The sequence below is a fragment of the Dermacentor albipictus genome, chromosome 2, assembly GCF_038994185.2.
Source record: "Dermacentor albipictus isolate Rhodes 1998 colony chromosome 2, USDA_Dalb.pri_finalv2, whole genome shotgun sequence".
NCBI lineage: Eukaryota > Metazoa > Arthropoda > Arachnida > Ixodida > Ixodidae > Dermacentor > Dermacentor albipictus.
The window spans coordinates 111080452-111152540 of NC_091822.1; the positions used below are offsets into that span (position 1 = coordinate 111080452).

General features: G+C 47.6%; 1 protein-coding gene and 2 pseudogenes across 1 annotated transcript; 1 reads left to right on the forward strand and 2 right to left on the reverse strand.

The window, feature by feature from the left end:
- Positions 1-8899: 8899 nt before the first annotated feature.
- On the reverse strand, positions 8900-9742 carry LOC139055760 (ubiquitin-conjugating enzyme E2 Z-like). The gene has a single exon (XM_070533294.1). The coding sequence runs from the start codon at positions 9740-9742 to the stop codon at positions 8900-8902; it is 843 nt and encodes a 280-aa protein (XP_070389395.1).
- Positions 9743-15805: 6063 nt separating this feature from the next.
- LOC139055507 (ubiquitin-conjugating enzyme E2 Z pseudogene) lies at positions 15806-17019 on the reverse strand (annotated as a pseudogene).
- Positions 17020-62080: 45061 nt separating this feature from the next.
- On the forward strand, positions 62081-62518 carry LOC139055761 (ubiquitin-conjugating enzyme E2 Z pseudogene; annotated as a pseudogene).
- The last annotated feature ends 9571 nt before the right edge of the window (positions 62519-72089 follow it).

Sequence of the window (72089 nt, forward strand, 5' to 3'; positions counted from 1 at the left end):
CTATTTAAACTAGCGCCATTAGGCAACAGCTTCTTCTCCAAACCATTCCACGCGAACGTCGCGGATGTTCTTCGCGCCTTGCCGCCTCCGCGCCTCATCTGTAGATCTCGCTTTACGAGAACTCGGCGAGACACCAACGGTAAACCCGGAGAACGAGGCAGAGAAGCTATAGTGACTGTAATGTCATAGGATATGTCATGATTGGCCTATCAACGGCTTTGATTGCACTGCATTCCGGACCTGGCCGCGTTGTAAACGATATTAAGACCACTGCGAGGAAATTCAAACAAATCGTGCACTGGTGGCAAGATCGGCGCACCGAGTGATGACCAAGCTTTGATTACACATTCTCTTGAAAAGGCCCCACTTGGCCCTACTGCGCTGAGTCACGCCAAACCCATGAGACGTAGAAGTTGGTAGCGTGACCGCGATAATTAAAGCTATCCCGTCGCGCGCGTGGTTAACGTTCGCCTCCGCCCTTTCAGTCTGAGCAGTCTTACGTTCTTCTTTCTTATTTTTGTCTCCTCCTTCGTTCATTTACTCATTAGTCCGCTCAGTCTTACGCAGGCGCGAGGCACCCACAATTATACTACCGTGGACACGCACCTGTCTAGTTTCACGCATACGTCACTCATTGCAATCTCCCGTCACACGTGTTGTCATGTTTACTCATAACAAGAGGATCGCAAACATTATTTCTGCATCGCTGGCCAGTACAGATACCCACTACAATACTTCACGACCTCCCAGTCCTCCTCCCTACGTCGCTAAGCGCTCCTGTAAGCACCGAACATAATTTTAACTCCATGAACAAACCTGCAGCACTATAGCCCGAACACCGCGGAAGTGTATTTTAGCACGCTTTCTGATCCTTTGGCACGAGCTTTCAAGTGCGCGGAAATGGTACTGCACTTTGACACAATCGAATAGTGGTTGTTAGTATGCCAGTGGCTTACACTTCTGTCGCAAGTTGCTGGTAATTCCTACAAATACTGCTTTAGTGTCTTTTACGTAATTTTCAGTCCGAAATGTAGCACCATCAAACCATTTCCTTTACTGGCTTTCGTAAGCTCAAAACAGCACGTACTGTACATTAAGTGTGCCATGTACCCAAGGTGCCTTGACGTTCTGCTCGCCCGTCGCTACAGGGCGGAAAGCAAAAACATCGCCGCACCCTACACACGATACCCCTGCCGCCATCTTTTGACAAAGCTGGGATACATAGTTACTCGGTGCGGGGCTCCGAGATGGCCGACGCACGCCGCACCACCTCCTTGCAATCTCTGTTGAAGCACGCAGCGGACTGCCGCGAGCAGCAGCGTACTGTAGAAAAACATGAAGGCAGGAACTATCCTAGGTGATTGACTATCTGTGTCATGCAAACAATTTTCCGAAAGGTGCAGACGACGCGAATAAGTGCAAAGAGTGGCGACGATGGTATGGCGATGAGTGCATGATGACGATGGTGGGACGACGATGGCGTGATAACCATGGTATCACGACGATCTGATGACGACTGCACGACGACCATGAGTTGACGACGGTGGAGTGAAGACGACGGAAGAACGACGACGGCTTAAGAACAAGGCGGTGCTAATGCCCGAGTGACACCGGCGGGATGACAATGTTAAAATCGTTACGGCATGACAACGACGGCGTGTCGGCGTTAGTGGGACGAGAGAAGGATGACGATGGCGGAATCATGACTCTGGCATGGCCGCAAAGGCATGATGACGGTAGTTTGACGACAGTGCAATCGCTACGACAAAATGAGGACGATGGAATACCACGATGGCATTACGGCGACTTTCTGATGACGACGCGACGCGATAATCTCTCTCTCTCTCTCTCTCTCTACATTTCTTAATAATTACTGCAACATTAGGTTGAAAGCTTTGATACCACGTACACCACGCGCTCGCGTCTCGATGGCTTGAATTACAAAGTAAGATACGGTTGTCTTCATTGGCGGCGATTAATACCGCTGTTGCAGTAAATAAGTTCCGAGCCCCAAAGAATCGCTGAAATGCTTTGTGGTTTTTCGCTATCATGTCTCACCTTAAGCTACATTTCCATCTTCCATGTAGCGTTATCCATTCAACTTCAAGAACAGGATTAAGGAATCGACAGGCGCTGTGCTTTATATACATCGATCGATACTAAGAAACACATAATAAATTAAACTAGACTGGTAGTTTAAGCTTTTATTATACCAAATTCAGATATAAGTAGCACGCGTATAAGCTGGAAAGCACGCAAAGACGAAGGTCTGGTAGCGACGCTACCCTATAGACATTGGCCGAAGCCTGTTGGTGAAGTCCGTGAAGAATGCTGTCGCATTAAGTGTTCCCAAAAGTGCTAATCGCATGAAAACATCTATACATTGGGATTTCACTAACGCATCCATGTTTCAAAGAAAAAGTTTTGAATGGAGCTTGCTCTATATGTACGCTATCTGAGACTTCTTGCATGGTCCCAATTTTTTGCTGCATTTGGCCTTTAATTATCTACAATGTTGGAAAGTTTCGGTGTTCTAGCTATGAGCTAAGAAAAACATACTAGAAATTCGGCATGGTGGAAGCGCGATCTTTCTGGCACGTGCCACAGGTATTCGAATGTCAAAAGTGGCAGTCTGCTGGACTGGCAGCTACAAAGTGCCGTCAGACACAGTAGATACACTGAAAATACTAGATGTGTGCCAACATCTGTACGACATATCACTCGGCAGAAGAAATCAGTCGTCAACAAGCAGAAAACGAAATTTGCCGCCAAACAGCTGACGATGATCCCGGCTACATTTTTTTTAAATCGCCATCGTCCAAATTGAAGCCTCATGATCTGAAATTGTGCTCTGGCTCACTGCTCCTATGTAGCATCCAAATAGCCAATCGAGGGCGCATACGAGTCATAAGATCAGCGTCTCGACTATTCGGTGCTACTGGGTGTGCCTGCCTGCTTGCTGTTTAAAAATCACGACAACAAATAAGCCACTCAGAAAGCGAAAGTGTACTCTTTAGACTGCGTGCAGGGTGTCTACCAAGTTGACATTTCCAAATTCCCTGAGTTTTCCAGGTTTTCCCTGAGTGCCTTTGCAAAATTCCTTGAGTGATACAGGACTATAATTTATGTCAAGATGGGTTGAAACCATATCGTCCGAAGCTGTCACTCTCTAGTAAGCATACGAAAAAAAATACTACTTAATCTAATTTGAATACTAAGGAGTAGTGTTTATGTTATTCAAAAAGAGAATAGAAAGAAGGCGTTAGTAAAATGCACAACAAATAAAATGTCTTCGAAAAAAATTGCAAATCGAATCGGACATTCTCAAATATGAATTAAATGGAGATGCATACAGAAGCAAATATTTTCGAATATGAGCTATTTCTATCAACAGATAGCAAGCTCAGTGGTATGAGGCCCGAACTTTGTCACAATTGAGATTCTCTCTCAACAGCTCATAAGTCAACTTCAACTATCCTGACATACTCTCAACCCGCGCATGACGCCTCAGTGTTGAATTTCACTGCTTTAAAGAGTTTATTTTGGTTTGGATAAGGGACACCTGCATCTCGGCATCAGCCAACACTTTGATTTTGAGCTCAAGCTCCTTCAAAACAGCGGCAGCACGCTTCCTTTCCCGTTCATTCCTCATTGCGTAGGTTCTTTCTGCTCTTGTCCTCCTTTCGCAACTCGTTCGCCCCACGGACCATTTTAGCGTCTTCTTGGTCAGTTGCACAGTCCACGTCCGGTTTTTCGAACTCCCTAGGGGCTGTGAAAACGTCCGAAAAATCGGCCAGTTGTAAAAAATAAATGCATGTCATTACTGCCCTGAAGGGCTCAAACCGCCACAGGCACATTCGAAAACGCTCTGAAGGCCTGTCGGTACACATATTCGGCATATCGGTGCTCGTACTGTGACAGGAAATACAGGATGCATGCGTGTATAATTAAGGAATACATACTATGTCCCGTGCCAATAGCGCCTTCCGACGCTTGTTATGCTTCACTGCAATACTTTCATGCATGCTTCACCAAGTAACATTCCTGTACAGAGGCGAAGCTGACTTTCGAGAATTGGCATTATGCAACGCACCGTGCTTTCCAAGCTTCTAAGCCAATCGCAAGGAGCACAAAGGCGGAGTCCGTGCAATTGCTGACAGCAGCGAATTCTTTCAATAAAGAACACAGCACCGAACGGCAAGAAGCTTCATAGCGAACGTCGAAGCAGCTAGGCCTAGCCTTGCTGCAGTTACGGCTGTCAGCGGATCTGCGTGCGAGAGCGCCTGTTCGAGGCGGCGAGGAAATCAAGATGGCAGCGGTGGTGGCTTTGATTAATGCCATTTCGGACCTGCGGTCACGGCAAATCGTCAACAAAATCGGACGGCGAAGAGTGCTTGCGTCCGAAATTTCAGACGTTCTGATGCATTGACTCTATGGGGTACGTGGTGGTGCCGTGAATCCGCCCAAATTATTGGGAATCCGGAAAGTCGGTCGTTGAGTGTACACTGGCAATTGCTCCAGCCAACGACGGGGCGTCAAAGACGATTTATTACGATTCCGGTCTGTTACTCGAGCCAGCATTACAGCGACTTCCGACCCTTTCGATAAGGTTACAGCTAATTTTCCCTGATAGAGGAACAGATTCCCTGAGTTTTCCCTGAGTTTTCCAGACTACTCAAGATCCCTGAGAATTCCTGGTTTTCCCGGTTTTCTCGGTTTTCCCGGTTGGTAGACACCCTGGATAACGCACGTATAAGAGCGCCAGGAGCCTTGAAATCTCACGTGATCCTCGTCGTTCGCCTGTGGCCCACGTTCAACGACCGCGGTAACGAAACGATTACGTCTTTTGCTTTCGTCGAGCATTCAAAAAATCACGGCAGATTCAAAACTTCATTCGGCTGCGACGCCCACTTGCCACGGTGAACCTGCGCGTTTATGAAAGAATTTACACGAAGCCATTGTCAAGAAGTGAGAGGCAGAATATGCAAGACGATGAAGGAATAAGCCTTAGGGGTTTCTCAACTTCCTTACATGGAGAGCGCCACTTCCATAAACCATTGGTGTCTGTGCGTTGTATAATATGCGCCATATATACCCTTTCTTGATTCCTGTGGTAAAGCTCGCTTTTGAACGCCATATCTCTGTGCTTGCATCATTTTACATACGTATTTTCCTCACCTGTGCACCTGCCCATCTGAGATTGCAAAGTGGCCTATGTGTTTGGGAATCTGCACGCGCGAATATTTAGAAACACATTGTGATGAAACTTGCCCCCACCTTTTATGTCAATATGTTCATGTGTGTGCATAAGACTTGGTTTTATGTTTTCTGGGCTGTTTCTCTTTATCGTACAACGTTCTTATTAATAATAACGCGATAGCGCTAAGAAGCTGGCGTCGGTGTCCTGCATCCGACGTCGTTACACCAAAAGGATTTTCGAACTACACATACCCAGGCCGTTCACCTGACCCAAGGAATTCATGCACTAATTGAATTTCTCAAGCTAAAATACGTACAAAAATCGTAAACTACGGCTTACACACAACCTACAGACATGGTAGCTCTCGGATTGTAATTTGAATATACGAGAAAATATTAATAAAGTTTTTCATCCTAATAAAGTTTTTCATCCATCCATCCATACGAGAAAATATAATTATGTTACGCGAAAACTCAAACAAGGCCCTTTTCCAGCGTTTCTACGATGCATATACCGGGGACGCCTCCGCCATTTGCACACGCCGGTGCGTAAATATCTCAGTCTACGGAGCGGCGCGCCCACTTCCTTGAAACACTTCCAGACGGCGCTCGCCACCACCGTATCTCTTCCCCTTCTACAGTGAGGGGGAAGAGAAATGCAGCCATAATGAAGCACAGAGCGCTATTGGGATACAATAGTTACGAGGTGCTTCGAGGTGCGTGGAAAGGTTTAATGGTTCCAGGGCTTACTTTTGAAAAGGCGGTTGTTTGATTTATATCAGGGATACAGTCAGGACTCGATGGGAACCAAAGGTCAGTGGGACACCTCGCATTGGGCCCTCACGGGAAGACTACAAATGAAGCTGTACAGGGTGATATGGGCTGGAATAGTTTTGAAGTGAGGGAAGCTCGCAGTAAAATTGAGTATGAAGAACGACTGAGGAATATGGAAGAAAGTAAATGGGCTGTGAGAGTGTTGGGGTATCTGTACAGGAAAAACATTGATTCACAGTGGAGGAAAAGAACTAGGAAGCTTACCAGCAGGTATGCGGCCTGTATATAGGGTGGGCAACACAGCAACAAAGAACGTCAAGTGGAAAGTCAGAGAGGCTGAAATAATCTCATAGGTGGCGGCAATGGAAAAGAAGCCTGCCATGAGTAACCACTTAAGAGGAAAAAACGAGATTAGGAAAGAAACATATTATGACAACTCAAAGGGAGGCTCATTACTTTTCGAAGCGAGATCGGGATGCCTTAGAACACGCACCTATAAAGCGAGATCTAAGAAGGAAGAAGAAGCATGTGCTTGCTGCGGTAAAGCTAGGGAAACTATGGAGCATGTTTTATTAGAATGTGAAGACGCCTGATCAGCGGTCGATTTAGGCACCACTGGCCTCCTTGAAGCCCTTGGGTTCTGCGAGGGCAATGGAAAAGTAAACACGTCCGTAATAATGATTAGTAAGAGGCGATCTGAGGATTGGTGGAATAAAGGCAGGGAAATGACAAGAAACGGTGACGTACAAAAGCACAGCTCGAAATAGGGGATCAGAAAGTTTAGTTGTGGGAGTTTATAGTCGTATTTTTTCTTTTTTTTCTTGTTTAACCTAGGTACGACATTAGGCAGTATAATAACAAGAGGTTGGTGGCGTAACCCACCGCCCCATTCCAAATGGGACGCTCATAACATCCATACATCCGTCCGTCCGTCCGTCCGTCCGTCCATCCATCCATCCATCCATCCATCCATCCATCCATCCATCCATCCATCCATCCATCCATCCATCCATCCATCCATCCATCCATCCATCCATCCATCCGTCCATCCATCCGTCCATCCATCCATCCATCCATCGTAGCATCCCTGTATAGCGCACAGGTCCGCCGTTATGTTCCAGCTCTGCAGTGAAGCCACTCCTCGCGCAAGCAGGAGGCAAATGCTGCGCGGTGTTCCATTTGCTTTTTTGCATGCTGGTTGCGAGCTACATGCGGCAGTTGTTCGCAAGCGCTGAGCGAGATGACACTTTTTAATGCAGGCTACGCTCGAACGATTGGTGTAGCCGGCTGGATGCCAATCCCCGAAATTTTAGTTTGTATGTACATATATATATACACGCACGCACGCACGCACGCACGCACGCACGCACGCACACACACACACACACACACACACGCACACACACACACGCACGAACGTACATATAATTTTACATTCCTCAAGTCAACTAAGGCTGATCGAACAAGCAACATATTGCGGGCGGTAAATGCTGAAGCTATCACAGCTGTATCATCAGCGAGAGCGCACGATGTTTTCGCTTACTACAAAACAGTGAACACCAGTACATCAATAGACCTTACAGGAAAAATCAGACCGCCGACAAGAACTATAAAAAAATACAGTAGAGAAAAACCAAGGTGCAGCGGGAAAATTGTATCTGCTAGTAATTGCGGTTTTGAACACACCGTTCTGGAGCCGCATAGTCAGAACAATCGTACAAGCAACACAGCGAATTGGGCGAGTTGCTAAGTTAACATTCTTGGCGTATGTGCGCAGCGGGACACAGACGCGTCGTTCATTGTCCCGCGTCTGTGTCGCGTTGCACATATACACAAGAAATTGCACAAGTGAACAGCGCCTAATGCCAGGCGTACGCATTTCAGCATTTACAGGAGTATTTTACTCGAGGTAAATGCTGCTTTAGTGTAAACAAGCCGAACTCAACTCTGTAAACAAGGCAAACGCACCTCGCATATCCTGCGTCCCTTTCGGAGCCGGCCGGTTTTGTCCGTCCGCACGGCACCGCGTAAAAGGCTTTGCCACCTTCCGTGCGGTTTGTGCAGTTTGGTGCGCTGCACCCCGTCATACTGTATGTAATACAAGTGTCAAAGTGATGCGATTCGTAACATTTTAGCAACGTCATTAACTTAATATCCTCGAATAACGTACCTAAACCCGCAGCCGATCGGTGCAACGCACGCTCGACGGTACGCTGACTGAAATTTCGGTGGCACGGACATAAACGAGTCGGCGCTGCGCCCGTAAACTTGGCTTCGCAGCGGCGCAGTTGAATTTGACGTCATTTTCCGCCACGTGATAGCGCTCGGCGAATAGCGGTGCGAGCGGCGCCGGGAAAGTTAGGCACAACTCTGCAATTCGTGCATAGAGTTCGCCGCGTGAGTTTCCCGGTAAACATAACGGTTACATGCGCCACAGTTGCTGGGAAGCGTGGGAAGCAGTTAGGAATCTTTGAATGCTATCGCGTTCCACTCTTAAAGGCGCAGCTTAAGCGTCCTACAATTTTTTTTTTGCTATTGCCCGAAGAGCAGTAACCATCACCGTAAGAGGATGGCTACATTTATTTTTTATATAAATAAAAAGACAACCCAGAATTCTATCAACAAAATCGCTCGCGTGCATCGCTGAACAATTAACTACAACCGATAATGTTCGCAACGGTGCAAGAGTTGCTGCGCGCAATAATCTGCTAGCTGTTGTGTCACTGCTTCGCATTAGAATCTTGTGCATTTTATTATTTTGGGAGGAATAAGGTATCGCGTCTAAGATATGCTTACGATATTACGCGCAGTTTGCTAAATGGGTCCAGTCCAGGTGCACACAAGGAGACCCGAGACAAGCGCATCATACATCATCAGCGAAACTTGGCTGTTTCACTGGCTCAAAGCGGAGAGCGTTCCCTTGCTGTCATGGTTGCCTGTCAGCAGAACGTGCGTTCTCCTTCGATACCCGGCGGTGCAAGTCTCGAAGTCGCTCTAGAAGCTCTCGGTACTTTTGGCTCTCGACATTCGACGCACAGAAGACTAAGCCCAGGAACGACGAACCGAGGTGGGCCCTGACCGCTTCCTCGTACTTGCCATAGTTCTCGGCGAAGCGCGCCAGCACTGTCTCCCTCAGGGCCGGCGGATACGGCGCGGTGCCCAGGAGGCAGGCCTCGACCGCGTCGCACACCGCGACCTTGAGGGTCTGGTAGCGCAGGTTGTCGTTGTAGCCGCTCAGCCTTCCACTCAACTGTCCAATGTGTCCAAGTCCTGGTTCATTTGCCGAGGCGTTCTCGTTAATCAGCGACTGAACAGAAACCAGCACGCACTCGAGAGACAGCGCCGCACTCCACGGTGGCCTGGGAAAGGTGATGCAGACCTTACCGTCGGCGTGGAGATTCGGACTGAAGCCCACTCGTCCGCCGTCCGTTGTCATGAAGCGCACTAGGGGAGGTTGCACAGGATAGTCGGGAGGCAACTTGAGCACGAAGTGGAAGAAGCCCCCTTCGTGCAGCGTGCCGGCAGGCCCGACTATGACGGCGTGGATGGTGGTGATGTCCTCCTTCTCGGGCTCGATGAACACACCCGGTGGCGGATGGTGGGCGAATTCGGCGAGGTCGCGTTGAACCCTGTGCAGGCACTGCGGCGACGGCTGCTCGTTCTCGGTTAACACGGGACCCGAGGCTGCTGCTAGTGGTCCATGTTCCGCGAGCGCGGCAGGTTCATCCACGGAAGCCTTAGCGGCGGCTGCATCCGGTATGCGGTGCATTCCGCTGCTGTGTCTTCCGAGGGCACCGACCTGCGCAAGGTCCGATTTGGAACCCTCGCACGCGCGCAGTATACCGACCCTTGATGGTGGCACTGGCAGATACCCACTTTGGCGAATTGTCCAAGGGTTGATTGCACAAATGTTAGAAACGATGCATATTGCAATGAAGGCATGATGCACAAGATGAGGTCGGGGAGACTAGCAGAAAACAGAAGAAAAAGAACAATCCTGATTATCTTTTTTAAGTAAATAATAAATATAAAAAAATAGCTAACATAACAAATGAAGATTATTATATACATAAATATACCAAAAAGAAACTGGTACCAGTTAAGCCAAAAAAAGTAATTCCGGCGGTACCTGTATCAATATTAATCTTGACGCTGTTCCGACAGAATGTGTCTTCATATAAAAAAGGCGCTGGTACGATTCCACCCAGGACCAGAGGAAACTTTAAAATAAAATAAATTGAACTGTGGCACATGTATACCTGCAGTGACCCAAGTTGGCGTAAAAGGGGTTCACTGAAGAGCGGCACATACCCATTGTCACATACACAGGAATACAAGTTGGCCCGACGGTTAGTTTCAAACCCAATTCTCTCAGAACAGCAGTCGATACTCTACCGATCGGAGCATGGGCCTAACAATTACCTCAGAATACGTGGGTCGGGAAAGACGGCTCGAGACAGACAGGCAGACAGAACAAAACACAGACAGACAGACAGACAGACAGACAGACAGACAGACAGACAGACAGACAGACAGACAGACAGACAGACAGACAGACAGACAGACAGACAGACAGACAGACAGACAGACAGACAGACAGACAGACAGACAGACAGACAGACAGACAGACAGACAGACAGACAGACAGACAGACAGACAGACAGACAGACAGACAGACAGACAGACAGACAGACAGACAGACAGACAGACAGACAGACAGACAGACAGACAGACAGACAGACAGACAGACAGACAGACAGACAGACAGACAGACAGACAGACAGACAGACAGACAGACAGACAGACAGACAGACAGACAGACAGACAGACAGACAGACAGACAGACAGACAGACAGACAGACAGACAGACAGACAGACAGACAGACAGACAGACAGACAGACAGACAGACAGACAGACAGACAGACAGACAGACAGACAGACAGACAGACAGACAGACAGACAGACAGACAGACAGACAGACAGACAGACAGACAGACAGACAGACAGACAGACAGACAGACAGACAGACAGACAGACAGACAGACAGACAGACAGACAGACAGACAGACAGACAGACAGACAGACAGACAGACAGACAGACAGACAGACAGACAGACAGACAGACAGACAGACAGACAGACAGACAGACAGACAGACAGACAGACAGACAGACAGACAGACAGACAGACAGACAGACAGACAGACAGACAGACAGACAGACAGACAGACAGACAGACAGACAGACAGACAGACAGACAGACAGACAGACAGACAGACAGACAGACAGACAGACAGACAGACAGACAGACAGACAGACAGACAGACAGACAGACAGACAGACAGACAGACAGACAGACAGACAGACAGACAGACAGACAGACAGACAGACAGACAGACAGACAGACAGATAGAAGTTCACGCCATATATTATCGTGCGTGCACTGTCAGCTTTTGTACCGGTGACCATCTAAAAAAGCGAAACTATGTGTGCCTGATATCATATAAACTATTTATATACAAATACATGTCTGGCGCTCTTTGGTGATCATTGCCCTTGCGCCATAGGTTATTATATTTCATCGTCCTCATCATCTAAGCACTTAGCTGCACGAAAATTTTAAAGATTGCCTGTAGCAAATAAAACAATTCTAACCCTTGATATAAATTACTTGAGGAGACGGCCATTACTTCTGCGAGAAGTCCATATGCTTAATTGAATTATTAACATAATTACTCTAATTATTTTTTTAATGATGTACTTTATGGCACATCTTGCATCTACGAATTATTGCCGGTGAGTTGGGACGAAACCTCAAGACTGTACCGTTTTCGATATGTTAATTTTCAAAGTGTCCGACGATATGCATTGGCGTTCCAGTTACTTGATTAAAGAAACCCTGTTTTATGCTTTGAAGCACAAGACTGTTGGAACACCAATAGCATTTCGTCGGACACGTTGAAAATTATTATCTCGAAACCTGTGGATACGCCTTGTGAACTCAGGCTAGCTACAATTTCTAGACTAATATATGTGCCGTAAAATGAATGAATGAATGAATGAATGAATGAATGAATGAATGAATGAATGAATGAATGATGGCGCAAGGGCCAGGTATGGCCAAAGAGCACCATGCCAGTGTTGCTGAGTTCACAGTGGAGCAATGAGTTCTACAAGTTGATGTGACGTGGCTGTAAAGGGGCCTAAAAATAGTCGCTGTAAATTGCGTAAAATCTACGGGTAATAGAATTATGGCAATGACTAATGACGTGTACTATGACCAATAAAAATGTATTGCGAGAGCATGATATGATATACAAAATATGTCAGATGCAAAAAATTGGCTAGAGCACTACTGCCTCACCAGAGCCCTTGAAACAAGGACCTGGATGCATGTGCTATACAAAGCCACTATCACAGTGGCATACTCTGATGTGAGGAAGCGCTGCGAATGCATGGGGCTAATAACATGTAAAACAACATCTTTCAGGAAACCTAGGAGTGTATTGCTATCAAAAAGCGCTTCTGAACCAAAAAAACATTACAGGATGAAGAGGGATGTGCTGGAGGTATGCTAATGTAAAATGTCTCCCTCAAATTCGGCTTCCCGACATTCCAGGAGGATGCGGAGGATGGTCAGCCTCTACCAACATCTACCATAGGTTGGAGGCTCATTTCAAATAAGTAGAAAAGTATGGGTGCCAAGTGTGTGTCCTATTCTGAGACGGCTGAATAGGACATCAGTTCGCTGTTATTTTGTTGCGGAGGGCCAGAAACCTAACTGTGGCTTTATCACGTTAAGCTTTAATTAAATATTACTTGTTTCTGCGTCCCACAAGTATTGTCAGTGGCCTTGCAAGTTCTTTCGTAAAAAGGCTTCAAATGTGTGGCAGGGACGGCAGTGGTAGGATTAATATCTTGCGATGTAATTGACGTCACCATTTGGTCGGCTAGCATGGTACCCTTCGATGCCTCTATGGCTAGGTACCCAGCCTATAGTGACATGGTGGTTAGATATATACGCTTTATACAGAACTGACTAGAGCTCTGGATTTTTGTGCTTACAAAAAGGCTTTTACGATGCTTAGGGAGTCTGTATATATAACTGTTTTCCTTTTTCGTTAAAATTTTCTTATATGCTTCACAGCCGACAATAGAGCATAGGCCCCAGCCGTAATTAAACACACTTGTTTCCGGTTTCAGGGCACCGGATTCCCAGAAGGATCGAGCAACAGCTACGTGGTATATCCAGGCACGTGACTTGAAAGTATCTGTGTAGAACTCTGTGCAGGAGTGCAGGAGTGCTGTACTGGAGTTCTAGGAAATACATCTGGATTTCGAGATCTGTAGCGTCCTTTGTATTCTCTAGATAGGATATATCCCATTCTACCACTTGCCACTCCCAAGGAGGTAACAGCTCGGTTGGATGCATTAAGCGATATCGTTAATGCTATTAGAACACGATGTTCATGAACAGAATGTATTGTCGGAAAATATGTGAGGCTGATATACGTTCTCTGGAGATGGAGTCACCACTCATTTGATTCAACGTGTAAGCTTTCAATAGGGCTTGTTCTGAAAGCGCCAGGGGCTAAGCGGATACCTAGATGGTGGACAAGATCTAGCATCTGTAGCGCGGTCGGGGTGGCAGAGCTATAAACGGGGGCAGCATAGACCAATCGAGATCGAATTAGGCTCTTGTAAAGATTCATTAAACACTTCCTGTCGCTACCCCATGTTGTGTGGGATAGAACTTTCAGTAAGTTCATTGTTTTTAGACATTTTGCTTTGTGATAGTTTATGTACGGAATGAAAGTAAGCTTGGAGTCAAGTATAGTACCTAGAAAGGTGTGCTCATTGTTGACAGATATTCGTTGCCCACAGAGTTCTACACAGTGATTTAGAACCGGGCCTCTTTCTTTTTGTAAAAGGAACACAAGAACTTTTGTGGGGGCTGATTTTAAATCCGTTTTTGTTTGCCCACTTTGACACCTTTTTTAGGCCCTACTGTATCTGTCTCTAGCCCACTGCGAGATTACAAGACTTCAAGGCTATTTGTATGCCGTCCACGTAGATGGAATAAAAAATATCCGGTGGTAATGAGGCACGCAGTGTGTTCATCTTAACATTAAAGAGTGTGCAGCTGAGTACGCCTCCCTGAGGTACACCAGTTTCCTGTATAAAGGAGCGTGACGACACATGCCCGATTTTGAAGCGGAAGGTACGATCAGACAAACAGCTTTATATTAACTTTAGCATATTCCCATAAATGCCCATTTCCGACAAGTCTCGCAACATTCTGTAGCACCACGTTGTGTCGTACGCCTTCCCCATATCGAGGAATATCGATAAGAAAACCGTTTATGTATAAATGCGTCACAGATATTTCCTTCAATGCGCACAAGATGGTCAGTTGTGCACTTCCCTTCTCTGAAACCACACTTAAACGGATCAAGCATTTAGTTCAGTTCAAGGAAATGTATGAGTTTCCGATTAGTCATTTTTTCATATAGCTTACAAAGGCCACTTGTGAGAGCTATCGGGCGGTAACTTGCCACTTAGGAAGGGTCTTTACCCTGCTTAAAAACAGGGACTACAATTGCTTCTTTCCATGCGGATGGGAGGTATGCGGCAGCCCAAATAGTGTTGAACAGTTCGAGTAGTTTAACTTGTGCGTCAGTGTGTAAGTTTTTTTTTATTTATATGACATAAGGAGACGTTAACACACAATTTAAGGCGCCGGCTACTCCTTAGGTCGTGAATGGTCTCGCCTACAAGATACAGGGTTCAAGATGACATATCAAATAACCTTTTCATACAAGCACCAGGACTTGTCAAGCAACGTTTTCACAGCAACAATATGACGTGATAAATACATGGTACATACAATATACAAGTTAAATGACTTCAAAGTTCTGTAGAAGTAAGTTTCAAAAATAAAATGATACTGTCTGCTTAGTCAGCGGGTGGTACATAGATCTCGTAAATGCATTATCACATATAGTCGCAACAGAACAGTCAACATATCGTAATCCACAAACACATACATATACACAGTGACATTGAAATGAAAGGAACAATAAAAGTGTAAGTTATTGATCATGTTACACACGACTCAGTCAGGTGCCGGTGCAGAGCTCTTGCATGTGATCAAGGCAGCTCTCAACTCGGCAGTACTGGAAGGCCTGATATGCGGTTCGTTCTGTCGGCATTTTCGTACGACTGGCTTACATTCTTCTATTTGTTTGTATTTAAGGAAGGATTGTGAATAATGGATTGAGCTTAACACACGCTCAAAGCGCTCCCCATAATAGTCTGCCTGCTTTTGCAAGGTATTCCCTTGGTTGTTCACCAGAGGCAACAGATGGATTTGTTGCCCTTTTGGTTTTTTTAAGCCATTCCACATCTTCGCCTCCTGTGTGCATGAATTTATGCTCGAGAGGAACCTCACCCAGCTTTCTCTCTTTGCCTGACGCCGTGCCCGCTTTCCGTGTGATTTAATTATTTCAAATTAAATGAGGTTTTCTGCATTTGGCGATCTACGCAATACGCCCCATGCCTTATTCTGCCTCTTTCGCGCCTCTCTACAGTCTTCGTTCCACCAGGGAACACGTCCTGTAAGGAACCACCTTTAGCTTGCGGTATAAACGTTTCGGCTGCATCAATAATAAAAGCGGTAAAATCTGCAACAGCGTCATCTATACTAAGATCGTTTATAAAATTTTGTAGTAGATAAGTTGGTTCTTTAAAATCCTCCCAGCCAGCCGATGCAAATTTCCATCGAGGAATATGAGGAGGGTTCTCATGCAGATTTACCAGGTTTAAAGATACAGTAAAGTGGTCGCTTCCAAAAGGTTTACTGATGGCATTCCATTCCAAGTGAGACAGAAGAGAAGCAGAGCAAATTGCTAGATGTGTTGAAGAATACGACTTGTGTTGGACGCTGTAATAGGCCGGCTCCTTCTTATTAAACAGGCAGGCACTAGAAGCCAGAAGAAAATTTCAATGAATCGACCTCTCGCGTCTCATCGCGAGTCTCCACGCAAGTCTTATTTTGTTATAGCTCAAGCTTGACACGGACAACAGATCTCTTGCTGTCACGGTTGCCTGTCAGCAGAACGTGCGTTCTTCTTCGAGACCCGGCGGTGCAAGTCTCGAAGTCGCTCTAGAAGCTCTCGGTACTTTTGGCACTCGACATTCGACGCACAGAAGTCTAAGACCAGGGACGAATAACCGACCCTGACCGCTTCCTCGTACTTGGCATCGTTCTCGGCGAAGCGCGCCAGCACTATCTCCCTCAGGGCCGGCGGATAGGGCGCGGTGCCCAGGAGGCAGGCCTCGACCGCGTCGCACACCGCGACCCTGAGGGTCTGGTAGCGCAGGTTGTCGTTGTAGCCGCTCAGCCTTCCACTCAACTGTCCAATGTGTCCAAGTCCTGGTTCATTCGCCAAGGCATTGTCGTTAATCAGCGACTGAACAGAAACCAGCACGCACTCGAGAGACAGCGCCGCACTCCACGGTGGCCTGGGAAAGGTGATGCAGACCTTACCGTCGGCGTGGAGATTCGGACTGAAGCCCACTCGTCCGCCCTCCGTTGTCATGAAGCGCACTAGCGGAGGTTGCACAGGATAGTCGGGAGGCAACTTGAGCACGAAGTGGAAGAAGCCCCCTTCGTACAGCGTGCCGGCAGGCCCGACTATGACGGCGTGGATGGTGGTGATGTCCTCCTTCTCGGGCTCGATGAACACACCCGGCGGCGGATGGTGGGCGAATTCCGCGAGGTCGCGTTGAACCCTATGCAGGCACTGCGGCGACAGCTGCTCGTTCTCGGGCAGTACGGGGCCTGAGGCTGCTGGTAGTGGTCCATGTTCCACGAGCGCGGCAGGTTCATCCACGGAAGCCTTAGCGGCGGCTGCATCCGGTATGCGGTGCATTCCGCTGCTGTGTCTTCCGAGGGCACCGACCTGCGCAAGGTCCGATTTGGAACCCTCGCACGCGCGCAGTATACCGACCCTTGATGGTGGCACTGGCGGATACCCACTTTGGCGAATTGTCCAAGGGTTGATTGCACAAATGTTAGAAACGATGCATATTGCAATGAAGGCATGATGCACAAGTTGAGGTCGGGGAGACTAGCAGAAAACAGAAGAAAAAGAACAATCCTGATTATCTTTTTTAAGTAAATAATAAATATCAAAATAAAAAATAGCTAACATAGCAAATGAAGATTATTATATACATAAATATACCAAACGAAACTGGTATCAGTTAAGCGAAAACAAATAATTCCGGCGGTACCTGTATCAATATTAATCTTGACGCTATTGACTTCACTTCCATTCAACAAATGTAGCGACACAGCGTATAGCCACGCCGAAACGCGTCATGTATGAGGCATGCATGCAGCCAGGCTTCCTCTCTTGCGCTTCCCCACTGGAGACGCTGTGCCATCTGGCGGCACTGCCGCGAAGTCCGCGCGTGCTGAGCGTGGGAATATATATATATATATATATATTCCGACAGAATGTGTCTTCATATAAAAAAGGCGCTGGTACGATTCCACCCAGGACCAGAGGAAACTTTAAAATAAAATAAATTGAACTGTGGCACATGTATATCTGCAGTGACCCAAGTTGGCGTAAAAGGGCTTCACTGAAGAGCGGCACATACCCATTGTCACATACACAGGAATACAAGTTGGCCCGACGGTTAGTTTCAAACCCAATGCTCTCAGAACAGCAGTCGATACTCTACCGATCGGAGCATGGGCCTAACAATTACCCCAGAATGCGTGGGTCGGGAAAGACGGCTCGAGACAGACAGGCAGACAGAACAAAACACAGACAGACAGACAGACAGTCAGACAGACAGGCGCATAGATAGATAGATAGATAGATAGATAGATAGATAGATAGATAGATAGATAGATAGATAGATAGATAGATAGATAGATAGATAGATAGATAGATAGATAGATAGATAGATAGATAGATAGATAGATAGATAGATAGATAGATAGATAGATAGATAGATAGATAGATAGATAGATAGATAGAAGTTCACGCCATATATTATCCTGCGTACACTGTCAGCTTTTGTACCGGTGACCATCTAAAAAAGCGAAACTATGTGTGCCTGATATCATATAAACTATTTATATACAAATACATGTATGGCGCTCTTTGGTGATCATTACCCTTGCGCCATAGGTTATCATATTTCATCGTCCTCATCATCTAAGAACTTAGCCGCACGAAAATTTTAAAGATTGCCTGTGGCAGATAAAACAATTCTAACCCTTGATATAGATTACTTGAGGAGACGGCCATTACTTCTTCGTGAAGTCCATATGCTTTATTGAATTATTAACATAATTACTCTAATTATTTTTAATGACGTACCTTATGGCACATCTTGCATCTACGAATTATTGCCGGTGAGTTGGGACGAAATCTCAGGACTGTACCGTTTTCGATATGTTAATTTTCAAAGTGTCCGACGATATGCATTGGCGTTCCAGTTACTTGATTAAAGAAACCCTGTTGTATGCATTCAAGCGCACGGCTGTTGGAACACCACTAGCATTTCGTCGGACACGTTGAAAATTATTATCTCGAAACCTGTGGATACGCCTTGTGAACTCAGGCTAGCTACAATTTCTAGACTAATATATGTGCCGTAACATGAATGAATGAATGAATGAATGAATAATGGCGCAAGGGCCAGGTATGGCCAAAGAGCACCATGCCAGTGTTGCTGAGTTCGCAGTGGAGCAATGAGTTCTATAATTGATGTGACGTGTCTGTAAAGGGGCCTAAAAATTGTCGGCGTAAATTGCGTAAAGTCTACGGGTAATAAAATTATGGCAATGACTAATGACGTGTACTATGACCAATAAAAATGTATTGCGAGAGCATGATATGATATACAAAATATGTCAGATGCAAAAAATTGGCTAGAGCACTACTGCCTCATCAGAGCCCTTGAAACACAAGGACCTGGATGCACGTGCTATACAAAGCCACTATAACAGCGGCACCGTTTGAGGTGAGGAAGCGCTGCGAATGCATGGGGCTAATAACATGTAAGGCAACATCTTTCAGGAAGCCTAGGACTATTGCTATCAAAAAGCGGTTCTGAACCAATAAAACATTACAGGATGAAAAGGGATGTGCTGGCGGTATGTTAGTGGAAAATGTCTCTCTCAAATTCGGCTTCCCGACATTCCAGGAGGATGCGGAGGACGGTCAATCTCTATCCACATCTACCATAGGTTGGAGGCTCATTTCAAGTAAGTAGAAAATTATGCGTGCCAAATGTGTGTCCTATTCTGAGACGACAGAATAAGACATCAGTTCAATACAATACAATACAATACAATACAATACAATACAATACAATCTTTATTGGGCATAAGGAAAACAAAGTACATATAGCAGGCCTACCAAAGCCTCAGAGGGCTTGACTGGCAGTGCCTGACAGTCAGGTCACAGAAAATTGCACAGGGTTAATAGCGGAGTTAGCTATTAGCGGGTCGGAACAAAATGTTGAACAGTTATACAAAATGGTACATCAAACATCGACAATTCTAAGTTGTTTCTTAATCTCACGTCTTGTGTTTGCTTCTAACACAGGCGCTGGCAATTTATTAAATATGGCTGGAACATAGTATTGCCGCGTTCTTCTTCCGTACGCTGTTCGCTGTTCAGTTCGCTGTTATTTTGTTGCGGAGGGCCAGAAACCTAACTGTGGCCTTATCACGTTAAACTTTAATTAAATATTACTTGTTTCTGCGTCCCACAAGTATTGTCAGTGGCCTTGCAGGTTCTTTCGTAAAAAGGCTTCAAATGTGTGGCAGGGACGGCAGTGGCAGGATTAATATCTTGCGATGTAATTGACGTCGCCATTTGGTCGGCTAGCATAGCACCCTCGATGCATCTATGGCTAGGTACCCAGCCTATAATGACATGGTAGTTAGATATATACGCTCTATACAGAACTGACTAGAGCTCAATGAGTACTGGATGTTTGTGTACAGAAAGGCTTTTACGACGCTTAGGGAGTCTGCATATATAATTGTTTTTTTAGTTAAAATTTTCTTACATGCTTCACAGCCGACAATAGAGCATAGGCCTCAGCCGTAAACGCACTTGTTTCCCGTTTCAGTACACCGGATTCCGAGAAGGATCGAGCGACAGCTACATAGTATATCCAGGCATGTGACTTGAAAGCGTCTGTGTAGAACTCTGTGCAGGAGTGCTGTACTGGAGTTCTAGGAAATGCATATGGATTTCGCGCTCTGTAGCGTCATTTGTATTCTCTAGACAGGATATATCCCCTTCTACCACCTGCCACTTCCAAGGAGGTAACAGCTTGGTTGGATGCACTAAGCGATGTTCGAGGAGTGGGACATGCGTTTCATTGCTAAGCTCCGTCACACGCAGCGAGAAAGGCCGTCGTACAGAGGAACGATTACGAAAAATTGTAGCACATGTCATATCGTTAACGGTATTAGAACATGAATGCTCATGATCAGAATGTATCGTCGGAAAATATGTGAGGCTGATATATGTTCTCTGCAGATGGAGTCACCAGTCATTTGATTCAACGTGTAAGCTTACAATAGGGCTTGTTCTGAAAGCGCCAGGGGCTAAGCGGATACCTAGATGGTGGACAAGACCTAGCATCTGTAGCGCGGTCGGGGCGGCAGAGATATACGGGGGCAGCATAGACCAATCGAGATCAAATTAGGCTCTTGTAAAGATTCATTAAACAATTCCTGTCGCTACCCCATGTTCTGTAGGATAGAATTTTCAGTAAGTTCATTGTTTTTAGACATTTTGCTTTGAGATAGTATATGTGCGGCATGAAAGTAAGCTTGGAGTCAAGTATAGTACCTAGAAATGTGTGCTCATTGTTGACAGGTATTTGTTGCCCACAGAATTCTACACAGTGATCTAGAACCGGGCCTCTTTCTTTTTGTAAAGGGAACACAAGAACTTTTGTGGGCGTTGATTTTAAATCCGTTTTTTTTTCTGCCCGCTTGGGCACCTTTTTTAAGCCCTACTGTATCTGTCTCTAGCCCACTGCGAGATTACAAGACTTCAAGGCTATTTGTATGCCGTCCACGTAGATGGAATAAAAAATATCCGGTGGTAATGAGGCACGGAGTGCGTTCATCTTAACAATACAGAGTGTGCAGCTGAGTACGCCTCCCTGAGGTACACCAGTTTCCTGTATGAATGGGCGTGACGATACATGCCCGATTTAGACGCCGAAGGTGCGATCAGACAAACAGCTTTATATTAAGTTTAGCATATTCCCATAAATGCCCATTTCCGACAAGTCTCGCAAGGTTCTGTAGCGCCACGTTGTGTCGTACGCCTTCTCCATATCGAGGAATATCGATGAGAAAAGCGATTATGTACAAATGCGTCACAGATATTTCCTTCAGTGCGCACAAGATGGCCAGTTGTGCACTGCCCTTCTCTGAAACCACACCGATACGGATCACGCATTTCGTTCAGTTCAAGGAAATGTATGAGTCGCCGATTAATCATTTCTTCATATAGCTTACAAAGGCAACTTGTGAGAGCTATCGGGCGGTAACTTGCCACTTAGGAAAGGTCTTTACCGTGCTTCAAAACAGGGACAATTACTCCTTTCCATGCGGACGGGAGGTATCCGGCAGCCCAAATAGTGTTGAAAGGTGCGAGTAGTGTAACTTGTGTGTCAAAGTGTAAGTTATTTTTTATTGATATGATATAAGGCGCAGCAAGATTTTGATTCCCCCTCGTATTTGTGTAAATATGCAGCGGCCACGGAAAAATCTCAATAATGCTGCCCTGTGTTACAATGTATTGCGCAGGAGCAGCTGTCACCAGTCGTGTATTGCGAGTAATTGCACCAAAATTATAGTCACAACAGAGATCACATATAGAAATAAGGAGTTCTGCTAAATATACATTAGAAATGCGAAGATACAATGGGATAAACAAATGTGAAGATACAGCTTGTTAAAGGGCAAAAAGTCCCACTGGAAACAAAATTCAGTGAAGTGCAAGTGTATACACAAAACCTCACAAGATATTTCAATATACACATGTCTCAAATAAACCTATGCATTTAAGCAAAAGGCAGTGTATATAATGCGTCAAACAAGACAAATAAACATATTGCGCAATCAGGGATTCAGAGATCAGAAAATCATTATGCCCGCCCCCTCCCTTCCCTCCATTCTCCCCGATGCATCGCATACGATGCATCATTAAAGGGCCCCTCGCCAGGCCCTATAGCACATTTTGGTTATACGCTGGAAGTTGTTACGTGTCCTCTAGGGAGCGTTCTGGCGCAAAAGTTTTTCTAATCGGCTCATTAATAGCCGAGATGAAAATATTTTAGTGCCACGAACTCATGATTTCAGTAAGCCGGCTCCACTGCCGATCAAGACGCTCTCTCCACTCGCCCCGTCCTACCTCCGCAAGCGAAATTCCTTCCCTGCGTTCTTCCTTACCGGACCTCAAGGATCGCATGACGCATACATTACAGGTCAGTGGAAGTGCGCTACGCACTTCCGCTGGCGGCGTCGCACGCGAGCTGTTGTCTCTTTCGCGCAGCGCTCGATTTTGCGCGCTATGCACAACGAAACATGAGTAGCGGTGAAATTCAGTGCTGCACGAATACTGAGGCAGGACAAGCGGATCGCAGAGCATGATCACGGCGCTGGAACACGGTAGAAAATGGCATAGTTTCGGTAACTGCGCACGTGTCCGCACGACCGTGGGAACAATCAGACGAAGGGGAAGTACATCTTTCTTGTTTCGGTGAGAAGTAAAACAAAAGACACGCAGACATGCCGTTTGTGTGTTTTATTATTTCTCTAAACTTCAAGTTGTCAATTCAAGCACAGATAACAGATCGCACAGATAACAGGTGTTGTCTTGAATAATTCTCCAAGTCACGTGTCACCACGAGCGACGTCACAGAGAGGACGCCACTATACGTAGGCGCAGGTGAACGAGTACATCATCCTCCGGCTTGGAGCGCGGCGGCCATGAGGAAAATGAAATACGGCGTTCTGTTTGAAATTTCAGATCTCTCCGCGGCGCGTAGCGATGTAATACTTTGCAGACACGATCGCAGTGCCCCGCGATCTTCACATACTGTGACAAGGAACAAGAATGGTGGTTGCAAATGCTGCACAGTGAATCACCCTCTGACCAATTACGGGCAGTCCAGAAGGCCCGCGATGTGGCTGAAGGGCTCGGCCTGACAGTCCCAACGTGGGAGCGGCCCGCGTCAACGTAGGGTTGACCTTCAGGACCCAATAAAGTTCTCCATACCATACCATACGATCGTTATCGTGCAATGTATGCTCTGCGCTTGTCAGCTCGAAATGGCGAGACCTGGTGAGGGGCCCTTTAGGGAGCCCGTGTCGCAGAAAATCCGGCGTCGGCGTCCGGCGTCGTTTCCGCGAAAAGATTTCCGAACCACTCATACCAAGGTCATCCACGTGATGCAAGGAATTGACTGAACTAAGTGAATTTCTCAAACTCTAATACCTGGAAAAATCGTAAACTACGACATACACACAATCTACAGACATGATAGCTCTCCGATTGTAATTTAACTACACCAGAAAACATAATTCGGTTACGCGAGAACTCAAGGAAACCCCTTTCCCAGGGTTTCTAAAATTCACAGAGCGGGCGCGGGTGTCTCGGGGGCCACGAAGCGGTGCGCCTGGTTCTTTGCAATACCACCAGCTGGCGCTCACCTCCGCGGCATCGCGGCCCACGCAAGAGGGCGCGTTTCTACCAGAAAGCACGCCTTCGTGCATAGCGTTCGCGGCCAGCGTTTTCCGGTAAACATTACGGTTACATACGCTCCAATTGCCGGAAAGCATGCGAAGCACTCGATCTTTGAATGCTATCCCATTCCACTCTTAAAGGCGAAATTTAAACGTCTTCCAAATTTTCTCCCTTGTGGACACAAGACTGAGCCACCATCGTCGGCTCACCCATCCCCCCTACCCCCCTACGCTTTCACTCGCGCATACACGATGTTATCGCTCTTGGAGTTTATACGCAACATGACAGCGACGGCAGGAACGCGCCTGGACTGTTCGTATAATTGCTATCGCAACAATAATGCAAGAGCATCCAGCAAATGAAGAGTCCCGTGTCGTTAGTTTCCGCCAAAGAATAAGTAAAAAAATTGAACTTTCACCATGCCACAATTTGCTGCGCCCCGACAATGTGAGGCTTAGGCCCCCCGGCCATCATAAAGTGCTGATTCTACAATAAATGGTCCTTCCCCCCCCCCCCCCCCCAGAATGTCATTTCTTCTTTTGTGAGGCGGGGGCACCGAAATGAAAAAGAAAAAGAAACGCAAAGCATGTTGGCCACAATCGAATGCCTACTTTGAGCGGCTAATGCGGCTGCCGCAGGAATATCGAGAAAAAAAAAAAACGTGAGATGCATCCTCCACAGAGACCCAGCCATACGCATACTGCTGAGTATCCTACACCGGCGAGACGAAAGACTTTCCGGAGAGGTTGCAGTAACATCGAGTGAAGGTGATGCCCTCAAGCGAACACGTTGCGATCCATCTTGTCCCCACAGTCATGGCGGTGAGCGACCATTGTTTCTTTTAAGCGAAGCATATTACGAGAGCTCAACCCAGGTCCTCAGGCGCGGCGGTGTCGCCTTCAATACCACGTGACACCGTGACGTCATGACAGAGGAGAAACGGGGCTCCAACTCGCGCCGTCGCTCGCGGCGTCGCGGCGGTATATAAGCAGCTGCGCTTGCCTCTGCTAGACACTCACGAGGTGAGATGCCTCCTGGAGACAGAGCTGCTCGTTGGAATGAGAAGCGAAGGTTGCGGCGTGCTACAGAGACTGTTTCTAGGTGGCTTTGCTACGGCGCAGCGACTACGCGCCCCGCTTCGGACGCGGTGAGCGTCGAGCAACGCAGCGTTCGGCGCGACAACGAAATGTGCGCCTGAGCAAGCGCCGCATGCCTGAGCCGACGCCGACGACACCGGCTTTTCTGCGACACGAGCTCCTTAACGCTGTCTAGTTAAAAAAAAAAGGCTAGTATGCTTCGCATCCTGGGCTTAACGTTAGCTAAGCCACAGCCAGTTTTTTTCTCATTTGTTAGCTAGAAAACGTCCAAAACTCTGCCAGGCCAAAATCAACTTGGCCAGAGAAAAACGAACGCGTGCCGAAGTGCGCAGCGCGGTGGTCGGGGCAACACGAGAAAAAGGCCTGCGCTCTGGCTGTGTCTCGCAGTCCGCGGGTAGCGAGAACAAGAAATTGAAGAAGCTGAATGTGTCCTCGCGAATAAAAGTCAAAGTATAAAAAATAAATAAGAAGTGTAGTTACCTTTGCTGCCTTTGGTGTCCTGTTGTGGATGCTTTGGACGCCCCAATCATAGAAGCGGAAGTGTGGGCAGAGATTGTAAGAGTTAAAACGAAGTCGGCTCCGGGCCCTGACGGAGTAACGAACAAAATGCTCAGGAACATAGACGATGACTCCATTAGGTATCTAACGGAGTACATGCACGAATGTTGGGATAAAGGCCAGGTCCCACAACAGTGGAAGACGGCAGGCATTATCTTAATACAGAAATCCGGGAAGTCTCCGCAATTGGAAAACTTACGGCCAATTTCCTTAACTTCATGCGTGGGGAAATTGATGGAGCACGTCGTCCAGACCAGACTGATGGGCTTTATTGAGCAGAGCGATCTGTGGCCGCATGAGATGGTCGGGTTCCGACTTCACTTGCGTACGCGGGATGTCATGCTCCAAATCAAACATGATATATTAGGGTCTAAAGATGCAAAAGCAATTCTGGGGCTGGACCTCATGAAGGCTTTCGACAACGTCAAGCATGCGGCGGTCCTGGAAGGGTTGAACAAGATTAAGGTAGGTACCAGGACATATCGGTGCATCAGGGACTTCCTGACGGGAAGAACTGCCTGCATGAAGTTCTAACCGCTGGAATCCCTCATAATGGAGCTAGGGAGTAAGGGTACGCCCCAGGGATCAGTGCTTTCTCCCCTACTCTACAACGTGGCTATGAGGGAACTGCCCGAGCAATTGGCAAAATTTAGTATATGTGCCAAGGATATCACCCTCTGGGCCAACCGGGGAAGTGATTCGGCCGTCGAAAGCCTGCTACAGGCCGCCACCGACATCATAGTCGATTACGCGGCCGAGAGAGGCCTAGCGAGCTCGCCGCAGAAATCGGAATTGTTTATATACAATCCGAAGCACTTAAGCTGCAAGGCGCCATCGGAGATAATAATTAAAGTGGCGGGTAAGGAGGTGCCAATAGTCGAGCAAATAAGAATCTTGGGCCTGATTCTCCAGTCACACGGCCATAATGTCGAGACCGTCAAGAGGCTGCAGAATCACGAGATGCAGATCCTGAGCCTAATTAGGCGGATGGCCAGCAAAGGCCGTGGGTTAAAGGAGAAAAATTTGATCAAACTAATACAGGCGTACATCTTCAGCCGGGTGAGCTACGCAAAGTCATATCTCGATTTGAAAGCGGTGGAAAGAGCAAAGATTGATTCTCTAATGAGAAAATGCGTAAAAACAGCGCTGGGACTGCCCATATGCGCATCAACAGAGAGACTGATGGCTCTAAGGACGCACAACACATGTGCAGAACTGGCGGAAGCGGTGCGAACATGAGACTTAGTGCCACGAGGGCAGGAAGAACCATATTGACCAAAGTTGGAAGAAATCTGAATAGAGGCCCCACCCAAAAGGTGGAGGTAGATAGGGAAGTCAGAAAAAAATCTTATTATCCCCCCCCCCCCCCCACCTGCCAAAAAAACACGCACCCAGAACATAACAAAGGTAGGAGGCAAAAACGAGCCGAAGCATTACAAATTAGATTCGGCGAAATTTCGGAACATGAGGTGGCCTGTGTAGATGCGGTGGGAGGTGGCGGCGGTTTTGCGGTGGCAACGGCCGTCAGCGGCCGGGGTAATCCCGTGACATCTGCCCCTCTGCGCGGACAGAGCATAGAAGTTGCCGAGGAAATTGCGATCGCGTAAGCTTGCGCTGGAACGAACGCGAAATTTGTGATCAGTGACAGCAAAACTGCCATACAAAATTTTAGCAAGGGAATGATTTCGCCCTAAGCGGTTAGAATCCTAGGCCAGAGAACGTTAAATAGAAAAAATTCAAATAACTTGGACTCCGGCACACGAAGCCGTCCCCGGCAGCGAGGCGGCCCACGAGCTGGCTCGAGACCTCTACCGCCGAGCCGCTACGGGGCCGCTCGATGACCGAGGGAGCGGAGAGGGCAGCATGCTAAAATATGGAGAGACGACGCAACATTATCGATTGTATCGTAGATTGGTATCCCCTCCAGACCCGTAAATAAACATCAGACAAGCAGTCGCGTGGAGACGACTGCAAACTTATACGTATCCGCACCCGGTTATGGCGAACCACATGTTCCCCGAGGCCAGCAGCGATAGGTGTAATCTTTATGGGGTGAGAGGGACCGTCGACCACATAATATGAGAATGCCCGTATTCTCCCGGAGGGGGGGTGGACACGCAATATAGGTGATAGATGGGAGACCCTGCTGCGCAGCTCGGACTCTGAGCGCCAGCTCCGGCTCGCCCAACTGGCTGAAGAGGCTGCTGGGACCCAAGACCTCCCAGCCTGCATCTGAGCCGGCGGCACCCTCCCTCTGACCTGCGTGTTGGGGGGTGGGGGGGGTGGTAGATCATCTTATCCGTTGAAAATAAAGTTTATTCTATCTATATTTGGCGCAGGTGAAAAAAAATAATGATATTCATTTCTGTGACATGACGGCACAAATGAACCACCACAACACTTCGTTTCATCGGACCTCGCTACGTGCACGCTTTGTCAACTTGTCTGATAGTGTGTTGATTTGGCGTGTCTCACTGTATGGTCCGATGTATGATTTTAGAAATGTCAATGCACCTTTTGCATCAAAAGTTTATGAGAAGTTTATGCCGAGAAAGTTTCGAAATTGAAATCCATGCGCTCCGTAGATCCCGTGGCCTCTGCGAGATGCCGCGACGATGCCTGAAACTTTGCTCGGATGGGGCTCCTTGCATTATGTGACTCCAGGTGCATGGCCATTGCTACGAAACCCAGCCCGAGTTCGCAATGTTCGCGCCGAAACGTCTTTTCGAGCATGAAAAATACCTTCCGGACAAAACCCAGGATGATTTCCGGCGCCGGGGTTGTTTTCGATGGCGGTGCATGACAGCACGCAAAAATGTCAAGGGGGGGGGGGGCGGGGCTGACGCCCCATAAGCCTCCCCCCACCCCTGGCTACGCCCCTGACGATTTTCACCTAAACACCAATTTTTTTTTTCAGCTCAATTACTTTCTGTTGTTACAGGAACCCCCCTTTGACATCTGGCGTCAATGCGAACGTTCTTTGACCTGTTAAGGCATTGTAATAATTCCTTACATCCATCGCGAGTTTTCGCACACGAACAACGCCGACGACGCCAGATTTCTTGCATAACAGGGCCCTTAAAGCTGTCGCTTCAATATGAAATGGCGACCCTCGCACGAGTGTATATTTGCACCAAATATTTTAAGTTACCACTACCAGAATGGCACATCATGTTTTCCGCAGTCTTTAACAAGCAAAATTTGACTACGTAAAAAATTCGCAGTTACAGCCGAGAGGCGAAGCACCGATTGCGGTAGCAAATTAGTAGATAGTTGTACGAAGTAAGTATAGTAGTTTTATCGGCCGTATAAACTTGTAAACATTCGCTTACTAACTAAATTATCAATGATAGAAGGTGTAAGCGGACGTAGAAAGAAACAGACACACAGAGGCAGCACTGTCCTGGCGTGTCTGCTTCTTTCTAGGTCTTTTTTTCAGTCACGCTTACCAGTTCTATCATGGATTCAAACAACTAGCCCGTCAACGTGTTTAAACTAAATTAACCAGCACAGTTTCACGAGCGCACAGGCAAACATGAGCACATCTCGCTCAATGACACCGGAAACTGTCTGTGGAAACGGTGGGAGCTGGGAAGCGCTGCAGCACCGCGAGCATATTGACCTCCATGCATTTGCTGCTTCAACGCGAACGAAACGTCGAAAGCACAGGGCATACGAAGCTACCGGCACTACGCGCACTCTGCAAACATCGCAGATCGTCTTGAAGATTAGGCCCGCGCGTGCAAGCACTTTGGCCACGTCGCACATTGCTTTCAAGACACACGAGCGCTGGCACCGCGTCCTTACGGCGTCCGCCAAAGGCGTCTACTACAACGTCCGCGATTCTCCACTACTACAACGCCGCAATGCCTCCACTTTGTACTGAGCGGCGGGCGAGGAGGACATCGAGACACCCTGGCAGCCGCCGGAGAAGAACGCCCCTCCTCCTTCTCCTGATACCCATTGCGTCGCGCCCCACAGGAGAGAGCATGCATCCGGGCCCCGTTCCTCCCTCGCGCACGCGAGGTTAGACAGCTTTAGTATAGCGTAAAATGCTTGCGTTAGCGTTAGCGTGCGACGCAACGCTAACGCAAAGAAAGACTGCACTGCGCGGCACAAGGTAGTGTTTTAGTAAAGCGGAACGGAGAAAAGCGTCTACGTTAACGCAAACAAATACAGCGCCATCTAGATGTAAAAACACAAAGTACTGGAAAGCCAAATCCACACGAAATGTCGAGCGTATCCAATGCCGAATCCACAAGTGTGTCCCTAACTCAAGCTTATCGAAAGCCACAGTCGCTGCGTTAATTACGCATGTAGGTGTTTGGTTTGAGTGTTGTTTTGTCAAGAGTCGCGAAACACACCGATTATTCTTGGCATGCCGCGATCGAGTGTTCTGTGGGACCCATATTACGTGTCCTTTTTAAGTTGGGATGACATAGACGCCCTCATGCTTCGGGAATGAGAGCGACCGCGCAGGTTCTACGTGTCCTCAAGATCTACTCAACATCGAAGCCATTGCGGAGGGGACGATTCGCCGGCAATTTCGCTTCCCGAAAGCGGATTTCCCACTTCTTTCCACTTTTTTGCAACGGACGCCCATCTTGACGTCCGTCCGAATAGGTTCAAGGCGAAAACCTCCTTCACGAGGTTCATATCGTCGTCGTTGGTAAAACGCACACGCATTGTGACCACAGCACCGACCACACTGCTGTGTTTTGCCGCGGAAAACGTGACATGCATCGGCTTGACATGCGGCTTTACACCAAGCGAAAGAGCGAAATACACTTGGGCGCCATCTCGAGGCGGATACAGCAAACATGAGCAAACATTAGCAAACCCTCTCGTTAAGCCTACTGCGCCGCTAATCGAGAACGTATATCGTAAACAACTCCCATTTGTCACCTGTGCGCCACTGTCGAAGCATCATCACACAAATCTAAAGCAAACAAGAGCATTAGTGGGGAACGAATGAGCCGAGCAGTGCAGGCGGACGACTCGATAGATCCGAAGCGGGCTGCTCTCACTTCACTGGCGCCGCCATGTCGCCGTACGTAAGGCTCCCCTTGCGTGCGTTAGCGTACACCGCTAAATCTCGAAAATAGCGTACGTACGTAAGAGCTCCAGCACCGTTTACGTATAGCGCATGCGCAGTGTCGTGCACGCAACGTTAACGCTAGCTCTTTGCGTTTGCTGCTTTACGCCATACTAAAACTGTCTATTGAACCGCGTTCGCCAGCTCACCCTCACACGCTTTCACTCATACAGAACCTCACGGCGGCAGCGGGGGATGGCGACGGCAAAATACGCTATGACTGTCCATATAGTTGCTATCGCAATAAAATTAATGCGCCACCGCGACATTCCCACCATGTGGGGGTCTTCGGGTCTCACGGGAGTACCGACCACCGCGGGTTCGAGCTTAGCGAGCCACAGGGCCGCGTCAGCCGTCAGCCTCTAGCGCCGCTGCGCGCGAGCTCAGGCCACAAGGTGCTACCGAGCGACGCACGCAAGAACACAGTATTGCCCTAAGATGACGGAAACCGTTTATTGTCTCCAATGGCACCCAACACTGCACGAACGCCCGGTCCCGTGACGGCGGGGAACCAAAGGAGTCCCGCACCAAGGGCGAAAAATACAGTTTGGGGCGCCTGTAGCACGTCGCTGCGAGAGCAGAGGCTCAAGCTGGGACACGCCGCTAGGAAAAGTCCCGGCGGCTATGCTACTCGTTCTCGCGATAACCGATGGGCCAACTCGCGAGAGCTCGGGCAATCTCCTTCGGCTTGGGCCTCCGGATGAGTGCGGCTCGGCGTGGTACGACCTCGCGCGAGCACTAGGCACCCGTTCTCCGGCTTAGCGTCGGGATAGAAACAACACGAGGTACGCGCTCCCCGCACGGGCAAAGGCACCGCGCGTGAGCTCAGTCCTAGTCACAAAGGTGTCGGCCGACGAGAGAAAGCATGTACGTACCGGGCGCCGTCCCAAGGAGCAAGAGAGTCGCTACTGTCACGGCAGTAGCAACCAGGGCCGCTCCGTGACGTCACTAGCTCCGCCCTCACCGCGAACCACCGTGAGTGGAGCGCCACCGCCGAAACTGGTTCGGAGCGAGGACGACGTAGCTTAAGGATTGCAGAACGTGGGTGAAATGCGCCCGCGCAATGGCGCGTCGAATCCCCCAAATCCCCACAACCTTAAGAAATGCTACATTTCATTCTGAAGCAAATCGTGGAGATATTGAAAACAAGCCGTGTTACCAGACAGCAAATGTCAAAAAACGCGTTTAAGGTAAATGAGCTCCTGCGTGGTTGTGCACCGTCGTGTTCATAACATTTGCTGTGGACTACACCGTGTGCACAACGCAAGGTACTAGGTACTAACCACTGTACGATCACTTGCCTGCTCGGCAAGGTGCGCTGCAGTGACCATAGGATGGTAAGAACTCGAATTAGCCTAGACTTGAGGAGGGAACGGAAGAAACTGGTACATAAGAAGCCAATCAATGAGTTAGCGGTAAGAGGGAAACTAGAGGAATTCCGGATCAAGCTACAGAACAGGTATTCGGCTTTAACTCAGGAATAGGACCTTAGTGTTGAAGCAATGAACGGCAATCGTATGGGCATCATTAAGGAGTGCGCAATAGAAGTCGATGGTAACCTCGTTAGACAGGAGACCAGTAAGCTACCGCAGGAGACGAAAAATCTGATCAAGAAACGCCAATGTATGAAAGCCTCTAACCCTACAGCTAGAATAGAACTGCCAGAACTTTCGAAGTTAATCAACAAGCGTAAGACAGCTGACATAAGGAACTATAATATGGATAGAATTGAACAGGCTCTCAGGAATGGAGGGAGCCTAAAAGCAGTGAAGAAAAAACTAGGAATAGGCAAGAATCAGATGTATGCGTTAAGTGACAAAGCCGGCAATATTGTTACTAATATGGATGAGATAGTTCAAGTGGCTGAGGAGTTCTATAGAGATTTATACAGTACCAGTAACACCCACGACGATAAGGTGAGAGGGAATAGTCTAGAGGAACTTGAAATCCGACAAGTAACGCCGGAAGAGGTAAAGAACGCCTTGGGAGCTATGCCAAGGGGGAAGGCAGCTGGGGAGGATCAGGTAACAGCAGATTTGTTGAAAGATGGAGGGAACACTATCCTAGAAAGACTGGCCACCCTATACACACAATGCCTCATGACCTCGAACGTACAGGAATCTTGGAAGAACGCTAACATAATCCTAATCCATTAGAAAGGGGACGCCAAAGACTTGAAAAGTTATAGACCGATCAGCTTGCTGTCCGTTGCCTACAAATTATTTACTCAGGTAATCGCAAATAGAATCAGGAATACCTTAGACTTCTGTCAATCAAAGGACCAGGCAGGATTCCGTAAAGGCTACTCAACGATAGACCATATTCACACTATCAATCAGGGGATAAAGAAATGTGTGGAATATAACCAACCCTTATATGTAGCTTTCATTGATCACGAAAAAGTGTTTGATTCAGTCGAAACCTCAGCAGTCATGAAGGCATTACGAAATCAGGGTGTAGATGAGCCATATGTAAAAATACTGGAAGATATCTATAGCGGCTCCACAGTAACCGTATAGTCCTCCACAAAGAAACCAACAAAATCCCAATAAAGAAAGGCGCCAGACAGGGAGATACGATCTCTCCAATGCTATTCACAGCACGTTTACAGGAGGTATTCTGAGACCTGGAGTGGGAAGAATTGGGGATAAAAGTTGATGGAGAATATCTTAGCAACTTGCGATTCGCTGATGATATTGCCTTGCTTAGTAACTCAGGAGACCAATTGCAATGCATGCTCACTGACCTGGAGAGACAAAGCAGAAGAGTGGGCCTGAAAGTTAATCTGCTGAAAACTAAAGTAATGTTTAACAGTCTTGGAAGAGAGCAGCAATTCACAATAGGCAGCGAGGCACTGGAAGTCGTAAGGGAATGCATCTACTTAGGGCAGGTAGTGACGGCGGATCCGGATCGTGAGACTGAAATAAGCAGAAGAATAAGAATGGGCTGGGGTGCGTTTGGCAGGCATTCTCAAATCATGAGCAGCAGGTTGCCACTATCTCTCAAGAGAAATGTGTATAACAGCTCTGTGTTACCAGTACTCACGTATGGGGCTGAAACCTGGAGGCTTATGAAAAGGGTTCTGCTGAAAATGAGGACGACGCAACGAGCTGTGGAAAGAAGAATGATGGGTGTAACGTTAAGGGATAAGAAAAGAGCAGATTGGGTGAGGGAACGAACGCGGGTAAATCACATCTTAGTTGAAATCAAGAAAAGCTAATGGGCATGGGCCGGACATGTAATGAAGAGGGAAGATAACCGATAGTCATTAAGGGTTACGGACTGGATTCCAAGGGAAGGGAAGCGTAGCAGGGGGCGGCAGAAAGTTATGCGGGCGGATGACATTAAGACGTTTGCAGGGACAACATGGCCACAATTAGTACATGACCGGTGTAGTTGGAGAAGTATGGGAGAGGCCTTTGCCCTGCAGTGTGCGTAACCAGGCTGATGATGATGATGATGATGACGACGACGACGACGACGACGACGACGACACTGTGTGCGGCCTCTGTTATGAACCAGACGCTCATTTTAGCATTTTGTCAGTCGATAAACTTAAGCTTAGCATGGTCCCTGCAGAAGGTTTAGATCAGGCCCAACACCAGTTTGCCTCTTCAAATACGTGTCAAACGCAGACTCTCGCACTGAGACAACCAACTTAAATAAAGTACGTTAGATTTCAGAGAGAAAGTTGATTAGAGCAAATGTTGGAAGGAGGAATTTGATTCGGCACCTCCCACTTTTCCACAAGAATCGCCGAAAATGGCAAGCTTCATAAACATGGAAGCGCGGTGTTTACGATGTCTAACTCTGGGCCAACAACGAATAATACAGTTATGAAAATTACATTTGTTAGAGCTACAGAACTGCACGTGTAGGGTTTGGATGCAAAGTTGTAAACGTAGCAACACACACGGAGTGTATTTTCGTTCTTCGCCCTGTGTAGGTTGTTTGTATATTTACATTCAAGACCGGTAAACCAGTGGTTGCCACGTTACATCGAGGAAGTGTTTTGCTTCCCGCTGAATACCACGAACCGAAACACGACTACGCGACAGGGGCGTAGCCAGGGGGGGGGGCTTATGGGGCTTCAGCCCCCCCCGAAATTTTTTCGTGCTGTCCATGCACCGCCGACCAAAGCGGTCCCCGGCGCCGGAAATCACTCCGGATTTTGTCTAGAATGTCTTTTTGGCGCTCGAAAAGGCATTTAACCGCGAAGGTTGCAAACTCAGGCTGGATTTCATGGCAACGCCCATACACCAGGAGTCACATAACGCCAAGCAGTCTCATCCGAGCACAAAGTTTCAGGGGCGCTTTGATGGTGAGCGGGCTCGCCGCGGCATCTCCCTGAGGCCACGGAATCTATGGAGCGCATGGATATAAATTGCGAAACTTTATTGGTATAAATCTCATAAGCTCTTGATGTGAAAGGTGCATTGACATTTCCAAAGTTGTGCTTTAGATTTTCAATTGCGGAAATTTGTGGGTTTAATATTGTTATAAACATTTGACGCCAAAGTCTATTGACTTTTCTAAAGTCTACACCGGAACATACGACGAGACAAGCCAAATCAACACACTAGCAGACGAGTTGACAAAGCAGGCAGCGAGGTCTAATGAGACGAAGCGTTGGGGTGGTTCATTTGTGCCGTCATGTCACATAAAAAAATATCAACATTTTTTTTTACCTACGCCAGAAGATCCATGTCAAGACACTAAAGCCAGCCAAAGTAACAACGTTCTTATGTATTTTTCTACTTTGACTTTTATTCGCGAAGACACATTACGCCTCTTCAATTTTTTTTTTGTTCTGGCTACCCTACCCGCGGGCTGCCAGAGCCAGCCAGAGCGCATACGTTTTTCTCGCATGGCCCCGACCACCATGCGGTACACTTCGGTGTGCGTTCGGTTTGCTCTGGCCGAGTGGATTTTCACCGGACAGAGTTTTGGACGCTTTCTGGCTAGCAGACGAGAAAAAAAAAAACAATGGTCGCTCGCCGCATTACTGTGGGGACTCGAAGGATTGCACCGCATTCCTTGAGCGGAACCTTTCCGGAAAGTCTTGTTTCGCCGCTGTAGGATACTGAGCAGTATGCGTATGGTTCTCAGTGGACCAAGCGTCTCATGTTTTCTTCGGTATTCCTTCCGTAGCCCCATTAGGTGCCCGAAGTAGGCATTAGATTCTGGCCAACATACTTTCCTGTTTTTTGTTTTTTTCATTTCGGTGCCTCCGCCTCACAGAAAAAAAAAATACATTGTTGCGGCGCAGGGAATTGTCGCATGGTGAAAGTTCGATTTTGATACTTATTTTGCGGAAAGTAATGGGCGACGGGACGCTTCAGTTGCCGGATACGTTTATTATATTATTGCGAAAGCAATTATATGGACACTCCAGGCGCATTCCTGCCATCGCCCTCATGTTTCGGAGTCCAGTCCAAGGGCGATACCATCGTGACCACGCGCTGCATGCTGTATGTGCGAGCGAAAGCGTAGGAGGGGAGGTGGAATGGTTGAACCGACGATGGTGGCTCAGTCTTGTGTGCGCAAAGGAGAAAAGCGGGGAGCAAGCGCGCTGCCTTCCGTCGCGCGCAATACATCGGGGGGAGTGGATAGAATGGGGGTGGAATCTAGGATTCTGTGAATCTATGATTGTGCAACATGTTTATTTGCCTTGTTTGACGCATTATATACAGTTACTTCTTCTTACATACATAGACTCATTGGAGACTTATACGTATACTTGAATATCTTGTTGCGAAGTTTTGTGTATACATGCAGTGAACTTTGTTTCCAGTGACACTTTTTTGTCCTTTATCAAGCCGTATTTTCGCATTTGCATATCCCATTGTATCTTTGCATTTCTAATGTACGAGGGCGAGTCAAATGAAAGTGAGCCTACCCTAACCGCGCAATAATGCTTCGGTTCATTATCTGCGAGGCATGCGCGTAGGAGAACGGTATGTCTCATTTACAAAAGTGACACGCAGGTGTGAAGATAAATGTTCTTTAATGCTCTCATACACTCAGTTGAATATAATTGCGTCACATAATGGACACTTCAAAAGTTGAACAGCTCGGTGTCGCGAAGTTTTTGACAGCTGATGGTGTTTCCAAAACAGAAATTAATCACCATATGACTGCCGTGTACGTTGAACACCGCATTTCATTGACCACTGTGAAGCGTTGGAGCAAACGGTTCAAAGGACGTTGCAAAGACATTCCAAGGCCGGGCCAAAACCATCGTGCAATCACCCCCCACACAATTTCAAAGGTTCATGAGCTGCTGCAACAAGAACGGAGGATAAGCGTCGATGAACTGGCAGACCGTCTGAACATCAGTCACGGTTCCGTTCACGCCATAATTCATGAGCTTCTCGGTTATCGGCTCTTTGGTACGCAATGGATCCCCAAGATTTTTATCCATCGCGAGAAGACGGAGCAGTTTCGCGCTGCCTTGACTCATCTGATCGGGTATCACAATGAGCATGACGACTTCTTGTTTGCAACTGTGATCGGGGACGAACATTGGTGCCACTACTACGAGCCTGAAACACGACGGCAAAGCTTACAGTGGAAACATTCGAATTTACCACGCCCAAAGAACGTAAAGGCCAACAGGGTCCATTACTGATAGAATTTGCTAAATCTTGAGAGGCTATCAATTGTTTCCGATATTGTAAAACGCCAGAACGGCAGCGTGTCGCAATCAAGAACGAACAACGTGGAAAATTGACGAATGGGGTCATCTTGTTCCACGACAATGCCTGTCCCCACGTCGCTTATGCGGTTAATACAAAACTGGCCAAGTTCAAGTGGTTCAAAATCCCGCCATACAGCTCAGACCTGTCACCTTGCGACTTCTACATTTTGGGGCAACCGAAAAAACAGCTCAAGGGAACCAGATACAGACTTTTTGAAGCAGCAACCCAAGAAATTTTATAAGACGGGAATCACGCAACTCGTTAGTCAATAGGACAAATGTCTAAATTCTCATGAAGACTACTTTTAAATAATGTACCCCGTTGTTGGCTCATTCAAGTGACTTGCCCTCATATATCTTGAAGAACTCCTGCTTTTTATACGTGCTCTCTGTCGCAACTATAACTTCGGTGCAATTACTCACGATACACGACAAGGAACAGCTACTCCTGCGTAATACATTGGAACAAACGACAGCGTCATTGAGATTTTTCACTGGCCATTGCACATATACAAGAATGTAAGCACGGTTCTTGAATGACAAAGTTTCATTAACATATTTGTCCTCAACTTGTTTAGTTCGTTGCCTTTTAATTTTTCATATCAGCGGCATGCACTGCTTTCCTGGTTTCGAACTGACGTAGTTCTAAAGTTCGTGTGATATTTTCTTTACTTAATAAATAGACAAAAACATGGAAGCATTGACGTCAGTTATGTTGGGCACAATATTTGGCACATACGAGTACAATATTTAATGAAAAAATACATATTTTATTTGTATTTACAGTGCGTAGCTTTCAAGAATTCGTTTGCAGCATCTTTGGCAATGACAATGCAGTTATTATTCATGTATTTGATCCCTCGATAAATTGTGTAAGAGGAAGCTTTAGCTTGGGCCCAATCCGACGCGGCCTATTCAAATACTTGTAAAACGCAGAAATGCTTTTCTGAGATAATCCTGCTAATCACTTCAATTGAAATTGGTTGCATTTGAGAGAGAACGTTTAAATCCTAGTGTCTGTTGGAAACAGAACTTCGATTTAGGGCCTGAATTTTGTTTAAAATATTTTGGAAAATTCGAAAGTTTGAAAAAATAGAAGCACGGCGTTTACAAACTAATAGCTATGCATGAAGAACAGATATTGTGGTTCTGTAAACGGCATTTATTATGACAGTCAAAGCGGACAAGTTTGCTGTGTCAATTTGTATCTTACGTGAATTGGTTACGTTGTGTACAAGGGTTCTGCAAAAGCCGTATTTCCACAATACTAAATTTTTTTAGATTCATGTGTAACATATCTATTTTGTCCGCTGTAGATCTACTATTAGGTGCAATTCACGGAATTGTGATAATATTTTTCATTGTTGAGTCACGGAGTTTTAAACTTGATAGTTTCGTTTTCTGAAAATTTTTAATTTTGGCCAATTTTTAATAAATAATTGACCACCTAAATGAAAAATTCCAAGCCAGTAGTCACGAGACTTAAACATTTGCTTTTAAATGCAACAAACCTCCTCAAATTTGGTGAAGTGGTTGCAGGGAAAAGCGAATTCCCCTTCTACATGTACTTAAATAGTAGCACCCGAGCTAAAGCTTCCTGTTGAGGAGGAGGCTGAGCTGCAAGGTGCAGCTATATATATATGTATATGTACATATATATATATATATATATATATATATATATATATATATATATATATATATATTGGGCCAGTGGCGTAGCCCCCCCCCGAACAAAATTTCTGGCTACGCCACTGCTACGCGACATGGCAGTGTCGCCGACCACGTGTTCGCCATCGGGGTCGTTCTAGCCGCTTACGAGCACGTCTCGTATTTCAGCTTGCATACACCGCTACTATCCATAAGGGCTGGCATACATGCGGCTGAACAAGCGTCAAACAAAGCGCTCAAGAATATCACTTCAGAAATATAGTTTGCCGATACATTTGCGTCCTCTATACCTTTCAGAAATGCTTCGCATGATATATACTTCGTATGATTTTAATCATGATGATCGAAGGACAGTTTCTGCTTAAATTTTTAAATTTCGATGGGACGAAGGCATCGCAACCATGCACAATATACAATCGCGTTCGCCACGCTGACCTCGTGCTGTCATGTTTCTTTCTGGGCGGAACAAGCGTTCTTCTTCGGCACCCGACCGTACAAATCTTGCATTCGCGGGAGTAGTGCCTTGTACTGTTGGGACTCGCCAGTCAAAGTACCGAGCACAGTGCACAGGAACGACGAACCGTGGGGGTCGCTGACTGCTTTTTCGTACTTTGCATAATTCTCGGCAAAGAGCGCCAGCACTGTCTTCCTTAGGGCCGGCGGATACAGAGCTGTGCCCAGGATGCAGGCTTCGGCCGCGTCGCACACCGCGAACCTGAGGGTCTGGTAGCGCAGGTTGTCGTTGTAGCCGCTCAGCCTTCCGAGCCAATGTCCGATCAAGTGCCCAATTCCAGGTTCGCTAGCCAAGGGGTTTTCGTTAAGCAGCGACTGGGTCGAAACCAGCACGCTTTCGAGAGAATTCGCCGAACTCCACTGTGGTCCCGGAGTGGTGCCCAAGATGCTGAGGCAACCCTTACCATTCTTGCAGAAATTCGAGTTGAAGCCTACTAGGCCGGAGTTTGTTGTCATAATGCGCGCAAGCGGAGGTTCGACAGGATAGCCACGAGGGCACTTGAGCACAAAGTGGAAGAAGCCCCCTTCGTACGGCGTACCCTCGGGCCCGACTATGATGGCGTGGATGGTGGTGATGTCCTTCTCCTCGGGCTCGATGAACACACCCGGTGGTAGATGGCGGGCAAGTTCTGCGAGGTCGCGTTGAACCTTCTGCAGGCACTGCGGCGACGGCTCCTTGTGACGGCGAGACACCGGGTCCACAATTGCTGGTAGGGGGGTTTCAAAGAATGGAGCACAGGGTTGCGCGGATCGTTCAGCCATCGAGGCCTTGACCGCAGTTTCGAGTGGTAAACCGTGTTTGTAGTGACCGTAGAAGTCTTGCATTCGCGGGAGCAGTGCCTTGTAGTGTTGAGACTTGCCAATCGAAGTACCGAGCACAGTGCACAGGAACGACGAACCGTGGGTGTCGCTGACTGCTTTTTCGTACTTTGCATAGTTCTCGGTGAAGTGCGCCACCACTGTCTCCCTCAGGGCCGGCGGATACGGAGCTGTGCCCAGGAGGCAGGCTTCGACCGCGTCGCACACCGCGACCCTGAGGGTCTGGTAGCGCAGGTTGTCGTTGTAGCCGCTCAGCCTTCCGAGCCAATGCCCGACCAAGTGCCAAAATCCAGGTTCGCTAGCCAAGCGATTCTCGTTAAATAGCGACTGGATTGAAACCAGGACGCTTTCAAGAGAATGCGCCGAACTCCACTGTGGTCCCGGAGAGGTGCCCAAGATGCTGAGGCACACCTTACCATTGTACCGGAAATTCGAGTTGAAGCCTACTAGTCCGGAGTTTGTTGTCATAATGCGCGCCAGCGGAGGTTCGACGGGATAGTCTCTAGGACACTTGAGCATGAAGTGGAAGAAGCCCCCTTCGTAAGGCGTACCCTCGGGCCCTACTATGATGGCGTGGATGGTGGTGATGTCCCCCTCCTCGGGCTCGATGAACACACCCGGCGGTGGATGGTGGGCGAATTCCGCAAGATCGCGCTGAACCTTCTGCAGGCACTGCGGCGACGGCTCCTCGTGCCGGCGCGACACTGGGTCCAAGAATGCTGGTAGGAGGTATCTAAAGTAGAGATGAGAGCGTTGCGCAGATCGTTCAGCCATCGAAGCCTTGACCGCAGCTGCGAGGGGAAAACCGTGTTTGTAGTGACCGTAGAAGTGTTGCATTCGCGGGAGCAGTGCCTTGTACAGTTGGGACTCGCCAGTCAAAGTACCGAGCACAGTCCACAGGAACGATGAACCGTGGGGGTCACTGACTGCTTTTTCGTACTTTGCATAGTTCTCGGCGAAGTGCGCCAGCACTGTCTCCCTCAGGGGCGGCGGATACGGAGCTGTGCCGAGGAGGCAGGCTTCGACGGCGTCGCACACCGCGACCCTGAGGGTCTGGTAGCGCAGGTTGTCGTTGTAGCCACTCAGCCTTCCGAGCCAATGCCCGACCAAGTGCCCAATTCCAGGTTCGCTAGCCAAGGGATTCTCGTTAAGCAGCGACTGGATCGAAACCAGCACGCTTTTGAGAGAATGCGCAGAACTCCATTGTGGTCCCGGAAAAGTGCCCAAGATGCTTAGGCACACCTTACCATTCGACCAGAGATTCGGGTTGAAGGCTTCTCGTGCGGAGTCCGTTGTTATAATTCGTGCCAGCGGAGGTACGACGGGATAGTCCCTAGGACACTTGAGCAAGAAGTGGAAGAAGCCCCCTTCGTAAGGCGTACCCTCGGGCCCGACAATGATGGCGTGGATGGTGGTGATGTCCTCCTCCTCGGGCTCGATGAACACACCCGGCGGTGGATGGTGGGCGAATTCCGCGAGATCGCGCTGAACCCTCTGCAGGCACTGCGGCGACGGCTGCTCGTCCCGGCGCGACACTGGGTCCAAGGCTGCTGACAAGGTGGGTCTATTGCAGCAGCTCCAGTGTCGCGCAGTAAGCTGAGCCGTAGTAGCCCTGGCGGCGGCTGCGAGCGGTGGCCGCTGCATTCCGCTGCCGCTTCTGCCGTGGGCGACGACCTGCATGGCTCGATTTGGAACCCCTGCACGCGCCAGTAGACCCTGATGTGGCACTGACGCATACCCCCTCTGGCAGATTGGCCATGGATCACGTAAGCATATTGAAATGAAGACATTTTCTGTATATGTGTACCTGTAATTAGACAGTAGACTTAAACTTGAAATGCGAGTTTAGTAGGCTAGTTTAAAAATATAACGCAGAAACTAAAATTGCTGAAACTAATTAGATCTTAAAAGATATTCGGATTCAACGTACACATCGCTTAAACGCGATGCTGAAGCGAAGCTTTCGCAAAGTGATAATTACGTGCTTCCCAACTAACGACGATGTGTGCAGTTTTAAGGCGAAAGCTGTTGTGTCCCTGATTGTTCGTGTTTCAGTCCTCGGATGCGGACGGGTGCAGCCGCGTAGTGGGAGTGTCCGGAACCATCTGTGAACGTTCCCCACTGTGCCGATGGGTGGAGCCACATCCCTGGCAAGCCTAAAGCCCCTCAATTTTCCAAAAGTGGCGCCATTCTTAGATCTTTCCGCCACCCCGCTCACCCAGGCGCTTCCTCCTCCTGTAGCCCCAGCCTCCTCCGCTCCCCCATTGGCCAATCTGTGTCACGTGAAAGCGGGCCCCGCGCTTTTGTATATTTTTTTCTTTCCGGCGCAGAGCAGGCGCCGCGCTTTTGTATATCTTTTCTTTCCAGCGCGCTGCGAGCCCCAATCTTGGGCCTGCGACCCCCATTTTTGGGCCTCCGCGACGAAGTACGGCAGGCGGTTTGAAGGAGCGCGGTAGTTTTATACAATGTGTTAGGGCCGAGTGCTTAATTGCGATGCCGTGCTGCTGCGCCTACGGTTGCCACAACAGACCCAGTGACGGCAAAAAGCTTTTTGTTTTACCATCCGCCGGGCGCAACGCAAAACGAAGAAAAGTGTGGATTCACAAGATCGGGCGGGCTGACTTCGAGCAAGTGGCAAAGAACGCGCGGCTTTGTTAAGTGACACGGCTCCTCCAACCTCTTCTTTTGACGCCCGTGTCAAAACGGGCCCGTGTCCAGTGCATTGGGGGTGCGTTAAAGAACCCCAGCTGCAAAAAAAATTAATCCAGAGCCCCCATTATGGCGTGCCTTATGAGATCGTGGTGTTGGGATGTAAAACCCAAGAATCAACTTTTCTTCTGTCTTGTGTGCCTTGACTGCTCCAGTTAACGCAACACTGCTTCCTTGTGAAAACTTACAACGCAAAAGAATACAGACGCACGTAGTATACAGAGATAAAATTAGCACTTCAACAAAAGTGTTGCTGGTGCCAATGAGGGAGGGGGATAATTATTTTCTGAACCTCTTTCCAGTTGTCCCATCAAGTTCCTTCTTTCTTTTCTATCAAATTCTAACCATTTGCACTGTAATAAATAAATAACGATTTCATATGCTGGTAAGTTGTTAAAATTATCTATACCGCCTATGTGTGAAAACGTTGCTCATGGCCACCACAACCTGTGCATGAGCTACGTACATCTGTAAAAGGCGCGGAACAGAAACGGCCCTGCTGCCAGGCATTGCTGACCGCAGACAGTCGGAATCTCTCACGCGCCGGCCGAACAAAAGCATCCTGCAGGTACGTAAATTAACCTACGAAACCACGTGCACATACTTTCGCGCTGTCAAAACCTGAAACTCTGGTAATTACTCGCGTGTCTGAGCACACCGCGTGCTTGTGTCGTGTTTCAGCAACACGAACTTTCAACGTGCGCGCGCTTTACGCCTTAAATGCGCCTTGAATAATGGTGCTTTTCTCTATTTCTTCCGCAAATCCGACACGACATTCTAAAGGCCAGTTACCGACTGACAAAGCAAGATCTAGATTGAAAAAACTGCTACGCAGGACTCGAACGAACTTTTCCGCGGATTTCCTCCCGTAGCGTGTTAGCCGCCGTCTGCTACGGCAGGCCCACTGCCGGCGGCGCCACCGTCGAGGCCGCGCCGAGCGGAGGAGGAGAGAAGTGAATGGCGCTACTTTGGGAGATTGAGGGGTTTTAGGCAAGCCCTGGTGTGGGACAATGACGTGGAGAGTGTGTTCGCGCCAAATGAAGTAGTGTGGTGGCCATCTCTCTGACAGTGATGCTTTTTGCGTCACTCCAGTGATGCAAGAAAAGTTTAGGGGTGGTACGAAAATATCATCAGTGGCAATGGCTTATATCCTAAAGAAAGATAACATAACCTGGAATGGCTCATACCCCCGAAAGCAAGCAGAGATACAATGGCTAATATGAATGAAGACAGAAAAGAAAAAAGGACGAAGGAAAGAAAGAAAAAATGTGAACATCAGGAATAGCCCATATCCTTGTAAGCAAGCAAAGATATAATGGCTGAATATGCAAGAAAAAACGCAAGAAAGAACAAAAGAAAGAACGAACATAAGTACAAGGACAAAGTAGGAAAGAATGAAAGAAATAATGAAAGGAAGAAAAGGGACGGAAAGACATAATGAAAGGACCTTTTGATAGTGATTTAGACGCTCGCATGTGTCATTGAGGAAATCGACCTACAGTGCAATACGTTGACTTCACATTGCAGCATGTTATGTCTTGCAGGATGTCTTAACTCTTCCGATCGGATTAATTAATGCATTACCACGTGTGCAGCAGACTTTCGCCTTCACGTGTCACTGAAGTGTAACGTGCTGCCGATTTATTTGTTACTTTCATCCTTTGCAACGTGTAACTTCAAGGAATCTTTATCCACCATAAAGGTCACAACTTTGTTGTCATACAATGTTCAGGTTCATATGTGCTCTGTATCGGTCAAGTGCTAAGCCGTATTGTAGACTCCGAATTAGCTGAATGGACAGTGTGAGGCGTATGTACAGCGCAGTCATAAGGACAAATGCGATATACGAAGCTTGCCGAGGGCAGAATGGTGCATACAGGTGTATGTGCAGAAAAGTACAACACGGATGAAGAACCATTTAGGGATTCTGCACCTCTTGTACCACAGTGGAACATGCCCATTCTGCAAGATTGGCCAAGAATGGGCGGTGGCACATAACGGACGCCTAAATCATAGAAAATAAGGACAAATAATCACCATTCTATTAACGAGTCGGTGTGCTTTAGCGATGCCTGTGAGCCGACATTTTATGTACACGTTTCATGCAGGAAGTTATTCCTTTGTCACTCAGAACAGTGGTTCTTTCTTTCCTCCTTTTTTTTCCTACTCTCTGTCCTCATCATCATCTTTCATCACACTTTTTTAAATCGGAGCTGTGTATGGCCATGGTGCCATAGAATTTTCGTGTCCGAACATAAAAACTATCTTCATCAATGGCTCGTACCCGAGTAAGCGCTCATACCTTCATAAGCAAGCAAAACAATGCAATGGCTCATAGCCCTGTAATGAGTGACAAGCAAGTCACGTATTGTGCGAAAAAGGTCACTTGCCGACAGTGACCAAGGCGTCTGTCTCTCTCTATGCTTCGGAAGCCACATTCGCTGGCACTCGTGGCGTTGAACAGTTGTTCCCTTGGCCGTCACGGTGTCGATCTCGCACGCAAGATGCCGTTCTCAGTGAGATAGCCGTGTTGTGCCACTCGGAAACTTGGATGGGTTGTACCAAGTTGACGGTTGCACCGGAATCGTGTGTGGCAGGCATGCGGATTCACGCGCGGATACGCAAAGGACAGGACACGCGTGCGACCGTGTATGTCCTGGGATCGCAGGATTAAGCTTAAAATTAAATTATGGGGTTTTGCGTGACAAAACCATGATCTGATTACGAAGCACGCCGTAGGTGGGGAATTCGGAAATTCGGACCACCTGGGTTTCTTTAACGTGAGCTTAATCTCAGTACACGGGCGTTTTTGCATTTCGCCTCCATCAAATTGCGGCCGCCGTGCCGGCATTCGATCCCACAACCTCGAGTTTAGGAGCCCAACACCACAGCCTCTAAGCGGCCACGACAGGTGCAGGATGAAGATATTAAAGCGTGTGGTGACGTGTGTACCGTACAGACGGAGGGCGGAATCGGGGTATCTACCGTGTATATATCGCCTAGTGCGTCCCAAAGCGATGTCGAAAGGTTCATGGCTACTCACTTTGCGTCGGTTTCTGCGATGACACTACCACTCTGGTCGTCGTAGGTGATTTCTATGTAGATGTGTCGCGACCGAAGAGGGAGTGGTTTACGCGTTTCGTATTGTAGACATATCACTTGCCATGCCACACCCACCCGGCCCAACCGACCACCCCGTGGTGTACATTCATCTATTTGACATTATCAAAGAAAATTTCTGCAGTTGCGAGTACGCCGATGAGTGTATATCATAGCGACCACAAAGCTACTGTGACCATCGTTACTAAGTGACAATGTGTGGTGCAATGAAGCGTTTGAGACAAGTTTTCTTACCACTACATTTACAGCTCCGCTGGTCATCCATCTTTGCGGCGGAAAAGCCTTGATTTTATACCCTTTCCTTTTCCCCCTGTGCAGATTAGCATGCCCCAGCATGCTAGCTCAGGACGACCTCGCTGTCTTTCTAATAAATTATCCCTCTATCGTATCGTATCGGGGAACGACGAGCATCCAGCCAAGCCACCTATCAACAAGCCGACCTCTCCGCCCTTAACACCAGAACCAGGCCACGCTCCCACACACCGTCAAGGAGGATCCGTTCCCGCTCCACAACTCGTCTAGATCCAGGCAACAACGCTCAAGATCCCGGTCTGCATCGGCATCACGCATCACATCTACCAACAACAACAAGGTGAGCTTCGCTGAGGCCCTCCAGGGCATCTCGCGAGAGGGGCGTAACATGACCAACACACAAGCCACCTCCCCTCCTCTTTCATCAGATAACCCAGAAGTAGCTAAACTTAATCTCGAGAACGCCATCCTACGCGGTCTCCTAACTAAACTCACGCAGGAGCTTAGAGACCTCAAACAATCGAAAACACCAGCCCCTGCACCTATCACTCGGAACGCCCCTGTCCCTAGTCAGGAAGCCCCCACGACTCCCGCGCCCAAAAAGAGAGCCCTGCAAGATGGAGCCATGGGCCATGTCCACTCTGAAGTTAAAGACATGCTCATCTCACTTCAAACAATTATTAGCACTTTGCAACATGCACTGGACTCCATCCAGCACGCCTTCATTGGTATTGTCCAACGAGTGACCAACCTGGAAATTCATATTCTCACGCCTCCTAGCCATGTCGCCCCCGTCTGCGACCCTCCCGGGACGCTGATGGCGACATCCACCACCTCCCATCATGGCTCACACTAATCAAGACACCCTCATTAGGCAATGGAACTGCCGAGGCTTTCACCAGAAACAACCGGTACTCAATCAATACCTACGCCAACATACCCGCCGCCAGGATGCTGTCCTACTTCAAGAAACCAATAAAGCCCTCACCACGCTCCCCGGCTATCAAACCTTACATTTCGAACCCCAGCCCATTTTTATTCTTCTGATTATTTCAGTCTCATGATCCAGATCCGCGGTCAGTACCGGCCCTAAGTAGATGTATTCCCTTACCATTTCCAGTGCCTCGTTACCTATCGTAAACTGCTGTTTTGTTCCAACCTAGGCTGTTAAACATTACTTTAGTTTTCAGCAGATTAATTTTCAGATCCACCCTTCTACTTTGCCGGTCCAGGTCAGTGAGCATGCATTGCAATTGGACCCTGAGTTGCTAAGCAAGGCAATATCATCAGTGAATCGCAAGTTACTAAGATATTCTCCCTTAACCCTTATCCCCAGTTCTTCCCGATCGAGGTTTCTGAATATCTCCTGTAACCACGCTGTGAATAGCGTTGGAGAGATCGTATCTCCCTGCCTGACGCCCTTCTTTATTGGGATTTTGTTGCTTTCTTTATAGAAGGATACGGTGGCTGTGGAGCTGCTGTAGATATCTTTCAGTACTTTTACATACGGCTCCTCTACACCCTGATTCCGTAATGCCTGCATGATTACTGAGGTTTCGATTGAATCAAATGGTTTCTCGTAATCAATGAAAGCTATAAATAAGGGTTGGGTATATTCCGCGCATTTTTCTACCACATGACAGAAGTCTAAGGTGTTCCTGATTCTATTTGCGATTACCTTAATAAATCCTTTGTAGGCAACGGACAGTAAACTGGTCGGTCTTTAATTTTTCAAGCCTTTGGAGTCCCGTTTCTTATGGATCAAGATTATGTTGGCGTTCTTCCAAGATTCCGGTACGCTCGAGGTCATGACGCATTGCTTATGCAGGGTGGCCAGTTTTTCTAGAACAATCTGCCCACCATCCTTCAACAAATCTGCTGTTACCTGATCCTCCACAGCTGCCTTCCCCCTTTGCATAGCTCCCAAGATTTTCTTTACTTCTTCCGGCGTTACTTGTGGGATGTCAAATTCCTCTAGAGTATTACTTCCTCCATTGTCGTCGTGGGTGGCATTAGTACTGTGTAAATCTCTATATAACTCCTCAGCCACTGGAACTATCTTATCCATATTAGCAATGATATTGCCGGCTTTGTCTCTTAGCGCATACATCTGATTTCTTGCCTATTCCTAGTTTCTTCTTCACTGCTTTTAGGCTTCCTCCGTTCCTGAGAGCATGTTCAATTCTATCCATATTATACTTCCTTGTGACAGCTGTCTTACGCTTGTTGATTAACTTGGAAAGTTATGCCAGTTCTATTATGGCTGTAGGGTTAGAGGCTTTCATACATTGGCGTTTCTTAATCACTTCCTTCGTCTCCTGCGATAGCTTACCAGTATGCTGTCTAACGAAGTTACCGCCGACTTCTATTGTACACTGTTTAATGATGCCCATAAGATTGTCGTTCATTGCTTCAACACTATATAGGGTCCTTTTCCTCAGTTAAAGCCGAATACCTGTTCTGTAGCTTCATCTGGAATTCCTCTATTTTCCCTCTTACCGCTAACTGATTGATCGGCTTCATATGCAATAGTTTCGTACGCTCCCTCAAGTCTATGCTAATTCGATATCTTACCATCCTATGGTCACTGCAGTGCACCTTGCCTAGCACGTCCACATCTTGAATGATGTCAGGGTTAGCGCAGAGTATAAGGTCTATTTCGCTTCTATTCTCACCATTCGGGCTCCACGTCCGCTTTCGGTTATCCCGCGTGTGGAAGAAGGTATTCATTATCCGCAAATTATTCCGTTCTGCAAACTCTACAATAAACTCTCCCCTGCTATTCCTATAACGTATGCCATATTCCCCCACTCACTTGTCTCCAGCCTGCTTCTTGCCTACCCAGGCATTGAAGCCGCCCATCAGTATAGTGTATTTTTTTTTTTACTTTACCCATCGCCGATTCCACGTCTTCATGGAAGCTTTCAACTTGCTGGTCATTTTGGCAGGATGTAGGCGCGTAGGCCTGTACGACCTTCAATTTGCACCTCTTATTAAGTTTCACAACAAGACCTGCCACCCTCTCGTTAAAGCTATAGAATTCCTGTATGTTACCAGCTATATCCTTATTAATCAGGAATCCGACTCCTAGTTCTCGTATCTCCGCTGAGCCCCGATAGCACAGGACGTGCCTGCTTTTTAGCACTGTATGTGCTTCATTTGTCCTCCTAACCTCACTGAGCCCTATTATATGCCATTTAATGCCCGCTAATTCTTCCAATAGCACTGCTAGACTCACCTCACTAGCTAACGTTCTAGCGTTAAACGTTGCCAGGTTTAGATTCCAATGGCGGCCTGTCCGGATCCAGAGATTCTTAGCGCCCTCTGCTGCGTCACACGTCTCACCGCGGCCGTGGTCACTTGCTTCGCAGCTGCTGGGAACTGAGGGCCGGGGTTTGATTGTTGTATTCATATAGGAGGTTGCGGCAAGTACTGCACCAGGGTGGCCAATCCTGCTCTGATGAGGGAGTGAGTTTCCGGTTCTGGTCACCGGGATCAGGCAGCACTCCAGGCCTGTTTATACAATTTTATCAACACGCGGATTTTTTTAATCCGGTGGAAAATTGCGCAGCAGCGGGATTTGAACCATGGTCCTCTTGCACGCGAGGCGGATGCTGTACCTCTACGTCATCGCTCCCCAAAAGAGCCTGCCAGCATAGGGGGGCATGCTTGCGCAAAATCTAACACCAATCGAAAGTAAAAAGTACAATTGTAAAATAAAGCATCTTGCCTGATACTTCGAGTGTGTAAACATTCATTGCCTCAATATGTATGGTTCAACAGTTCAGCACAAATAAGCATAATCAGGTATAGCAAGTACTCTGTCAGGAAGCTGGTTCTACAGGTGTATAAATGTGAAGACATGAAAGCTCGTACTACGTTGCGCACATAGCGCAAGGACAACCTTTGTCAAGAGTTGTTCCTTCTGGAAGATATGAGGGGGCCATAAGCAGCAGAAAGTTTATTGCAGGGCATTGTATGATGCCGATTATGAAAGAATGAAGAATTTGGAGAGGCTTTTAACAGCAGTACCTCATGCTAGTCTCATAAGAGGAGCAATCAGCAACAAAATTTCTGGTAGGGCGCTATAGTTCAACAGTAACTTTTTGAAAGACAGAAAATTCCAGGTGAGAGTTGGAGGTACATTTGACCCACCCATACTAACTACCTAGGCATATTACAAGAAGTACTACAGTCTATGGTGAACGAGAGTCTATGGGATAGCTATATTATACAGAAATCAAGAACGATGCAACAAGCTCTCGACAACACTGCAGACTTTCTTGGCCAGTCTGTCCTCTCGCTTTCTGATAAGTCAGCTTACATTGATGTCGGAAAAAAAACTAGAATCAAGAACTACCCCAAATTGCACATAGGGTTCCACATAACTGGACAAATATACCAGCAAGTAAACATCCACAAATCCTCAGCTAGTGTAAGACAATGACGGCAGAGCCAGCATGTGGGTGAAACTATTATGCCATGCCTGGAGGCAAATTCTACACCTGGTGAAAAGAAAAATCTCGAAATCTTGGGGGGCGGACTACCGGATGCTATGGAAAACCGCAGATGATGTGCATGTGTCCAAGGTATTGTATGGTATGAATTCCCAGCAGCGCACAAAAAGATAACTCGTCGAATACAGCCACTGGGTAATAACAGGTGTTTCCGACTTTACCATGCTTGAAGACCTCTACGAGAAAGAGCAAACGGACAAGCACCTAGACAGAGTAGAGTTGCAGCCTGCAGCACAAATTCTTGCCTCAAGAGCTCAGAATCTGGTCCCAAGATACTATGCCAGCTAGCATATGAGATGCAAAGACGACTACCCCTACCCTCACATACACAACCTCAGGACCACCTGAACTTGAAACAACAGGCCCATACCGTGCAATATGGGGGCAAACAATTAGGCCAGGAGACTATATACAACTGCCAAACACACAGAGGAAGTTGATAATCATGAAGATGCAAGCAAACATCAGGCACATATAGTACAGTGATGTGGCAATAGCAGTGTAACAGTAGTATGACACTACACACAATTAAACCCCATACAAGTGAGTACCATTCCAGGTCATCCTACACCTAGAAAAGCTGAACTGAAAGCAAAGCAGCACGTGCAGTGCAAATTTGCAGACTACAACACCCTGCACATCTGCATGGATTCACCAGAAACTGTATGGGCCTGCACATCAAACGAGATCGTCGGCAAAATCAAGAGATTGACACGCGACTTGCAAGCACATGGCCAAAAATTAAATTACAGGATACATAGCCTCGCAGATATTCCAGGACACAAGCGTGCTTATGAGCCCGACATAAGAACTGAGAACTGGACGAGTTGGTGTGTATTTATTATGAACTAAAGCGCAACAAATAGACAACGTACAAGAACGAAGCGCTCTGTGTGTTCACTTCGTTCTTGTCCATTGTATTTCTGTTGCACTATAGGTAATGAATTCATGAGGCTGCACAGGAGACCAACGATGCCACCGCCCAACGCCCCGATTTCACATCTTAGCGCGCGCCTAGGTAAACGCGTAGGTAAATGCGTAAGATGGTGCGAGGTTTCAAGAAACATCGCTGTGTTGAACTCTCGCAGTGTGCATCTACATTAACTGCCGTTTGCATTTTGGTATAGTTTGTGAACATTGTAGTGCATAAACATTACATTAAATTAAGGTTGTGACCTATGCGGTGCATAAACAAACCTTGCAAAAGGTGACATGTTGGATTGTTGAAAATAAGACCATTTGTATATATCGCTGTTACATTAACAGCATTTAATTGACCACTTGACAAAAACTTCACTTCGCATAGATTCCAACACGTGCACTGAATCCGCAGTTTTTTTGTGATTATAAATGTGTTGGTTACTGCATAGCCAAATATTGTAGATTTGAAAACAAAGTTCAATTAACTAGTTTGTTGCAACATATTTTTCAAAATGCGAACATCACAGCGATTGCCACACCAGAACTTGATACAAACGCGCACACTATAGGATGCGGACAAATGCTCAGGAGAAACTCCAGGATGTTTGCATCCTGATACTTGCTTATGAAACTGAACAGTCTCATTCCATGGCTGTTAATGAGAGAGAGAAAGAAAACTTTATTGTGTTCAAGGAACAAAATAGCATTGATAAGCTTAGAGATATAATCATTGCTTAACACTATCGAAATGAATAATTGTAGCTTACTATCGGCACTGAAACAGTCTTTCGACAGCAAGAGAAGGAATCAGTTTTTCCAGCTTTGAGCATTGGATTGCAGACTATGCAAGCGGCATAAAATTCTGCAAATATAATCTGTTTAGAAATACTAGATAGGAATAAACATTGAGGCTTTCACATGTACTTTCTCTGGCTGAGCAATCTAGTTTGAAATGACTCCCCTAAGCATGTTGTAATAATGCTGATCTAATACAGGATAAATGCATGACTAGCTTAAGCAATCTGGAAGATTGCTATAAATTACAGCGAAGGAACTATAATATCTAATGACATTAATAATAATATAATAATAATATTTATTTCCACAAAACTGGCTAACCGTGAGCAGCGTGCGAGGCTGAGCAGAAAGGTGAAAAACCGTACGGCAAATGCGCCTGGCGTGGGCCTACGTTCCAGCAATATGGACAACACGTATTGATATGGCCTCCTTATTAAGAGTTCAGAGTATACTACCAGCGCGAAACACAGGACAACAAAGTGGACGAGAAGCGTGTCTTTTAGAATGCTATGATACAACGTACAGGTGTCTACAAAAGTGACTGTAATTGCTCAACAATTTTTATGCGTCGGCTTTTGCGCCTTTAGAAATATTGAGAGAGGACTCTCATATACATATTCACAGCACACGCACCGCGACGGACGAACCGGGCTAGCGCTAAGGCTGAATTTCAGAACACAATTTCCATTCCACGTTCAGTAATCACACAGATCATTTGCGGCTTCGGTCAGGGGCATACGCGGGCTTTCGGGTTAGAGCTTGTTGTTGCGTTTGGTGCAAGAATATGGCTAGGAGCAGGCACCGCAAATGCGCATCACGAGCAATAACAAACATCATTTCTCCAGAAGCTGACGCTGAGCACGGGTGGCGCGAGGATCTTGTTGGGCTCGCACAACGACTTCGTGTCAGCCGAATTCCAAATACTGCATATGCGGTGAGGGTAGCTATATGAACTTGTCGATAGGTCATCTTGTTGACTGTTCCAGCGCACGCAGAAGGAAACGGTCATAGAAGGCAGATGAGACAACACACAGAGCTGAACTAGAGTACACTCCAGCTGAACCAGCCGCGAACAGCTGTTTACGTGCGCCGTGTCTCATCGCACTGAACTTCAGAAACCACCGTTGAGCACTCCAAAAGAAATCTTAATTTCAACACGTTCTAAATTACAAGAAACGCACATTATTTGCTCCTAATAAAGAAAAGTCAACAATATTATAATGCAAACGCTTCATCCATTACAATAAAATAATTATGAAGCGTGTGCCACGAAACCTGGCAGTAAGCAACCCTGGGCGTCGCACCAGTCGCATTGTTGAAATCGCAGTCATGTGAAATGGGCCCTCTAAAAATCGCATCGCGACACGTGCGACTGCACCGATTTTCGTCGTTGCAGTCGCAGCATATGTGAAACAGCCTTGCGCTGACACAAGCAACTGCAGCCGCCGCAGACAGACCTCCGCTCAAGCAACGCTTTGTTTCCATCTATGCTGTCGGTGACGTCATCGGTGAACACAAGGCGCGTGCTACTCTGGCGCCATCTCGTAGCGATCGTCGCCGCAGAGCCGATCTTGCGCGGCACTACGCCAATATTCTCACGCTTTCGACGTACCCTCCTCCTCTGCTCTCCCCCTCCTGGTTCCGCTGCACCCTCCTCCGCCACTTTCCTCCTCGCGCTCTTCACTATCGCCGTCTTTCCTCCCCCGCGGCGCTCCGCGTTCGCTCTGTCATCCGAATTCACTGTGCTGGCTCGCTCGGTTACGGGCCCCTAAGAGCTGCGCTCTAAAATACTTCTCGAAGCGCCTATTGGTAAACCGGGTTTGAATTTAAGTGCTGAACTCTCAGTGCCTCGGTACCGTGTTTTAGTGAGAGTGACGTGTTTGATGCTGTGAGTGATTTCATTCAAGTAAAGAGACGAATAACATTCCGATTGCTACCGTCCTTACTTCTCCTAATACAGTTACTCTAAATTTATCCCTTTTTAAGTTTTACGATGAATGTTCTTATTCTTTCTTTTAAATTTAACCATCTATTCATCTGGTCTATCTGCTCATCACATAATAATCTTGGATTCCAAGTTAAACGTTAGCTGATCCTTTATAAATATTTTAACTAAGTCTACAACCATCCAATTATTGGCTCCTCCCGCATTGTGGTATACATGTCATATGTTAGAGAAGCATCATTATAATAATCACATTTCATGGCACATCCCGTGCCTGTGTAAGCCATGTTCAGATCCATCAGCGGCCTTTTACGACAAATTATGGACATGGCGAGATAAATGCCACAGCAGACGCCCGCGCAGATAACGCCAGACCATGTGCTGGGCAGTATCTAAGACATGTGTATCTTAGATATCATTGTTACGTTTCGCCTACGACGCGCGGTATAGCCGGCGCGGATGCAACGGACGCCGGGGCTTCGTTCAAAGCGGCGGATATTTTGGCCCGTTCAGCGCTGCCGCAACGCTTCCTGCCAAGCGCGTCCAGGCATGTTTCAATGCCACGTGTCTTCGAGTGTGTGTATGTGCGTGTGTGTGTGTGTGTGTGTGTGTGTGTGTGTGTGTGTGTGTGTGTGTGTGTGTGTGTGTGTGTGTGTGTGTGTACATGTTCGTCATGTTGCGCTTTGGCCAAACCTGGCCCTTGCGCCACAAAACACCACACATCATCATGTTGGTGCCCACGCTTGTCAAAGCGGGCAGCCGGGGAGAGGAGCTCCCCAACTGTGAAGCGAGGAGGTCTGACCGGCGCCGGCCCGGCGGATGCGCCACTACTCGTCTCAACGTGTCCGTGCGGCGCCGTCACGTGAGCTCCATCTCGAGGCGTTCCTTCGTGCCCTCGACTCCGAGAGAATAAAAGCAGCTGCCCCGGACGCCTAGAGAGGCTCCGATTTCTTCCGTCGATTAACGCGCTCTCCCGTCTCTCCACTTCGGTCGACCTGACCGGCCGCTCTTTTGCGATGCTAGAATAAACACGTTGTTCTGTTGGCAGTCGACTCATCCTTTGCCAGCACCTTCGGATGCTTCCAGTTGTGCCCCAGGCCGCCAGGCCAACGCTACCCTTGGAGCTTGCGACCCAGATGCGACACCATCTTAGATACTCTTCGGGTATCTTGTATCTCTATCATGATACGCCTAGCAAGACGTGCATCAGCATCTGTATTTCCGATACATGAAAGAATGTATCGTGTATCTTAAGATACATCATCATCATCAGCAGCAGCAGCAGCAGCCTGGTTACGCCCACTGCAGGGCAAAGGCCTCTCCCATACTTCTCCAACAACCCCGGTCATGTACTAATTGTGGCCATGCCGTGCCTGCAAACTTCTTAATCTCATCCGCCCACCTAACTTTCTGCCGCCCCCTGCTACGCTTCCCTTCCCTTGGGATCCAGTCCGTAACCCTTAGTGACCATCGGTTATCTTCCCTCCTCATTACATGTCCTGCCCATGCCCATTTCTTTTTCTTGATTTCAACTAAGATGTCAATAACTCGCGTTTGCTCCCTCACCCAATCTGCTCTTTTCTTATCCCTTAACGTTACACCTATCATTCTTCTTTCCATAGCTCGTTGCGTCGTCCTCAATTTGAGAAGAACCCTTTTCGCAAGCCTCCAGGTTTCTGCCCCATAGGTGAGTACTGGTAAGACACAGCTATTATATACTTTTCTCTTGAGGGATAATTGCAACCTGCTGTTCATGATCTGAGAATGCCTGCCAAACGCACGCCAGCCCATTCTTATTCTTCTGATTATTTCCGTCTCATGATCCGGATCCGCCGTCACTACCTGCCCTAAATCCCTTCATAATTTGAAAGTAACGACACTCTCTGAACTCTGACGCCGCCGCGCGACCTCCTCGCCTCCTCCTCGCCCCTTGTGCGTTCCCCCGCGGTAACCAGTTTTGCCCCCGTTTTTCTGCACGCCGATTGGTCTCCCTGCCGTTGCCCTTGGAAACGCGCGTATGTTGAGTTTTTCTTGTGTTTTTCTATTGCGTTCGCGCCATTTTCCTCCTGAGCACGGCTGGCTCGGCGCTTTAACTCGGCGTAGCGAACGTTGTACGCCGTGTTTCCTTCTGTCTGTGCTAGCGCTATGCCGGGCTGTTGTGCATATAACTGCAGCAAGAAGCCTCAAGATGGTTATGCCGTTTTTATGATACCACAAGGAAAGCATGATGGCTTGCGCAGGAAGCAGTGGCTGCGTGACATTGGCCGAAAGAACTTTGTTCCGACAAAGAACAGCGTTGCTTGCGAGCTGAGGCGTGTTTCTTATAGCTCGCAGCAAAGCATCCCTAATGCTGCATTTTTTTTTCATTCTTCCGGCCTGCTCACCAGCGCTTTTGTTGCGGTTGTCCTCAGTATGCTTAATATTCCCCTCGCACGTCGCTAACTGTTGTTATTCAGTCGGAAGTGCAGCATTATAGATTCTGCTTTGCGCCCTGAAAAACTTAGTGGCAAATATACCCGTATATTGCAGGTGATAAGCGTTAGCTAGTCAACGTTGAGTTTTTCTTTAGTTTTAAGCCGAAAGCCTTTAGATCTCTATGTTTCAAGGTTGCGTTGTAAACTGGAAGTATCACGTGACCCAAGGAAGGCCAGAGGTGACCCAAATCATGTCCACCCCTGTATAAGAGAATGATTACCCAAGTTAATTCATGAATCATTAGTGATTGACATAAGGTGGATTAGGGAGGATTAATGTTGATTAGAGTGTATTAGAGAAGATTAAGGTGTATTAGAGTGCGTTAAGACGGATTAAGATGCATGAATAAAGATTAAGGTGGGTGGAGGTGGATTAAGGTGGATTATGGCGGATTATGGTGAGGGGTTGATGAAAGGGTATTAGGACCGATTAGGGTGGAATAGGGTGCATGAACTAGGATTAGGGAGGATTAAGGTGGATAAAGTAAAATTAAGGTCCATTAATGTGGATTAAGGTGAATTAGGGTTGATAAAGGAGGAGTAAGACCGATTAGGACGGATTAGTGTAGATTAAAATAGATTAGGGACCATGGAGCTGGATTAGGCTTGATAGAAGTGGATTAGGGTGTATTAAGGCAGATTGGGACTATTAGGCAGGATAACGTTGGATTAAACTGTATGAATAAGGGTTAAGGTGGATGGAGGATTAAGGCGGATTATGATGGATGCGGATTGATAACGGAGAATTAAGACCGTATATGGTAGGCTAAGGTGCATTAGGGCCGATGTACGTTGATTAGGTTGTATTAAGGTGGATTGGGAATACTAAGCTGGATTAAGGTGGATGAAGGAGCATTAAGGTGGATTATGGTGGACTAAGGTGAATTAGGGTTCATTGAGTATTAATACCGATTAGACCTCCTTAATGCACCCTAATCCACCGTCATCGACCTTAATCTACTCTAACCCTTTTTAATTCACTTTAATCCTCCTTAATCAAACCTACTGCTTCCTCATTCATTTTATTCCACCCTAATCCACTATAATCGCCCTTAATTCACCTTAATCCACATTCATCTACCTTAGTCCACCATAATCCTTCTTAATCCACCCTTATCCACCTTCATTCACTTTATCCCACCATAATCCTCCTTAATGCACCTTAATCCTTCTTAATCCACCCTCATCTTCCTTCATGCACTTTAATCCACCCTAATTCACTATAATCGTGCTTAGTGCACCTCAATGCACCTTCATCCACCCTAATCCACCTTCATCGACCTTAATCGAACCTTGTCCTCCTTTATGCACCTTAATGCACTTTCATCAACTTTAATCCACCTTAACGATCCTTAATACACCTGAATTCATCTTAATCCAATCACTAATCAATCATTGCTTTGCTAATCTATAATCATCTATGCGCGGCTGCAAATGCTTTGGTTCGCTTCCCGCCTTCTTTCGGTCACGTGATATTTTCTGTGGCTCACAACGGGACCTTGAAACAGAGGTCTAAGGCTTTCGCTTAATTAACCACGCACAAAGGGATGTGTCACAAGCACTACTAGATCAGGCGCACGAAGTAAAGCATCTGATCATATGGCAGAAAAATTGTCTGGAGTCTATAGAACTCGCCCCAAAGCTCCCTTTGCATCGGTATACCCCGTTCATAGGGCTTTAAGAAAAAACCAACCTCCTCATAAACGCTGCCCTCAGCATTATCGATGCTGTTATTAGCATTTCTCAAAATTTTGAGCCCCAGTGGGGCGCGCAACTGGCCCAAAAGAACACGCCTCCATAGAATCCGGTGGCCCGTCCGCGGGAGCCCAGGAGGAAAAGCGCGCCGTGCGCAGCCGGCGGGTGAGGAGAATCGAGGAAGAAAGCGCCGTGAGGAGGAGAGTGTCGCTACTTTCAAATTATCAAGGGGCTTTAGCCCTAAGTAGATGTATTCCCTTAAGATTTCCAGTGCCTCACTGCCTATTGTAAATGCTGTTCTCTTCCAAGGCTGTTAAGCATTACTTTAGTTTTCTGCAGATTAATTTTTAGACCCACTCTTCTGCTTTGCCTCTCCAGGTCAGTGAGCATGCATGGCAATTGGTCCCCTGAGTTACTAAGCAAGGCAATATCATCAGCGAATCGCAAGTTACTAAGGTATTCTCCATTAACTTTTATCGCCAATTCTTCCCAATCCAGGTCTCTGAATCCCTCCTGTAAAAACGCTGTGAATAGCATTGGAGATATCGTATCTCCCTGCCTGACGCCTTTCTTTATTGGGGATTTTGTTGCTTGCTTTAAGGAGGACAATGGTGGCTGTGGAGCCGCTGTAGATATCTTTCAGTATTTTTACATACGGCTCGTCTACACCCTGATTCCGTAATGCCTCCATGACTGCTGACGTTTCGACAGAATCAAACGCTTTCTCGCAATCATAATCAGATACAAGATAAGATACAAGATACTGGCTATGGCAACGTCACCATGCGAAACTCTAAACGTTGGATGAACTCCGCTTCTCAAGCTGATAGTGCTGCAGCCACTGAGCCACCTGAATACAACTAAAGGCAGCGACATTTTTTTTATCTTTCGCCAGAGTCCTCCAGCGAGGGTGGACGATGAGGCCTGCACATGCTGGAGCAGAGTCACGCGGTGGCGCTCGCTCCTTCTCGGCAAAACACGAGCGCGCGAACGTCTGCGCGCAGCCTATCTTTCGTTTCCTTGATATTTTGTTTTTAGTTCCGCCATGACACTCGCTCGTAGCCAGCGCCGTACAGTGTACGCCAACGCGCGCGGCGTCTTTCGCGTGAATTCGGATGCCGCTTCATTGTCGTTTTCGGAGTTTCCCTTGCGTAGTGATTTGTTACAAAGTATGAAGAGTGCAAGAATGGGGTTGCCTCGCGTCTAGCGGCTTTCGCACATCAGCGATTTGAAGAATCTCGGGGACGTAAGTTTGACTGTTGCGAATCAAAGCGTGCATGGCGCTGCTCCCGGGACACTTGTGCATAAGGGAGTTATCTTGTGTACGTGATTGTTGCTCGAAAGGACCGAAAGCAATTTTTCGGACTACATAACACGATAAGAATTCTGCGAAATGTGAACAAGCTACAAAAACTGGACATTACGGACGCACTAGTGGTTGTTTGTTGTCACTGTGCCAGTGAAAGTCGGAGCTATAAGTGGCACAAGTGTGAATATCAGCGGCATCCTGCGACACATTGTGCCACTATACAATACGCATGAAGCGTTTTTCTCCGGCACAAGTTTTCTCATAGAAGAAAAATAGTAATAGGATTGCAGGCTAATGGATATGTCAAGGTAACAAGGCAGAACTTCACAGTGGTATTTGCGCCATCGTGCACAGGCTTCTTATTGACGTTCTTGTAATTAGATGGCAACCTGCTAACTGATCGGCAAGCAGAGCAGCGACTCCCATCAACTACGAAAGCGACGAGCAAAAACCGCTGACAGTGCAGCCTATAAGGAACTACAATGTTAAGCAGCTAAAGCAAACCCAATAAATGGCTTCGGAATGAAAATATACTTTGAGCAAGAAAGAATACAATTCTGAGATACTCACAGACATTTCATTCAAATGAGACAAGGTTGGCCGGAGTTAAGAAATTCCAAGCAAACATCTTTGTGCGTACACGTTTGCTGCTACATTATGTAGATCTATAATGAGAAATAATGAGACATGCCTACCTTGGCCTTGAAGCAAGCAGCTCTGGATTGTTTGCACACTTTCTACTTTGATCGAGTCCACGTATACACGGATGGCTCTTCCACTCAGACCAGCTCCACCAGCGCAGCGGTTATACCATCACGATCACTAAGCATCCAATACAAGATTTCTCACTTAACAACATAGACTGGTTCGGAGCTTGTTGCCCTCCGAGGTGCCGTTGATTATATTAATAACCAACCGGCTAATCGGTCGGCAATATTCTGCGATTCGAAGGCGGCCTTACAATGTCTTCTGTCATCTCTTCGTCGTGGGTCATGTGAACAACTCCTGTCTGAGATACGAGAAATGCACCATCACATGATCGAGAAAGGACACGACGTCGTGCTTCAGTGGCTGCCTGGTCATTGCGGTATCGCCGGCAACGACCTCGCTGACGGAGCTGCAAGGAAAGCACACGAAGGAGCAACCCTTGTTTCTATACCGTTATCGCGGACTGACGCAGCCCAACACTTAGGCAAGCTACGGCACTCTTTGACAATGGAGAAGTGGCCCACACTTGAATTCACTTAACATCGATAGCATTCCTTCGATCCCTCTATGCGACAGCGGCTGTTACCAGGTCTTCCGCGAAATGAGGAAACAGTGCTGTGCCGCTTACGTTTGGGCGTCGCATTCACCAATGCATATGCATTTTTGATTGGAATGGCTGATAGCGCCGAGTGCAATGCCTGCGGTGTCGAAGAAACGATAGAACACCTACTGTGCTACTGCCCATCTTTTGAAAACGAAAGGCAAGACCTCTGCACAGCTGTCAATCAGCTATGTGGAAAGTTAAATTAAATTGATTAAATTATGGGGTTTTACGTGCCAAAACCACTTTCTGATTATGAGGCACGCCGTAGTGGAGGACTCCAGAAATTTCGACCACCTGGGGTTCTTTAACGTGCACCTAAATCTAAGTACACGGGTGTTTTCGCATTTCGCCCCCATCGAAATGCGGCCGCCGTGGCCGGGATCTATGTGGAAAGCCGTTCACCTTGAACAAGATCTTCAGACCATGGCCTCGCATATCGCAGCTACAAAAGGCCACAAAAGCGCTGCTGCGATATTTGAAAGCTACCGGATTGAGTCAGCGTCTGTGATCCGGACTGAGTGACCGACTGATATCCCCAGTGGACTTTCTCTTCTTTTAATCTGTCCCGTCCCCCTTTCCCTTTCCCCAGTGTAGGGTAGCCAACCGGGCTGAGTCCTGTTTAACCTCCCTACCTTTCACTTATCATTTTCTCTCTCTCTCTCTCTCTCTTTTTGCGAATGTAGCTAGGTATCTTACGATACAAATGGAAAGTATCGTATCAGATACAGCAATAGCGGTAGTATCTTATATTTGTGTCTCAAATACTTGTTGCCCGAGTATCTTGTATTGTATCATGATACAATTGCAGGCTATCTTTGCCCGGAACTGGCCAAGACGCTTGGGAACGTTTCTATGCGGGAACGCACAGCCTACCGCGAAGTGCTTGTCGACGGTCGTGCGCGACATCGCGGACTTGAACGAACGCGGGCCCCGCGGCGTGTTCGTCGAGCCAGAGGACGACGACGTAACAAAGATCCACGTCCTCGTCATGGGGCCCTTCGGCACGCCCTACGAAGGGGACTTCTTCCACTTCCTGCTCAAGTGCCTCCCGGACTACCCCGCCAGGCCATCACTGGTGCGCCTCATGACCACGGACTCTGGCGGAGTGCACTTCTACCCGTGCGTCTACAAAGACGGCAAGATGTGCCTGGTACTGCTGGGCACCGATACAATGGAACCGTCCTGGATGCGGAACCGCTGCATCGAAAACGTGCTGACCACCATAAAGTAGTTGCTGTCGAACGCGAAATCCCGTCGCCGTTGGGTCAGCTTTCGGTGCAACGCGGGTCGTGGGAAAGTAGCTGACGGCAGGATGTGCTATAGCACCGCCTTGCAGCACGAGACCATCAGGGTTGCGGTGTGTGACGCCATCCAATGCATCCTTTACTTTATTGGCATTGCGCCATCGAAGAGTGCCTGAGGAGTAGTTCCCGTTGCCCGGACCCTCTCAGAGACAAGGTGTTGGAACACTTCTCGCGGTTTTACGGCCACTACGAGAAGGTGGTCAAATAAGGGGCAGCCTCTGACGGGTTCCGTCAAGATCAACGCGTTCGACGGCGGCATCGCCGCGATGCAGTACGAGACGCTCCTTATGCATGTTGTTACGTTTCGCCTACGACGCGCGGATGCAGCAACAGACGCGGGGGCTTCGTTCAAAGCGGCGGACATTTTGGCCCGTTCGGAGCGGCCGCGACGCATCCCCGCCGAGCGCGTCCCGGCATGTTCAGTGCCACGTGTCTTTGTGTGTGCGTGTGTGTGTGTGTGCCCACGCTTGTCAAAGCGCGGCAGCCGGGGAGAGGAGCTCCCCCAGTGTGAAGCGAGGAGGTCTGCCCGGCGCCGGCCCCGCTGATGCGTCACCTCCTTGTCCCAACGTGTCTCTCAGTCCGTCCGTCGTCGCTGTCACGTGACGTAGTCCCGTGACCTTCCCTCTTGCTCTCAACTCCGAGAGTATAAGAGCAGCTGCCCCCGGACGCCAGGAGAGAGGCTCCGATTTCTTCTGTTGAGTAACGTGCTCTCCCGTCTCTCTACTTCGGTCGACCTGACCGCCCGCTCTTTGCGATGCTAGAATAAACAAGTTGTTCTGTTAGCAGTCGACTCATGCTTTGCTGGGACCTTCGGATGCTTCCAGTGTGCCCCAGGCCGCCAGGCCAACGCTACCCTTGGGGCTTGCGACCCATTTGCAACAACGGGCGCCAACGGTCCGGTTGCAACAACGGGTGTCAGCACGGAGGTTCCAACAGCCGGTGTCATCGGTGCGGATCAAACAATGTGCAGAAACCGCGCGAGAAGGTCGGCGTGAGAAATTACGCCCCAGCATGCATGTTCTGTGACGAGCCCCAGTGCAAGAAGCTGCATACGCTGCTTTCTAGGACGTGTTTTCTTGTAACCGGGGATTTTGGCCATCAGTGACAAAAAAACAACAAAAAACTTGGGAGACGCTTGAGCTTCGCCTTTAGGAGAAGAACGCGATAGCATTAAAGGTCCGTGACTGCTTCTCATGCTCTCGACGCAGACAACGACCTGCTTCTCGCTTCACATAAATTTCTTTATTTCGCACAATAACCTGCCTCTCACCGCAATGACATTGTTTACTCCACACCCCCATTTGCTTTTCATCGCATCGCTGTTTATTCGCTTTGAACACACTTTCTCGCTTTTAAATATTTTTTGTAATCTATGTACTTACTGAATCATGTGACACGCTTCTCTATATTCAGAACCACATCATTTCAAATTCAATGAAGCATCCGAACAGTCACATAACACCCGTAATTAATTTACTAATTACCATACACGCTCATTAAAGATACCAGATACTCGAACCACTGCGTTCTCATCTATAGGTCACAGATACACATGCATCCAGTCGTTTAAGTTCAATTAACCACCACACGTCTTTGCTTCAGTGTAATTACCTCATTCGTAATTAGCATATTGAAAATTACTAAGTGCGCGTCAGTATGTTTCTCAGACACTTTACCAAGTCAAAACGCAACCTACTTACCGATACATCAGACGTACACACACATTCACTTGTTTTAGTAGAATGAACCAACCCAACAGTCAAATTCACTTCAGTTCTTAATTACCGTACTCATAATTACCATGCGCGCGACAATGCATTTCTCTAAGAGACTTTACTAAGTCAAAGGCCACAAAGCATTCACTACGGCTCCTCAGACACGCTTGAACCAACGAGCCTTCGTGGCCGTTTGGCATTCCGAAGGTCCTTGCAGTGGCGTAGCCAGAAATTTCGTTCGGGAGGGGGGATGGGGGCTCACGTTCCAGCTCGGCCTGCTCCTTATAGCATTTGTCGAGGGATCAAATACATGAATAATAACTGCATTGCATTGCCAAGGATGCCGCAAACGTATTCTTGAACGCTACGCACCGTCAAGAGATGTAAAATTTGTATTTTTTAATGGAAGAATGTATTCGTACGCCACAAAAAAATTGTGCCAGAAATAACTGATATCAATGACTCCACCATTTTTGTCTATTTAATAAGTAAAGAAAATATCATGCGAACTTTAGAACTATATAAATTCGAAGCCAGCATAGCAGTGCATGACGCTCATATGAAAAACATGAAGGCCATAAATGAACAAATTGAGAAGACATATTTAATGAAACTTTGTTATTCAAAAACCTTGGTTATACGAGGGGAAGTGAAAAAGTAAAGGGACTTTTGAGAAAAGGTACATTTATTTTAACGATAGAAAACTGAAACATACATTATTTTTCTACATAACCACTCTGCACTGCAAGGCACTTTGCCCAACATTTCACAAGTTTTTACATTTCGTCGGAAAAAAAGTTTTTGGGTTGCACCTGTAACCAATTTTGCACCGCATCAATGACATCTGCATCGGCTTCAAGTCCTCTTTCCCTGAGGCTTCCTTCAATGGTACAAACATATGAAAATCACTTGCAACCAGCTCTTGAGTGTATGGCGGATGTTACAGCAATTCGAATCCGAACTTGATCTTTTATTGTTTCAGCCGTCCATTTGGCATAATGTGGCCGAGCGTTAGCTTGCTGTAGGATGGCACCTTTTCGCACTTTTCCACGACGTTTGGATCTGATTGCAGGTTTCAGTTCAAACACATCACAATAGTTCTCACTGTTCACAGTAGGGTGAAATGAACGGCTATAACACCTTCCATGTCCCAGAACAGTGTTAGCATAATCTTACCAGCAGATGGTTGACGTTTAAATTCCGTAACTCCTGGTGATGATGAGTGTTTCCAAACCATGCTCGCAGCCTTACTTTCCGATTCATGAAGATGTACCCAAGTTTCATCTACATTAACAATTTGCTGTAAAATTGATTCTCCCTCGCAACGATAACGGGCCAAATGTTTGCGAGAGTCGTCCAACGTTTGTGCCTTATGCTGCGCTGACAATCCTTTCGGGACCCACCTTGCACATACTTTCCGAAAATTTAGCCTGTCTTGTAAGATGGAATACGCCGAACCATGCGTGATATGTTAAGTATTGACGATTTCGTCCATTGTGATACGTCCGTTTTGCATAACCATACCCTCTATGACTTTCACATTGTCCTCAGTCTTTGCCGTCGATGACCTGCTTGATCTTTCCTCGTCACATAAAGAAGTTCTTCCCTTTCTGAAACGCTCTATCCATTCGTAAATCTTTCTTCGCGATAAAGAACTGTCACCATACTGCGATTGCATTCGACGAATAATTTCCGCAGGTTTAACACCGTCCGCAAACAAAAAACCAATCACTGCCCTCACTTCCTCCATGGTGCAGATCGACAATGCAGCCGCCATGTTTAACGGTCTGCTACACTCTAGCAGGACGACGACGAAGTGCCTTCTTCTTAGAACGCTTCTATCTGTGTTCTCTGGTTTCCGACGAATTCTTCGGAATTTCCTGGTGCCTCGGCTCCCGGTTTTGTGGCCATGGACGCGGAGCCTTCCAGAGGCCCTCCTGGCCAGAGGTCATCAAGGCCGTCCCTCACGAGGAAGAGAGGAAGCGTGCTCAGTGACACCGAGGACACTGAGTTATACTCGATGTCGGATGAAGACTCATCGGATGATAGCTTCATCACTGTCCGCAGAAAGAGGGCCAAAAGGAGGACTGTCAACGCGAACCCATCAACCCAAGCGAGCACGGCGACTCTGAAGTCAAGGCCTGAACGCTGGCCTCACGCCATCGTGTTCGTGCCCGAGGAGCCCTCAAACAACCTCCGACTGCTAAACAGGCAAGAACTATCTGTTTTCTTGGAAGGGGTCGTGCCGAATGAAATTTAGGACATTCGGATAAATACTCGCAAAAATGTCCTCGCAATCGATGTTACCAACGGGAGTGCGCTCGAAAAACTGAAGCAAATCTCGGTGCTAGGGCGCATCAAAGTGCGTTCATATATCCCGTTGGATGACGCATCCACAGCAGGTGTCATTTATGACATCGATGTCGCCATTCCCAACGCGGACTTGCCTATCCTCGTCAAACCAGCAAGTGAGGGTGTTGTCATCACGCGTGTGAGCCGCCTTGGAACATCGCGCTGCGTCAAACTGATCTTCAAAGGAGATTGCTTACCAACACACGTCAAAGTCGGTCACTTCCGACACCCTGTTCGACCCTTCGTACAAAGGCCTCTTCAATGCCATCAGTGCTTTAGGCTAGGACATGTCAAGGGTGTCTGCCCAAACTCGATACTCTGTCCCCGTTGTGCTGAACCTCACGCGGAGGAGACGTGCCGGGCTACTGTCCTAAAGTGCGGCAACTGTAATGGTTCCCATGCTGCCTCGTCTAGGGACTGCCCTCGCATCAAGAAAGAGGTCGCTGTTCTCAAGCAAATGGTTCGGGACAATTCGACACACAGGGAGGCTGCTGCAACGATCCGGCGTCGGCGTCGGCGTCACCGAACCTCCTCAAGAAAGGCAGAGCCGCGAAAGGAGAGGGCCACTTCCAGTATAGCACCCACATTCTCCAATCAGGCCAAAAAGGGGCTGAACAGCACTTGGAAGTCGCCTGAAAGGAATTTGTCCCAAGAAGAATGGCCTGCGCTTCCGAGCCAGCAATCTCCCACAGAACTACAGATTGTCAAGCCCGCTCGGGAGCCTACTCCTGCCGCTGATGCCATGCCCAAAGCAGATCAAGTCCTTTCAATGCTGCGTCCCCTCATAGATGCCATTCGAGTGATTCTGTCGAACCTTCAAACTACGTCTGCTCAAAATGCACTGAAAGTACTGGACGCCTTGAGCCCAGTACTTGAGTCCCTCGAATAGAGACATGGCCAGCCATCACCCATCGTTTCGAGAGGAAGTCAAGGCAGCGTCAATCATACAGTGGAACGCAAGAGGACTAAAATCACGCCTTTCGGACTTTCGTCAGTATATATATACTAATTTGTTCCCAATCATTGTCATATGTGAGCCTAATGTGTCAAAACCAGTCAGATTATCGGGATACGAAGCTGTTATATCCGCAACAACTAATGCATGCAGCAAAGTCATCGTTTTTATTCGTCGAGAACTGACCTATGTTCGCCAGCCGATTCCGCCTCATGATGAAAATCAATACGTTTGCCTCATCATTAAAAAGGGCAAACTCATGTTTACACTTGTAGGCGTTTATATATCGCCTTCAAGTATCTTTGATCCCAAACGATTAACGAACATCTTGTCTGTGTGCCCTGCCCCATATGTCATCATCGGAGATTTTAATGCGCACCATATAGCATGGGGAAGCGCAAAAACAAATGCAAGAGGGCAAAGACTTGCAAACTTCGCCTGTAACCACGGCCTTTCACTCCTGAATGACGGCAGCCCAACGTTTATACGAGGCGTGAATTATGGCAGCTGTCTTGACCTAGCTTTCGTCTCCAGCACTTTCACAAGATATGTTAAATGGTTTTCGGATATCGAGACACACGGGAGTGATCATATTCCCACATACCTTGTCATCACAGGAATGTCCAGTCCCACCCCACGGAACACCATTCGACTAATTGATTGGACCACTTTTACTTCCACCATGGAGGATGCTTGTCGAGAGGGCTTGTCCTCTGGATTAGAGGAAGCAATCAAGTCTGCAATGCTACACGCCACGCGCACGGTCACGGTTTCGTCGAAGCACACGGAATTCGATATTGAGTTGGAGCGACTTCGTGCGCTCCGTCGTCGTGCGGAGCGGCGTTACCGGCGTACAAAGTCCATCGAAGACCTTAGGACAGCCAGACGACTACAAAAGAAACTTCAACGTCGCATGGATAGATTGGCATCTCGACGTTGGGCAAGATTTTGCCAGTCACTAGACCCCCGAAAGCCACTTTCCCACATCTGGAGAACCATACGTGGTCTACGTTCCTTCCCTGAACAACGCTTCCCATTCAAGGCGCTGGCGCTCTTCCAGGGGCGGCTAGAGGCTGATGTTGCAGAAGGCTTTTGTGCAAGGATCGCTGGCCAAGCAACCGGTCCAGGCTTTCCAGCCCCAGTCGCATCCCTGTTTCACGTGACGGCCGCATGGATCTTCCATTCATAATGGAGGAACTAGAAGCGGCTCTTGCTCTATGCAGGCGTTCTTCATCCGCGGGACCAGATGGAATATCCTACCGCGCCTTGAACAACCTGAGTGATGGCGCACGAAGAGAACTGTTACATCTCTACAACTTATCTTGGCAGGATGGCATGGTTCCCGAAGAATGGAAGATAAGCCGCTTGGTCCCTCTCCTGAAGCAAGGCAAGTCCCCACTTGAAACCACCTCATACCGCCCTATAGCGCTGGCCAGCTGTGTGGGAAAGATAATGGAAAAGATGATCCTTGCCCGCTTGGAGTGGTACCTGGAGCACTACAACATGCTACCGAATTGCATGGCTGGTTTTCGTCGAGATCGCTCTTCCATAGACAGTGTTGTTGATCTCGCTACGTACGTCCAGCTTCAAAAGTCACGCAAAAGATTATCTGCAGCTCTCTTCTTGGATGTCAAGGGGGCATACGATAACGTATCTCACGAGGCTATCCTCGATGCTCTTGAGATGGTTGGCCTAGGTGGTCGAGTTTTCCAATGGATCTCTCATTACCTTTTTATGAGATCGTTCTTTGTCTGTACCGGTGATGGTAAAACCGCACTACACTACACGTACCGAGGTGTACCTCAAGGCGGTGTACTAAGCCCTACCCTATTCAACCTCACACTCATTGGTCTCGTTGATCATCTGCCAGCAGCGATCAAGATATCCATGTACGCCGACGACATATGTATATGGACGTCAGGTGTGACACGTCCTCAGATACGCGCAAGACTTCAAAAAGCTGCTACTCTAACAGCTCTATACCTCCGCAACCAAGGTCTTGAAATCTCGTCAGACAAATGTGCACTGATGGCGTTCACTCGCAAACCAATGACACCCTACGCCATATCAATAAATGGCCAGATAATTTCTTATGAGAAGACTCACAAATTTCTTGGCATAATCATTGATAGAGATCTCTCATGGAGCCCGCACGTTACCTACTTGAAAAAGCGTCTGACAGCAATCTCCCAACTTTTCAAGTTTCTGGGAGGAAAGACTTGGGGAATGTCAGTGCATGCAATGTTGGAATTGTACAGGGCTCTTTTTCTGGGCTTCTTGAGATACAGTTTGCCCGTACTGACCAACACCTGCCAGACAAATCTTCGTGCTCTACAGGCTATTCAAGCTCGGGCTCTCAGGGTGTGTCTTGGTTTGCCAAAATGCACATCAACAGCAGCGACTATTGCGATTGCTCAGGACCAACCTATACAAACACACATTGCGGTAGAAGTGTTGAGAGTGCACATTAGGCACGTTGCCCGTGCCTGTTCCCACCATCTGGCAACACTACCATCAGAAAGGCCGCAGGCAGCCTTTTGTACTACGATTTCGGAGTATTACACCTGCCTCCCATCAGGCTACACCCCCGCAACTAAGCCATCGATTCCTCCATGGTGTTTGGCTCGACCCGCAGTGCACCTCACCGTACCAGGAATCAGGAAAAAATCTGAGCTGTCATCACCAGCTCTTAAACAACTAACTCTGCTTCTTTTGCACGAGAGGTACGCCGAACACGTACATATTTATACTGATGGATCGGCAACTCTCCAGTGTTCCTCTGGAGCCGTGGTCTTCCCAGCGAAAGCCACCACCATCAGTTTCAAGACATGTCACCCAACGACACCGATGGCCGCGGAACTTGCAGCCCTTCGCGTTGCACTTCGCCTCGTCAACCAAGAACAACCTCGAAGGTGGTCAATATTCAGTGACTCCAAGGCTGCACTGCAATCTTTGCTATCGGCCCTGCGGCGCGGACCACACGAACAACTGGTATTTGAAATTAGAGAACTCATTCATACCTTAACTGAGAAAGGACACCACGTGACATTTCAGTGGCTTCCAAGTCACTGCGGAGTCATAGGGAACGAACACGCTGATAACGCTGCTCGGTCGGCTCTTCAAGGGGACGAAGAGGAGCCGATACCGTTATCAAGGACCGATGCCGCTCGAAAACTTCGAACGATCAGCCGTCACATCACGTTATCCTTGTGGAACGCTGGAAGTTTTCACAACTACCGACTCCACCAGCTTGACTCCTCCCTACGCCTTTGTATTCCAGCTGGGCTCTGTCGTCGCGAAGCTACCCTGCTTTGTCGCCTATGGCTAGGGGTGGCTTTCACCAAGTCTTTCGCTTACCGAATTGGATGGGCCGACGACGCCTCGTGTGAGGACTGTGGTAACGAAGAGACTTTTCAACACCTTCTTTGTGACTGTCCTCGATATAATTTACAGAGACAATCACTTGCAACCGCGATAGCGCGTTTTGACCGCAGACCTCTCACAGAGGAACTCCTTTTCAGATACCGCCATCATAAGCCATCGCAGCAGAGGGCGACGAGGGCACTGTTGCGGTTCTTGAGGGCGACAGACCTGGACAGGCGACTGTAGCCTGAACAGATGTTAATGTTGCTACAAGTGTCAGTGTGCTGTGCGATGACAGTGTTCGGTGACAGTGACCGATTGTGATTGTGTGTCTATGCTCCTTCCTTTCCTTATCTCTACTTTGTTTCCACTTTACCTCCCCCTCCCCTCTCTCCCCAGCGTAGGGTAGCCAACCGGATTTTTTTTTCTCTGGTTAACCTCCCTGCCTTTCCCCTTTCCTCTCTCTCTCTCTCTCTCTACACTCTAGCGACTAATGCGAGAATAAGAGTGACAGTTTCCATAAAATTGTAGCAGAGCGCTGTATACTATCAGTGTTACCCAACCCTAGTGCGAGAAATTGCAAAAGTCCCTTTACTTTTTGACTTCTCCTTTATTGTTGTAAATATGCAGCGGCCACGGGAAAATCTCAATAATGCTGCCCTTTGTTAGAATGTATTGCGCAGGAGCAGCTGTCACCAGTCGTGTATTGCGAGTAATTGCACCAAAATTATAGTCACAACAGAGATCACATATAGAAAGAAGGAGATCTGCAATATATCCATTAGAAATGCGAAAATACAATGGGATAAACAGATGTGAAGATACAGCTTATTAAAGGACAAAAAGTCCCACTGGAAACAAAATTCAGTGCAGTGCAAGTGTCTACACAAAACCTCACAGCAAGATATTTCAATATACGCATAAGGCTCAAATAAACCTATGTATTTAAGCAAAAGGCACTGTATATAATTCGTCAAAGTAGACAAATAAACATATTGCGCAATCACGGATTCAGAGATTAGAAAGTCATTATGCCCGCCCCCTCCCTTCCCTCCATTCTCCCCGATGCATCGCACGCGATGCATCATTAAAGGGCCCCTCGCCAGGCCCTAT

What these genes read in the sequence shown, in the direction of transcription:
- LOC139055760 (XM_070533294.1), bottom strand. Translation starts at nt 9,742, where the DNA reads ATGCACCGCATACCGGATGCAGCCGCCGCTAAGGCTTCCGTGGATGAA.